Genomic DNA, 71,288 nt, shown 5'->3' with positions numbered 1-71,288 from the left:
AAAAGGCGACTTCCCCCTGCAAGCATCACAAACGCCCACAATCCTTCCATGCCACTTTGCCCTCGTAAAATCCTTCTTACATGCAAAAAGAGTGCACGCCTTATCCAACATATCTTACGTCCAAGTTCCCTAGCCTGCCATCACAAATATACGTACATATAGTATACAAGTATTCCTGTACCACAATATGTGCACAAAAACATTTAAAAAACTTTGAAAACAGAATTACACTGACTGGCTAGTGAAAAGGCTTCAAGCAGCTGCCTAAAAGACCTGTTGGCATAAAAGTATATATTCTTCCACTTCTTGCCTGCAAATGTTGGCAAACCGAAAATTGCATCATTTGCAAAAATAAAAAAATTCCTTCAGTAGCACCTTAAAGACCAACTAAGTATTTATTTTGGTATGAGCTTTCGTGTGCATGTACACTTCATCAGATACACTGAAACAGAGATCACCAGACCCTTATGTATATTCAGAGGGTGGGGGTGATGGGAATGGGTGATGGGCTGATAGGAGTGGTAAACCTGTAGATGACTGTTAACAACTGTTAATGACTGCAATTGGTATTGGGGGGGGAGCAAGGGCTGAGGTGCTAAGGAAAGCTTGATCATGTATAATGAGATAAGAATCCTATGTCTCTGTTCATTCCAGGTGGCTCCATGGTTTTAAGCTTGCTAATGAGTTGCAATTCAGCAACTTGCTCTTTCCAGTTTGTTTCTGAAATTTTTCTGTAATAAAACAGCTGCTTTGAGATCTTGTATAGAATGTCCTGGGAGATTGAAGTGTTCTCCTACTGGTTAGCTAGTACCAAAATAAAAACTTAGTTGTCTTTAAGGTGCTACTGAAGGAATTTTTTTATCATCATTTGCAGTTCACCTTCCTCAATACAGTACACTCCCCTGAGCAGCTGAGTTTCTAGCTAGGGAGGGGGAGGGACAAGGATAGTGCTGTGGCACCACTGGTTTGTATGTCAGCTCCTTTGCCCCCTAGATTTCAATATGGCTCAGTAATTTCTGTGGAATATGGAAGGGAAGCTGTCAGGACATCAAATAACAGATCTGGGCTTTTAACAGCCCCATATTATATATTATGATTTTATTTATTGCCTTTCTATCCCACCTTTCCTAGGCAAAGTATCATATTTCAGCCTGATGCCCTGAATTTACACAAGAGGGGGGGACCTTATTTCAATAAATGCTGAAGTATGTGAACCATGAAATAAAATCTGAATTTCTCTATAAAGGCTAGTGAAACATATATTAGCTACCAGGTTTATGTTATTTAAAAGGTTACTTTACACATCTCTTTTTGCACTCTGGAAACATGACCATATATTTTACACTTGCAGGTTGCTTCAACTATTAAAAATGCATGCACTATTGTTTTTTCACGCTTGCTTTTTAGAAGGGCAAAGTAGCAAACAAAACACATGTTGAAAAATAAGGAGGAAACAAGTTGCATTCGCCCCAGTTCTATAAGGGTGAAACCACCTCAGCTTCCTCAGCAGCAATTTCAGCGTGGGGCCGGGGCCAACATAGCTCATTCCTCCCTACACGCGCCAGCAGTGGAGGGACTTAGGAGCGGTGGTTTCACTTGTGATATACCACCAGGTGAAGGTGCCATCGTGCTCTGGCCCTCAAACAAGTACTGGGTGATGTATTTGATGCATCACCCAGACCTAATTTCATTATAAGAATGTCATAGCTGTGTCAGTCTTGCATATAACTTACAAAATTTGCCTTGTCTTCCAATTCTAAGCTTACAATAAAATCCACTGCTGGTAACTTCCTTATTGAACATCATGAGAGGTGGGGGGGAATCTAAACATTTCTAAAATCTAGTACCTGTAAGCATATTCAAATGGAGAATCTATCACTGCAAAACGATGCATGCAACCATTTTTCCTGCTGCTAACCCTTGCTACAAACAGTGGTTTGGCACCACAGTGAGTTCTGAAATATAAAAAGGGTGCATGTCCTGATCATATCTTTTATGGTTAGGAGAGGAGGTGAACTGTATTAATCTACGGCACAAAACTGCTCTAAATCACTTCTGGGTTGTCTCACTAAAGGGAAGTAATGCAAATAGCCTAGAAAAATGCCACATATTGGTAAATGCATAGACAAAGACTCAGTGGGTCTTACCTTTGTTTATTTGTATCTGCAGAAGTCTCCAAGTCACTTTGAGCAATTTATTCAATTGCTTACTGTTTAACTTACAGCCATTGTGAAGGGGGAGCTTACAACCATCGTGGAGGGTCTCTATCACAAACTTTCTAATCATATCTAGCCAATGAGAATCCATTTGCAGTGTTGAAGCACTCGCCAATGAGACCATGATTTCACATAAGGTTAAATTCAACATGAGATGATCAATGTTTGACGATGCCATACAATACTTGTTGCTAAATGAAAGACAGAGAAGTGTTTATGAAAACTGGCACAAAGCATTATTCAATAGTGAAAAATTCTACTGGGGCCCATAACTCTATAGATATTTCAAATAAGAAGGCATATACTCCAAAGCGTTGTTTCAACAGTTTCCACTGCAACAGTGGAAGAGTAAGCTTCTGAATTTCTGCGGGTGGTAATGCCAAAAAGCAGGAGGAAACCTTGCAAACCCAAGGTTCACTGGGGACTATTCCTGGAAAACTGTAATTTAGCACGTATTTGAACAACTGCCAGTATAAGAGACAAGTGCTGGTTGCATAAATTGCTTTCATCCACATAGGACAAGCACAAATTACTACAGAGTACACAGGTATTTCTCTCCAGTGAGTTGGAATATGCTGTTCCATACATCAAAACACATCAAAAAAACACAACTCAATCAGATTTATTGTCTGAAAATATGCTCTTATGAACAAAACTGCATTTTGTATTACTTATAAAGGAATTACAGTTACTCTGAGTTAACAAAAAAAAATTCCTTAGTGAGGATTACTGGGGGGAGAAAAATGCCTGTTGACCAACGAACTGCTGAGCTCTCTCCACTGCTACTCCAGGATTTTTTCTATGGTTGTGGAAATTTAAGAACTCTGTTCACAACGTACTGATTATCTGAAAAAGGAACCACTCAACTCTGACTCTCCTGGTCTTATAAGCAATACCTTTTCAAGGGCTCTTTCTTTCGGTGCTTGCTTGCTTCTTGGAAAGAGTAAGGAAAGCGAGACATGAAATGGTGCTTGAAATCATTCAGGTAATTTGCTCGAACCCACGCTTCCTGTAAGAAAGACACCACACATTAATAATTTTCTCCAAGTGCTAAGAGTTTTAAGGAAAAGTATACAAATAGAAAGATCATAAGGGTCTAATTTATGGGTTCTTTCCAGAGTTGATTAGTTAAGAGGACAAGGATGCAAATAATTTCCTGTAACTTCCATTTCTTACCATCTCATCCAGATCTTCATTTTGCTTTACAAGCTTCCACAACAGGTATACGATACCAAGTACTTGCTCCATTAACTGCTGAGATCCAGGTTCCAGAAGATTTCCAAGAATGGGAGTCGCAAATTGTGCAGGCGATGCTTCAATCCAACAATTAAGCAGCAATGGAATTATAATTTGAATAAATCGTTTTAGATTCTCAGGAGATGACAGGCCATTTTCAACACTGCCTGTCATACTTACCAAAGACCTAGAACAAAGGCCAAAACATTCTTTACAAAACTACTGCACAGAAAGCAATGTATTTACACCTATAATTCTATGCACACAGACCCAGAATAAGCCCTGTTTGACACAGGAAGACTTATTTTGAAGTAGTATACATCCAGCTGTATGAGCATGTATGAAAGCTGGTCAGGTTAACAGCCTTACTCATTTATACAAAACGATGTCAATTTGGAGGAGACCACATACAGGTTATTTACAGTTATAATTGTGCTTTTATTCTTACATTGCTCCATGAAAGTGAGTGATTCATGAGAAACACGAATAGGCAGTAGCTAATGAAAACCCAGCCTCAATTACACTCATTTGGATGCAGAAAGGTGGGAGCCACAACCCTTGATGCACAAGCGTAACTTGTGGGGCACCCATATGAATGGCAGCCCAAGTCTGCAGTCTTCTCAAAAGAGAAACATGTTGTAAGCACACTATTTCTTACCTTAGCCTGAAGGATGAATGAATTCTGAGCTGTGGGCCACCATTTTCATACAACTGGATGTGCTGCTGGCCACTGGCATATTCCTGCCATTTAACATGCAATGAGTTTCTTGGTACTTGTGGGCTGTCATTAGGCTCTTGTAGCCCTTCACTGTCGGTTTCTAATTCACTGGATCCTTCCACCAGCACCTGAAGGAACTTTCGGAGCCTGACCAATACATTAAGCCTCCATTGCTGGGAAGTGACCCTACGATTAGGATTAACAGACAGCATCCAGCACATTTTCTCTTTGTTTTTCAGTTGTTTTGACAGTTGTTGATGAGAAATAAGTTCCACAAAGTTATTCAGCAACACACTACTGCGATCCATCAGGAGAGTAGGGTATTCCTCCAACAGAATGTCCAATACCTTCAAAGAATCCTCCTGAATTCCTTCACTGATATGAGTCATGGCACTGGAAAGATGTGCACTAAGTAATGGGAAAAATGGAGAGATGTGTTCAGCTCGTATTTTTGGAGCCAAGAACTTAAGGAGGCAGATTGCTGCTGCTCGTACAGCAGAATCTTTGTCTGTAAACACAGCTGCCAGCTCACTTAGTATATTTGAAAGGTGTGCATCAATGATGAATGGATACTGCGACAGCAGATCTTTGAGTCCAAAAAGGGCACTTTGTTTAACTCCTGCACTATAGTGGTTCATTTGTGAAAGCAGATCCTAGAAGAAATACAGAGTTGGTAATTGCTTGAAAAACTATTTACATCACAAACTTACAACTATTACACTTGTCTTTGAAAGGTTTTATACACTTCCAAAGCAAGAAATAAAAGCAACCTTCACACTAGCACAGCAAAAACAAAGCAATACAATGTTAAGAAACCATTGCACAACTGGGGGAAATAAGCTCACATATTTCAGTTAAGTGTACCTATTTCTGCACAGACTTAGGGTGCATACATCAAAACCAACATTTCTCAAAGGCGGAGCTAGATGTCACCTTTGCTGTTTAATCGATGTTTAGAAATTACTGCTGATTATCAACAATGGTCGCAAGGGTCATTCAAATAACCAGGAGTCTTGACAGACTAGACCTGGAAGATGGGCGTAATACAAACTACAGTGGTACCTCCGTTTACAAACAGCCCCATTTACGAACGCCTCCGTTTACGAACGCCGCGGACCCGGAAGTGTTTTCATCTGGGTTCCGCGGCGTCAGATGTGCAGATGCGATCTGCGCAGCGCGTGCGTGTGCAGAAGCGCTCTATTGGCACTTTGCGCACGCGCATAAGCGTGCCTTCGGGGAGCGAATGCCTCCGTTTACGAACGCCTCCGTGGAACAGATCGCGTTAGTAAACCGAGGTTCCACTGTACCTGAGAATCTCAATGCATTTCAAGAGGGAGCATACTCATGGTGCAACCTTGGGCAAATCAACTCTTATAGAACTCTCCTCTTCTAAAGGCACTGATGGCTTCACCACTGTTGGAATTTCGCCACATGGTGAAGACACTTTATGACAGAAAGCAGTATTTAAAAGCATCTAACAATACAACTCATGAGATGGAGATGTTGAACACCCCTGATATAGCTTTGGGTTAAGGAAGCTCACCTCATGATAACAAAGACACAGTAAGAGACTATTAGCTGAGGTTGTAATGTAAGGTATTCAGCAAGGATCCTTGTAACTCTGATTTCAGCTTAACAATAATGCTAAAATTAAAAAGATCAGGTATTTTGATATTTATTGTCTTCTCCAACTTATCTATGTAGCTTTCCAGATTCCTAGATATGTTTTGGCATCTCCAGTAGTATGATAACCCTTGACAAAAAGCTCACACTATTTCAAAATTAGTCTCACAGATGCTAATGAACTCAAAAGTGCAACAATAATTGCTGGCATATAAATTTGCATTTCACTGTACCTTTATGTTAAGCTTTCTATTATTTGTTGGAAGCACTCCATCCTCTCTAAGCTGCTCAGATAGATGTATGGCTCTTGTTTTGAAGTTTGTATCTGTTGCATTTTCTAGTCTAGGCTTCTTTTTTCCAACTTTTAGCTTCACCTTATGAAAATCTTCTTGATGTTTCCTTTTCTTTGTCATTTTGAAGCCACTGTAGAAAAATATAGATAGTTGAACAAGTATGTTTAAGGGGGGAAAGTTCCTGCAACTAAACTGAGCAAACAATTACTCAGACTCAATTTTTGAAAACAAAGTCAATTTCTGGTTTTCTTCAGAGTCCGCAACATTATCTAAAAAGAAATTGCAAAATTTACACCCTTATGCTAGCCACCTGGAAATCTAGAAAAGGCTGCCTTCTTCATGGCATTGCAGCTTACCTGATGAAGTTTCTCTTGGGTTCAAGATGAAGTTACAATAGATCCAACTCCGAAAATTCAGAGTGTAAGGTACTGCGATGGATGGCAAGAGAAATTCTGTGCATCTGCACATGCAAAGGGTTCACAACAGAGAACACTTATCAATACCAACATAGCCTAGCACCTTCACATTTTTAAAAAGAGGTATTACTTTCCCAAATATGAACACTTAAACCTTACAATAAACCAAGTTATAATGCGAAATGGAAAGGCATATTCCCTTTGTCAACAATAAAATCTAATGTAGGAGTTCCTGTATATGATGAGTGTGTGTCCATGAGCATGCAAGATAAAAAAAAACCTTGAATATTTTTTTTGAAATTATGGTCTGATATGCTGTGTGGTGAAGGTGGGTTGCTACCATGGCACCTACATTTTCATTTATTTTTAGTGAGAGAGCATGCATAGAAAAATATATTCAGTGAAAAATCAAATTATTCCAGCTTTTAGTAAAAAGCAGATTAACAGTTGAAGGCTTTTACATGCATCCCCCCACTGAAGCGAGGGTTATGTTCAAGGCCCCTGTGCGCATATCTGAAATTGCATAAAGTGGGGAGCACCCTTTAATGCTCTCTTTCTCTGCCACTCTCTCTGCAATCCATACCAAAAATACTGTATTCAAAAAAAATCCACAACTAGAATTGAAGCTCTGGGGCCATCAGGAGGCTGGAGGACACGCAGGAAAGTGACGGCTGCTACTACTGCGCTACCCTGCACATCAGCTGTCAAGGCGGGGAGGCTGAGCAGCCTAAATAAAGTCCCATTGCAACTCTGGTCTCTTCGGGGCTTTCTCTGCCCTTACTGACACCCTCTTTGGGCTCTGGGGAAGGTCTCCCTGCTTTCCAGCTCTCTCCTGCCATTTCTGGGTTTAAACTAAATTATTTTATTATTTCCCAACGACTGCCCATTAGTGAGGCGATGCCTGTACCGGTATTAGTGAACAGCATTGAATGCAAACTGGGAAATTTTTGGTTCAAAAGTCACTCCCTCTAAGAGTTAAGCTGCAAATCTGTACAGTATTTAGACTGCTTGCTTCAGACCACAGGAGGAAGATCACATAACCAAAAACTCAACCAGATAAAAACAGAATTTATCAGCAATCAGGAAGTTAAGGTGCCTGGAAGAAGGGTTTTAGACTAACCTTCAACCTGACACACCAGTTTTCCATGTAAAGGAAACCTTTTTGGATAACTAGAGTGCATGGCTTTTTCAAAGATAAAATAGGGAAGCATATTCTAGCCCAGGCTTCCTCAAACTAAGGCCCAGGGGCCAGATGCGGCCCGTGAGGCTCTTTTATGCGGCCCCCGGCAACCCCCACTCTTAACGTCGTGGCGCGGCTGCCCACTTCCGGGTTGCCGGAGCGTCGGAAATAGCTTGTGTGCATGCATTATTTCCGACACACTTCTGGGCTGGAGGAGGCCCACACGCATGCGCACAAGCTATTTCCGGTGTTTCGTCGACCCGGAAGTGTGCCAGAAATCGCACGTGTATGGGCGCATGCTCCCGCAGCGCGATCGGCGCTGGCAGCACCAGCCCTCGGCGACGTAAGTTTGGGGACCCCTGTTCTAGCCCCCAACTATCAGCCATATTTCTTAGAGCCATTGGGAGGTTACACCCCTGCATAACAACCAATGAAGCAACTGCTGCAGGAAGCTTGCCTTCCCACCTCCCTTCCAGAACACTGGGCCCCAATGGCTGGTTGGCCGGGAAAGCAGAAGGGGAACGCCACACATTGCCATTGGCCCAGAGGAACAAGGGCGGGTGGGCCAAAAGCATCACTTCTGTGCATGCAAAAACCACCAGCAAGGAAAGACCTGCCTGGCAGGAACTGTCACATAAAGGCTTATTTAGAACTCATCACTTTGTTCTGGACATTGCAAAAACTGCTTTTTACCGTTTTTGTCCTCACTTCCGTGTGTGTGTGTGTGTGTGTGTGAAGCTTGCAAGCCTGAGGACAGGGCCTGTCCCTTATTAAGGGAGGTGAATAAATCAGATAAAGGTACAAGAGATGATTTGAAACCAGGGAGGGGGGTGGAGAGAAGTCCAGGGGTTGGGAACCTCTTAAAATATATTGTTTTGTATTTTGGAATAAATGCAGTATGTAAACAAAAACACTCTCTCTCTCTCTCTATATATATATATATAGTTACAGGTAGGTAGCCATGTTGGTCTGACGTAGTCAAAACAAATTAAAAAATTAAAAAAATCCTTCCAGTAGCACCTTAAGAGACCAAAAAAGTTTGTCATTGGTATGAGCTTTCGTGTGCAAGTATCTGAAGAAGTGTGCATGCACATGAAACTCATACCAATGACAAACTTTGTTGGTCTCTAAGGTGCTACTGGAAGGAATATTTTATTGTGTGTGTGTGTGTGTGTGTGTGTATATATATATATCATATATATCATATATGATTTATATATATATATATATATATATATATATATATATATATATATATATATATATATATATATATAAAATTTGTGTGTGCGATGCCCTGATGCCCTCACGTCTCAGGGCTCTCCCCTAAGCATGATTATCATCAGGGTAATTATTATTATTACTACTACTATTTCCATACCGTCCTTCCGTCTGAGGGTCACAGGACACAGATTTACAATATAAAAACACAAAAGTATAGTATCAAACAAACAAAATACACCCCCCTCCGCGCGCCGGTTTAAAAGGCGAAGAGCCACAGCCCAGCGGGCGGGCAGCGTCCCAGGTAGGGCTGGAGAAGGAACTCCCGCCTATGACCCGGAGAGCCGCCGCCGCTGCCAGCCAGTGCAGACAGTACTGAGCCGGAGGGAACCATTGTCCCGACGCGGCATGAGGCGGACTCCTCGCGTCCCTAGCGGGCCTCCCGCTACCAAGCGAGAAGCAGCAGCAGCAGCGCGGTGGGGGGAGGGGAGGGGCTGTCACGGACCGGAGTGACCAACGGAAAAGAAAGAACAGGGGGCGGCGCCTCCCGGTTGCTACGGAGGCGCCGGCGCAGTGAAAGAAAAAAAGCCCGCTTCTCCGCCCGCCCCAGTTACCAACCTCCTGCACGCGCGGCGGGCACCAAAGGAAACGCGCTCGGGGAGTCCTTCCGGGTCACAAGGTTTCCAGAAGCCGCCCGCCCGCCCAATCAGCAGGGCGGCTGAGGGGAACACGTGATCCCACCTGTTGCGAACTCCACCGGGAACCCTCCTCCAGAGAGGGAGAGGGAGGGCTGACTGGAGAGAGCGCGTGAGGGGAAGGGAGGCATCGCGCCTGGCGCCGCCTTCAGGAGCGGAGGTGGAACAGCAGACTGACAGGGACTCGAGGCATCTTGCAGATAAAAATGAGAGCAGCTAAAAGCAAATACATATACCTGCACTGTACATACCGGTATGTATTTTAAGAAAAAATAAAACATAGATAGAATTAAAACATTATGCACACACACAGAGTATCATTAAAACCAGGGGTCAGCAAGGTTTATCTTGCCTGGGCCGGATCGGTCCTGCGGAGATCCCTCTGTGGGCTGGATTGCGCACGCACGTGAGCACACACGCACATGAGCGCACATGCACAGACACAATTTCTGGCGCCACGGAAGTGAGTCCCTGTGCCACGCTGTAATGGTTTAGCAAGAGCGGGCAACAACCTCCGCAGGCTGCTTCTGGCCCATGGGCTTTAGGTTGCCTACCCTCGATTAAAACCACACAATTGCAATGAAACAACATCACCCCAGCCCTTTCCTTAAAAGCAGCCAGTTCCCCAAAGTCTGTTGGAACAAGAGAGGCTTCGGCTGCTGGCGGAAGGACAAGGAGGCAGCCAGCTTAGCTTCTCCAGGGAGTTTCGAAGTTGTCTGGAAGCAGCCACGAAAATGGCCCTTTCCCACAACCACACCAAGGGTGCCTGTGAGGGTGGAGGGATGGAGAAGAGGGCCTCCGCCAATATCTCTGTACCCGGGTAGGTAGGTATGAGGGAATAGCTTGGACCTAAATCCGTTTACTCTTAATCTGTGCTGTGGGAATTTATGTAAAGGGGGGGTTGCCCCTCCAGCAGATATCATACACACACACACTGACTACCAAAATCAACACAATCACTTCAGCAAATGTCCCCGCAAAACACTTCATCACAGTTTTTCCTCTATTCAAAGGGCTTCTGCTGCACATTACCAAAATGTAACAATTCACTAATAAATGTACAGTATCTACGTACTGGCTCACTGGGAAAACTTTAGAAAGTCATATAAAATCGCTCCAGTATGGATTTGCACCATTCCAACTTTGTCCTGTTCAGGAAAGGAATGGCTTACGAAGGGGGGAGTCTGGGATGTGGGCAGCCATAATCCCTGAAACCTGGGATCAGGTACACAGCAGCCTCTTGCAAGAGGTAACCACTGGCATCCTGGCAAACGTTGTCAGACAGGCAGTCATCCCATGGACAATGGCAAACCTGAAGAAGTGTGCATGCACACGAAAGCTCATACCAAAATAAAAACTTAGTTGGTCTTTAAGGTGCTACTGAAGGATTTTTTTTATTTTGCTTCAACTCAGACCAACACGGCTACCTACCCGCATCCAGGAGTGGATTAGGTTCTTTGTCAGGACAAAGAGGTGTGATTAACTTGGCTTGGGAAACCAGGGACTTGTAAATATTTCTTTTGTCTTGCTTGATGGGTGTGAGGTGGAGGTCAAGGGAAGGATGGGGACAAACCTGCCGCTCAGGTTTCTGTCACCAGACTCTCTCAATTAGTGATGTATGCATTATGTAATTTTAGGGGTGTTGTGGGTATCTTTGTAAAACTGATAAAAGTGGGAGCCATCCTTTGTTCTGGGCTACTTCCTGCTTCTCCCATGTGTTGGGTGGAAGCCCTGTTGCAACAGTTGTTTGAATAAAGACCAGGCCTACTGGCTGCTGTTTTGCTCTATTCATGGCTGGTGTCTTTGGTAATCCAAGTGAGCCCAAGGGTTTTCCTATAACAGCTGCAATTGTATGCACATTTACACATCAGCTGTGTTGTCTGATGACATTTAGACTTGGTGGGGCTGCCATTTATAACCTTGTTTCCCTTTCAAAATGGGGCTTGTGCAGCACTTATTTAAGAACACGTGCCGCAACACATATGCAGAATGCCATAATTGGCTCCTCATAAACAAAAATTAAGACTGAACAGCTTCCATATTAAGGGGGTCGAAGTTCCAAAAGCAGAATTTCCTAAAAGGTGTGAACTTGAACACTTGGTACAAGAGAGTATGGTGTATTGCTCTTGCAGAAAAATTGGTGCACACATTAAGAGACGAGAAACAAAGGAGAAAGACACCCTTGGTGGAGTTTTATTTTGTTCGCAAATACACAGGAAAACCAAAGTCCAGCTCCAAGGGTTTATACGAACTTGTGGATCACATAATAAAAACCTGTTTTACAAATTTATACTCTTATAAGTTGTGGTCATTGCATGGAAATATACGTTTTCATAATGGACATTTGGCGGTCTCTGGGGAAAACTGTTGGATTTATTGGGTATGGGTTACTTTTGTTTCAAAAATATATGCAGTTATTTCGAAAATAATAAAAATAGTATTATTTTCCCACATAGACTATGTGGTCTATACAGATCTCAGGCAGCCTTTCAGCTTAACATGGAACTGAGTGGCTGGATTGCCATCATAACCACAGAAGGAAACTGCACAGCCGGGGCGAAGACCCCTAAAGACAGATGGCTGGGTTTTCCTGGCTATAGGAATATTTTTGGATTGACATTGGCTTTGTGGTGAAGAGAGTCAGAGAACGGAAGATTGACCGAAATGTCTTCAGCAGCCTCAATAAGGTTCAAATTTGATTTGATTCATTATATATCTATTAAATTATATAAATATAATTATATGATGCAAAGTGGCTTACAAACAATAAATAACACAATAGAACATCACAAATACAACATAAATCATATAGAATGAGTAACACATAAAATATAAGATGTAAATATATAAAATAATAATCTGCTTAACATTTCACTTGGTAGGCTATTAATCGGACTAAGTCCAACTGAACTCTGTGGGTATGCTTCCGCACAGGTATTGTCAGGAGTATGGGCAGGAGTCAGGCTCTGGGGCCTGTAGTGCTTTGCAGGACTGGGGCCTGCCTCAGCTTGTGCTGGAGAGGCAAGGAGTGGCCACTCAGGTGAGGCCATTTGATACCTCACTGCACCTGGTGGCAGGACCTGGGTGGGATAAAAGCTCAGCATTTCCCTTCAGCTCTTTGCCACAGCAACGCTACCCCTGCCTGGTTGCCTCTGGCCTCTCGCTCCTTGGACCCTTGCCTTGCCGACGCCTTGATCCTCGATCCTTGGACCTTTGCCTTGCTGACACCTTGCTCCTTGACTCCCAGACCTTCGCCTCTGCCTTGTTCCTTGACCCTGTGACTGCCTGCTACTGGACCCTCAGCCCTGCACCTGTTCCCGCTTCTACACCTCCATCTTGCCTCTGGTCCTGATGTCCCCAGCCAGGGCTTCAACCGCCCGCCGACCGGACCATGACAGGTATGCATAGGAAAATGCTGTTAATGTTCTTTTCATTTTGCTGCTGAGTTGCTGTGTGCTGTGCTGACTGAGCATAGGATATTTAATTGAGCTCATGTCATGAAAAAGGAGGCTTAACAAAAGAACTCACATGATTGAAAGGTAAATCATAAAATATAAAATATGACAAAGAGGAAACAAAAAACATTCTTGCACATCCGAATGCCTCAACTTACGAAGGTTTCGACTTATGAAGTCTGCAAACCCAGAAGTCTTTTTGCCGCGCACATGTTCTGCGCCTATGCAGAAGCAGCGCACGCAGTCTGCACATGCGCAGAAGCGCAAAATCGCGCTTCACGCATGCGCAAAATGGACGCTTCAACAACCGAAGGTTTCAACTTACAAAGAGCGCCACTGAAAGGATCGCCTTCGTAAGTCGAGGTACCACTGTATTGTTGTTGTTGTTATTATTGCCACTATAACTAATAGGAGCGTCTCCACTTCCATCGTTCTGCCCGGACACTGAGGTCCAGTGCCGAGGGCCATCTGGCGGTTCCCTCATTGCGAGAAGCCAAGTTACAGGGAACCAGGCAGAGGGCCTTCTCAGTAGTGGCACCCGCCCTGTGGAATGCCCTCCCAGCAGATGTCAGAGAAAAACAGCTACCAGATTTTTAGACGATATCTGAAGGCATCCCTGTTTAGGGAGGCTTTTAATGTTTAATAGATTATTGTATTTTCTTTTGGAAGCCGCCCAGAGTGGCATTATTTATTATTATTATTAGCCACATTTTTGTACATCTTTATACGGAAGACAGACGAGCCACCGCTGTCCCCGACCCGCCTCGCCTCCTTTAAGCTACTCAGAGGCCGCCGCTGCCCACCTTCCTCTTGGGCTGTCGGCACGCAAGTGACAGTGCGCACGCGCAGTGCGCGCCCCACCCACTTTTCCCGGCCGGAGCCGCGGCGGCGCTGTCGGGTCGGAAAACCCGGCCTGGATTCCCAGAGAGAAGAGGGAGCGGCGCCATTAGGTCACTCTGCTATGAGTCTTGCAAAAAGAAGAAAGCCTTCTGTCTTAAGTACAGCAGGGCGGGGAGAGAAAGCAACGCTTGTTGTCAGTTTTCGCATGCATGCATGCATGCATGCATAACACGCATGCATACATTTCTTCTCGCCTTTGCTTCGTGTCCCAAGCGCGAAATTATGGGATTGCAACGTTTCCACCCCGGGCGCTCGCTTCGCTTGGTGCCCGGCGCTTTGAGACCCGCGTCGGAACTTGGGAAGAGCAGGAGGGAGTGGTTTAGTGGTCGGGAAAGAAGGGGAGGAAGGTGGAAGCGAAACGGATCCCGCCCTCTCTAGACCCAGCCGCGGAGAGGGAGAGAGGAGGGGTGGGAAGGAGAGAGAGAGAGTGCGATTGGCAATTAATGGTGGGGCTTTTGTTAAGAGCAGGGGCTGTTGCGCTGCCCTTGTGAGGCCGATCCCGTATCTGTCCACACGTTACGGGGATTATCTCTTTCCCTTCCCGCGCCGCCGCCGCCGCCGCCGGAGCAACGACAAACGGCAACATGACCGCTGCTGGTTATTGTCTGAACCGCCGCTTGCGTGCCTGCATTTGCAAACCTGCAGCCGCCGATGCGCATTCAGTGGGTGGCGGGGCGTCCTTTGTCAGCCTGGGATCTGTGCTTTCCTGTTATCTAAAATAGAGAGAAAAACCCGGCAGCATCCAGGAAAAAGCAAGAAGGGGAAGCCTGAGGAGGCCTTGGTCCACCACCAAAGCCTGGTAATTGTGTGTGTGTGCGCGTGAGTTTAAAATGCATATATAAAATGGTGTTTATTTCTAAATGCTACCCCGTCTCTGTAACCGTGTTGCCCCAGAAAAGCAGCCAGGATCCTGCGTTCCCAGATGCGTAACAGGTTGAGGAAATTTGCATTTGGCTGCCGAGGGGAAAGGCTCGCTGGGCCACAGATGGTCGTTTTGTTTCCCCACCCGGTCCTTGTGGCGCAACGTCGTCGTGTGTAACTTGTGCAGCCCTGCCTGCGTCTACTCAGGAGTAAGTTTGCTCTCGCCAAGTGTGTGCAGGATTGCAGTCTGGGGGCGAAACCCCCGGGTCATGGGTAAACGTGGATATAGCATTGCGCTTTTTAAGGATGTTTGATATAAGAAGTTGGGCTGGATTGGGCATTCTGACATCTAATATTGGTAGCAGCATTTGTAAATATTTAGAATTAAGATTGAGAATTAATATTGCAGTCCACTGTGGCTGTTTCAGTTGCTTCCCTGCGTAAAATCCTGATGGATTGCCAAAGGAGTGTTTATGGGATATACATCTCGCCGCTGCCAGCTTTCTGCCATTTCAAATGAAGTGATCTCAAAAACACCAAGGCAGACCCTCTGGAGCCTGGCTAACCCTCAAGTGCGGGGAAGATCATGAGGGACCTGTAGCGCTGCAGATATTGCTGGACTACAGTTCCCACAATCCCTTGCCATTGATCTTACTGGCAGAAGCTGATGGGAGCTGGAGTTCACCAACACCTGGAGGACCATAGGTTTTCCCATCTCTTTACATCTCAGGGTTGTTGTGGAAGAAAAGCTTGCAGTTATCGCTCGATAAATTCTGTGGCCTTCCATGGCGTTTTCAAGATGTCATTTATACGTTTACATTCCTATGTTTACCTCCAGACTTTCTTCTGTCACAGAACCCAAAGCAGTGTTTGCGTTGTTCCTATCCAGGCACTGACCAGACCCATGCCTGCTTAGCATCAGTAAGGCTGATCTACACATGTTTACTCTGAGGTAACATATATGGAAGTAAACATGCATGCAGATCAACCTATAAACTGAAATGTATTGTGAATTATCCTTATTAATGCAGGGAATTGCTTCTTTTGCTGAATCTGCACATGGGAAAAGCATAATGCAATTTAGGATGATTCCCCACCCCCACCCCTTTCATGTTTTTGGTGATTGTGTTGACTGACTGACTGATGATAGTGTAATATTCTAACATTATTTTTTGTGATGAAAAGGAACATTGTCTGAGCAGAATGTTATTTGCTGTGAAATCAATCACGCTTGCAAAAGTAAGCTGTCTATTGTTTTTTTATAGATTATTTTGGCACCCTGGAGAATCAAAAGAAAATGCAAAACAGCGAAGTGATAAAACCTGCCAAATACTTCTCTGAAGTGGAGAAGAGTGTGTTGCTTGCATTAGTTGAGAAATACAAATATGTACTTGAGTGTAAAAAAAGTGATGCAAGGACTATTGCACTGAAACAACGGACCTGGCAGGCACTTGCTCATGAATACAATTCTCAACCAAGTGTATCACTACGAGATTTCAAGCAGCTGAAAAAATGCTGGGAGAACATCAAAGCACGGACAAAGAAAATAATGGCACATGAAAGGCGAGACAAGGTAAAAAGGAGCATTAGTCCACTTCTAAGTAATCACATTCTAGGAAAAGAGAAGATTGCCAGCATGGTACCCGAGCAGGTGTACTTTTTACAGAGTCCACCAGAAGAAGATTCTGAATATCAGCCAGAAGCCTCCAGCCAAGGTACAGTTGTTTTCTAGTGATCTACAGTAAACTATTTTTGTAGCTTAGCATTCCAAAAGTAGATAGAAAATGTGTGGTTTGTTCATCTGGTGATACCTCTTGTGGTGCTATTACTTTTCCAGTATAAGTAAATGAACACAGTCTATATTGATTTAACTGGTGAGTCATGACACTTGATGGGATCATGGCCTGTCCCTCAGGTGTGTAATAGCTGCACCATTTTTCTCCTAAAGGGATCTTTAAGTGGAGAAAGGTGAATGATAGGGGGGGAATAAGAGAATGAGACATCAATCTTTTTTTATAAAAAAAACACCTATAACTTACCATTTGACCCCATGCCTGGTATACATGTAAATTTGTTTCTAATTATTTGGGATGATTTGTTTTAATAAGTTCACTTTATCATGATTTTATATTTTAGCCATTTTGAGAGGTTTGACTATAAATTCAGATTAACATTCATAAATATGTGCACATGTGAGTTTATACGTGAGCCTCAGGTTGCAATTAGGTTGGGTGTGAGAACATTGAAGACCACTGCATTTTGTTCCAGTACAGCCATGAAAACCATACCTACCATTCAAACTGTTTATATCTTAACTCCTCAAAAACATGCTTGTATCCATTTGTGGGAGGCCCACAGGTTAGAGCAGGAGAGAATGACCCTTTGTGGTCGACAACCACATTTCCTCAGAGGAACGTGGTCAGAAGCCACAAACCAGTGGCAGGACAACAGAACTACAATTTATATCCTCCTGCTAAAAGGACTCTTTTCAACTCAAGGATTTATTTCAAGAAGCTATAATCCACAGCTGGGCAACCTGTGGCTCTTCACCTCCTTTTGTGCAACCTTCAGGGACGTAGGAACAGATTGGAACAGCACAGGTAGGGTTTTTTTTTTGAAAAAAGGAAGATGACAGCATTGGCCAGAGCACATATCGGGTGAACTCCAAGAGGCTGCTCAGAGCATTCCTCCCTATTTCCTCAAGCCCCCCGCTCTGAACTTTGGAGCAAAGGATAATCTTGTGCTTTGAGGTGCTTGAGGGCCTTCAAAGGGCATATGGCCCAGACAGCCTCCCGTCCTCTGAGGAAAGTGGAAGATCATATCAAACCTCCTGTGTCTTGGAGGTATTCTGCAAAGTTCAACATGGTGTCAGTCATCCTAACTGTTAGGGTTGCCAGACGCAATAGAGGACAGGACTTCTGTGCCTTTAATTGCCCTGCTCTCTTTTGAGTCTGGAAACCTTAAAGAGAAACCAGCAGACCCTTTGTTTAATTTCCAAGCAAAGGGTCTGCTGGTTTCTCTTTAAGGTTTCCAGACTCAAAAGAGAGCAGGGCAATTAAAGGCACAGAAGTCCTGTCCTCTATTGAGTCTGGCAACCCTACTAACTGTCAGAGTTAACTCTCAGAGAAAAGCCTTGGCGGTGGAGGCAAAAAGTATAGCTTTAAAGGGAGCTGAATTTCCTTTTCCTCATCTTTTTCTCTGGCCAAACAGGTTTTACCCATACCTGTGCAACAGAGAGGAAGTGAGGGATGCCTACACACCCAGGGCAGCAGTTCCTCTTTCAGATTGCCTTCAACTCTGAAAGCCCTATCCTCTTCCACCCTATAATGGTAGTGCTTGTAGCTTCATGCTGTCACAATGTCTAGTGTCCTGAATCTGCTTCAGGGAAAGATGACGCAAGCTTGGTTGTGCGCTAATTTACTGTCGTTTTTAAAATCACATTGATACGCCATCTTTCCTCCAAGGCTATCAAGATGGTGCCCATGGGGTTATCCTAGCTTATCCTCACTGCAACAGATCTATAAAGTGGTTAGGCTGTAGACAGCGGCCACCCAGTCATTGATAGCTGAGTCAATTTGGGCTTCTAGTTTTCCAGTGTATGTTCTAGTTTTCCAGTGTATGTTTTAACACACCAAACTGGCTCTTGGTTGAAAAAAAATTGAAAATTATTATAATGGTCATATTTTTTTATTTTATTTCCCCAGAACCTTTCACCGTTATAAACAGAGAACTGTGCGATGAAGACAAAGATCTTGTACATTTCCAGGTATGCGAGGGAACCTCACAGTCGGAGCCTTCCTGTTCAACAGTCAGAATAACAGGCAGTAAAAATTTCAGGAGTAAAGCTGCCCAGGAAAGTGACCTGAAGAAGATGCACGAGGAGGAGCACCATCAGCAAATGTCTATCTTGCAGCTGCAACTGATCCAGATGAACGAGGTGCATGTGGCAAAGATTCAGCAGATCGAGCGGGAGTGTGAGTTGGCAGAAGAGGAGCACAGAATCAAGATGGAGGTGCTCAACAAAAAAAAAATGTACTGGGAGCGGAAACTCCAGACTGTTACAAAAGAATGGCCCGTCTCATCTTTCAACAGACCATTCCCTAATTCGCCCTAGAGAAGGCAGCAGCCAGCCATAAAATGGACTGGTGTCACTCACTGGCTTATTAGAAGAGAATGAGGAGGGGGGTTCAGTTATGCTAGTTTTGTATTTTTAGTTTGAGAGAATGCCTTCCCAACTGGGCAGTGAACAAACATTAAGGAAGAGCTAAGAAAAAATGTGGTATCTAGGGCTGTTGTTTTTTAAGCCCAATAACTCAATTATTATTATTTTTGGGAGCATCCCCTTATACACACAGGAAGTCAGTAGGCCTATTCTGTGGTGCACACTTTGTGTCTAGAAAGTTCTTAACAGCAGATACGTAGCTGGGCATTTTAATATTTCATTTCAAGTCTCAAATTTAAATTTGTTTCCAAGAAGCCAGAAGTCTGACTTATCCTCCATAATTGTTTGTTGAGGTGGGGGGCTACTAGCAGATGCGCAGTAACTCAGCTGCATCACTGAGCCAGAGGACATAATATGTTTTCCGTTTATTAGTAGAATGTGGGAAAAGGGCAGCATCATAGCAGCAACTCCTTCAGAGGAGGGCATGGAAAGCTTTCAAACAATTGATTGGCTCTCTGGCCACAAGGGAAGTTCACCGCCACCACATTTCTCTCCTGCCCCTAACCATTAATGACACTGCACTCAGTTTGCACTGTAGGGCATGGCTCACCTGCCAGCTGTATAATTTAGGGCAAAATTTCAACTGCCTGGCCACTTTTCTGCAGTTGAAGAAGGCTTCAAGAAAATTACCATTGTGTGTAATTTGCAGCTTGATCCTGTGCACGTGGTACTCCAGAGTAAGTGTACACAGGACTGCAGCATCACTGATACTTGGCACGGGTTCAATTCTGCTTGCTTGGCTTCTCGTCATGTCAGTAAGGAGCCACCAGTCCAGTTTGTTTGCGTGACTGGGTCACCCTCTCTGTACTGCACGTATCTCTTGGTCCCAGTCCCTATGAGCCAGGGATCTGAAGTGAGCACCAACCAAATGGAAGGAGGTTAAAAGTGCAGATTTGCTGTGTAACTCGGGGCTATTTAAACACATTGCATTTTTACATGCAAGTCCCTGTAAAAATGTAATGAGAGCACATGGCAAATGCAGACAAATCTGCCACAACACAGGGAGTGGCTGTGGCTCCTTGAATGGGTAACTGGCAAACACATTGAGCACCACACATTGTGTGACTGAGCTCTGGAAGAGTTTTCATCTTTGATGGGAGGAAAGGGAAAGAGAACCCACCACCCTCTAAGTGACAAAGGAGAAGCAGGCGTGTTTGTTTTAATGAAGCAGCAACCATGAATTTCCACAATTTCATATGTGGATTTGACAGTTATAATAAGTGCAAATGGTGATATTGGCTTCTTTTTTTCCTTCTCAAAATGGGGCACCCTTGCTGTGTTCATTGGATTCAGGTGGTTTTCCAGTGCTGCTGCTAAGACAGAGACCTGGAGCTACTTAAGAGTTCTGTCAAATCTGTTGCAAAACTAGCATGAGTGGATTAGAGCTGCCTCTCTTTTATATTTACAGTAGCAGAGGGTTACCAATAAAGTAGGGGGAGGCATAGTCAATTTCTCAGGCAGGTATAAGGAACATTTGGGCCCCCAGACATTGCAGCTACAACTTGCATCATCCCTAGTCATTGGCCGTGCTTGCTAGGCCTGATGGGAGTTGTAGTTCAGCAGCAACTGGAGGACCAAAGGTTCCCACACTAAGGGTACAAGCTTGTTGCTTAATGTTGATGAAGCACCATACGTTTGTCAGGGCTTTCAGAACGCCCATCTTGGTATGTCAAGGAAAAGGGTAAGACTTTTTCCTCTTTACATGCACAATGCACAGAATTACCGTAGCCATAAAGGCTTCCTCTGTTTCCTGTTGATAGGGTGGTGTGCTGAAATACCAACTTGGGGAATGAGATGGAGGTGCAGATCATTTACATGCTGACATGAAATCCTTGCTCTACCTCACACCTCTCAAATAGTATCTATCTCAAAGAAATTGAGTCGCTTCAGGTCTTTTCTGGTGCGTTCCATTGACTATAAGACCGGATACAAATATGTTCGTTCTGGAAAAACAAAATTTGTGTATTTTGGTAATGTATCTTTTAGTGCAACTTATTATTGAGGAGCTCTGTTCAAATTTGTTAATTGTTCAACAGATCTTATTAAACATCTTATAAAGTGCACACTGGTTCAGAGTTAGCAGATTCCCAGGTAAACAAGAAACCACCAGAAGTAAGGGGAAAGGGAATGGGAAGATAACTGGAAAGAGGGCTGTGCTTATATTGATATTTTTGTGATTCTTAAATGAGTTTGACCACCTCACGAGAAGAGAAGAATCCTTGGAAAAGACCCTGATGTTGGGAAAGATTGAGGGCACTAGGAGAAGGGGACGACAGAGGATGAGATGGTTGGACAGTGTTCTCGAAGCTACGAACATGAGTTTGACCAAACTGCGGGAGGCAGTGCAAGACAGGAGTGCCTGGCGTGCTCTGGTCCATGGGGTCACGAAGAGTCGGACACGACTAAACGACTAAACAAAAATGAGTTTATAACTTAGTATTTAAAATAATTTTCCAAAGGGAAAAGAAATTATGTTAGTTAATGCATGTGTAGGGCTTAAATACTGAATTCAAACAATTGCAAAAATAAGTGCAGATTCCAGCATAATCCAATAGAAAATGAGGGAGCAGTTGCAGCCCCAAGCCTCAGGAAATCACAAGCCCTTTTTTAAGTATTCTGAGGGGAAGTGTTAGGCTACTTCTCATTTGCCTACTCATTTTAGTGTCTTTGATACATATTAGGGTTGTTTGGTCCAAATTTGAATGGGGCTCCTGCTCCTGTGTGCAACTGGGAATTTCAGAAGGTGCATGTGCTCTCACCTCTGCATGACAAGTTGCCCTTGCCAAAATTATCAGAAACTACTACCTGTAGTTGTTGGGACGCAGGTGGCGCTGTGGGTTAAACCACTGAGCCTAGGGCTTGCTGATCAGAAGGTCGGCGGTTCGAATCCCTGTGACAGGGTGAGCTCCCGTTGCTCGGTCCCAGCTCCTGCCAACCTAGCAGTTCGAAAGCACGTCAAAGTACAAGTAGATAAATAGGGACCGCTACAGTGGGAAGGTAAATTGCATTTCCGTGTGTTGCTCTGGTTTGCCAGAAGTGGCTTTGTCATGCTGGCCACATGACCTGGAAGCTATACGCCGGCTCTCTTGGCCAATAACGCGAGATGAGCACCGCAACCGCAGAGTCGGTCACGACTGGACCTAATGGTCAGGGGTCCCTTTACCTTTACCTTACTACCTGGACATCTATATAGCTGAGGTAGAGCAGCTTGGTTCTCATTTACAACGAGACATTAGGTTATGCTTAGCACCCAGATAACATTCTCCATCCTCCATTCTTAAAACAAGCTTGTGTGGCAGGCAGTTTAATTCTAACATGAAGCAGTGCAGAGACCATAAAACTCAGCAGTGAATTTAGCTGCCAGAAGTAAAGAAAAACTAGTATGTGTTCATATATTTTATTACAGAAAATAGTAGTTTAGGTTTAGTCCCTGCCCAGCTCCCCATTCTACTTTGATATTTCCCTTTTCAATAAGCCTCAGTTTCTCAGCAGTTTTATTCAATTGCCACTCCTGTGTCTATTTTTTGGTGGAGAGGGACACAAGTTGCACTCCAATTTTGGTGCCAGTTTTGAGATATTTCCATTTCTTTCACATTCTAAATTCTGAACTTTTAAAATACTACTTTATCATTTCTTTTTCATTCCTCTTCTGTCTTCTGTTCATTGTTACCATGTTAAAGAGATTTATATTGGACACTCACTACCATGAATTTTCCCCTCCCCCATCATTTATATTCTTATTATTTAGATAATATATAGAACTTAACATTTCATCCTGTTTGCTTTTGTCTATAAATAAGAGTAGGTTCCTGGTATATTGGATATAGAACTGTATGAATTCCTCAGCACGTTCAAATTCTGCAAGAACAAAATCTAGATACTGTGAGATGTATGAATTATGCCTTGTACTTCTTTAGTGTGTACAATTCATTTTGTTTTGGCTGTAATCTGGGGTAGAAGGAATGCGCTACAGCAAAGCACAAATGTTCTGCCACCTGATTCCTGGTGCTTCCTATTAAATTGCCCCCGACTTCAGAAATTTCACCATGCATTCTTAACACACACTAAAGTTATATTTTTTTGTGTGATAAGGGCTAGGACCCCTTTTTAAAGGCATGCTGAGAATTCTTGAACTCTGTGTTCAATACAAAATTTTGCTACTTTTCTGCACATGTGCTGAGCTGCAAATAGAAACAGCCCTAATTAATTGATCTGCTATGAACAGCGTCTTTGCTATTGTCTAAAATACTAGTTCATCTACAACAGGCTTCCTCAGCCTCGGCCCTCCAGATGTTTTGAGACTACAATGCCCATCATCCCTGACCACTGGTCCTGCTAGCTAGGGATCATAGGAGTTGTAGGCCAAAAACATCTGGAGGGCCAAGGAAGCCTGATCTAAAAGTTAATGGACCAGTTTCTGCTCAACAAATCAGAATCTCCTCTTCTCATTGCCTAGTTTCAATATTCCCTTTATGAGATGTTGCTATCAGTTTTAGGGTACATATTCTTGCCGGTAAGAAAATGACTTTTGTTTTTTGATATTTTTTCATGTGGGGTTCAGCTTCTATTCCATTTTAATGTTTGATTATTGTGAAACAGCTTCCTATATGATGGTCCATAATCTGTTTTTTTGTTTAATAGGACTGTTTTAATTGGATTGTATTTTTTAAAATCTTCGTATTTGTTTCTTTAAATACAGTATACAGAATTGAGAAATGTTGAGGGACAACTATATATGAATGAGATGGTGAAGGGTGGGGGAAATAACCAAAGCCTCGTCAATATTCAGACAAGTGTTCTGAAAATAAACATTAGAGACCTGAACAATACGGTGAAGAGAAATAGAAATGTTTACAAGTAGCATTCTCAGGGGTGCCCATGCGTCACCCACAGACCAGTATGCCCACCAGTACCTCCTGCAGAACCCGTTAAAGGTCCTCATAAAATATCCCTTAAAAACCCACAAGCAACCCACAAGTCTCATCTACCATGCCTGGACCTAATAAAGTAAGGCCAAGAATCGGAGAGCTGCTGAATCACCCCTAAGGGATTGGGCAAGCCTTCTAGGGTTTTTTCCTTTAAAGTTCCAGGGCCCTGTGCTCAAACCACAAGCTGCTTCTGAAATTCCCCTCTGTTTTAAAAGTAGTTTGCCATGAGATGCAAAAAAAGGCCTGTTCAATAAACACAAGACAAAATCCCTCTGATGGTGCAATGCTGTGTGTCCCTTCATTTGAGATTTAGTTCTTAGTATCAAGACTACGATTTGAGCAGGCATGCAGGAGCAATGGGACTGTTCTGAGCAGATGTATAGGATTGCATCATAAGGAGCTCAGGCCTGGGTAATATCGGGCTGTACCATACATATATTTAATCAGCCAACTTTAAATACTGTATATGGAAGAGCTTGCAGTTTTTAATTCTGAGCTATGATAAATCTGATGGAGGAACAAATTTAAGAGTTGGTCCGTTCTGTGATTTGGTGGAAACATTTAAATATCCTAACAAAATTACAGTTAGATCATTGTTAAATGTGCATTCTTGTGAACTTCTCTGCGCGTCGAATTTTAATTTATTTAGCCATTCGGAATCACAACTCGTAACTTTTTGCTTTAAGTCCATGTATGTTTCAGGCTTCTTAACATCATGGCAGCTTTCAGCTAAGGAAGGTCTCTGCAACTCGTGACCCACCAGGCTGAATGCAGCAATTAGCCAGAGGCTGGGACTTGCCATGTGCTTCAGAGGCCCCCATTTCTGTGGTTCTATGTAAGCAGCAAAAACAGGAGGCTTATTAGTGAGCTGTGTTTTGTTTGATGGGAGACAGGTTTATTTAGGCCTGCTGGAATGCTTATATACCATTTTCATGACTGATCCTTAATATTTGGCACTTGTCAATTTTTCAAATAGCTATTTGTTGAGTATTGCTCCTCCCACCCCAACGTCCTGCTTGCCTGTGTGAGTTTCTGTAATGTGCTGTGTTGGAGCAATGTGCCCTAGTTATACAGGACATGCCTGCTTTAAATATATACGGTAATGGTAATGCCAGACAAAACCTCTAAGCATTGGCTATAAATGACAGGCTCTACCACCCACCCCATCTCTTAATTATGGGTGGGCCAAGTATTTGCCGACCCAGGGATGGATTGTCAGGGTCAATAATGAGGGCAATTTGGCATATGAGTCTAAAGAGATCGGGGAGCAGAAATAACAGTTTGTGGGTAAGGAGGGTGGAATTCTGCATTTTAAGAACAGGGTGGTAGAAAGGGTGTACGGAAGAGCGTCTAAGTGGTAAATTCTTTTCCAGGGTTGGTGCCGAGTCTACCATGTTTTCATACTCGTCTGCAAACCCCACGGGATGAATGCAGAGAGCATGCTAGGCCCAGGGAGTCTGTTCACAGAAGAACTATCAGGGAAGGGTCCTAAAGTTTACTACCTGAGTAGTTCTCAACATTGTTTGATCTAGTTGGCTCACACTTGCACCTTTTCTCAAGTAGCAATGCCAACATGTGGAATCCCCACTTGCCAAGATTTTTTTTCCGGGGGGGGGGGGCTTATGGATGCCCTTTCTTGTGCCCAAGAAAATGAAGCCTAAGTGTAGAAACAGAATATGTTCTCATTAAAAAGGTGCTATCGCCATAAACTGTCGGCGTCCTCGGTGATTAAATCCATCACATCATTTCCAGAACTCCATTAACGCCACGCCTGTACCCTAAGCAAGGTGAAATATGCGAGGGGAACTTTTTTTCTGGTGCTCCAGGCCCGTTGGATTCTGTGCACTTTCACTGTTGTGTCCTTTCGCAGCCCAGATTAGTTTATACAGCTTTATCATCACCACCACCAATGCCTGGGACCTACTTTTTATTGGTTTGTACTACTTCAGTGTGTTTCTGGAAGCAATTCTGCAAATCTAAGGTACGTATTGAAAATATGTAAAAGGAAATGACAACTGGGAGTGCTGTGGCATCTATTAGATGTGATCTGCAAACTAAATAAGTAAATTGGTGCTTCTTAGTACTTTAAAATCTACTGTATCATTCTGTCTAAAAGTAAAGCAAGTTACTTCTAGTGCAGGGCATCCACAGATAAGCAGGCAGAATTTATTTTTAAGTAGGTGGGGAAAGGGAAGGTTGAGGCTTATGGTACTCTAATGCTGCTGTAGAACCCTTGTAAGGGTCCTTAAAGGCTTACAACATTCCAGGCTGCAGGTAGGGGAGAGAGTCGCAGCATTTTGTTGCCCCAGTTTTTACTTTTATACACACTCCCGTGTACTCTTCGTGGTAACAATTGGTGCTCATATTCTGAAATGCAGCCTGCAGCTGTGAGACATATAGTTCAGGGTATTGTTGCTGATATCAGGTGGAATACTCCTAAATAAAACTGCTTTAAAGTTGGCTGTATAATTAGTTTTTAAAGTATATAGAATATTGTTGGCTCCTATACTCGAAAGAGTTCTGTTGTGCAGGTTTTTTTTTCCACAAACAACCAAGCTTTAGTTCTTTCCTGGCCATTGTAAAATATGTGTTTAGAACTCTGCTTCTCAAGCGGTGAGTCGAGTCCTTAAGCAGGTGCAGGGTTGTTGTTTTCTAGCTGAGATGCAGTTTGACCCAGCAAGACCGACACAGTGATTAGCTGCATGAGCTGAGCTCCTTTCCCCCTCTGCCCATGTAAACCTCTGGCCAGGCTGATACAAATGAGAATTTTGCCATACATTTGTACCTGAAGTGTAGTAAAACTAACACTGGGTAGATTGATACAGGGGACCAAATAGTTTGGGTTTGGATTTGGATTTGATATCCCGCTTTATCACTACCCTAAGGAGTCTCAAAGCGGCTAACATTCTCCTTTCCCTTCCTCTCCCACAACAAACACTCTGTGAGGTGAGTGGGGTTGAGAGACTTGAAAGAAGTGTGACTAGCCCAAGGTCACCCAGCAGCTGCATGTGGAGGAGTGGGGAAGCAAACCCGGTTCCCCAGATTGCGAGTCTACCACTACACCACACTGGCTTGTGTAGTGTTGGCCACTTTGTCGTGTGTTGGCCCACTATCTAGGCAAATGGAACAATCCCCTCCTCTGCTTACTGCGTGTTCCTTCTTGGAGAGATAAAGCATACTTTGGGAACAAGTGGCCCTTCTTAACTTGACCTTCCTATTTCAGACTTGGGGACCAAAGTTAACCCTGCCAGTCCTGCCCTCTTTCTCCATTTTCATCTGACTTGGATAGGATCATCTGTTCTGCAGATTCACATAGTCCTTCTGGGGATCAGCCACTTCAGTGGGGAGCTTACTACTTCAAAGTCTCCCCCACACATCTCTATGTGCAGAAATCTATGAGCTCTTCTAATTCAGTACCAAAGCCGTTTCTGCTTCTAGCAGATTAATTTAATGAACTGCATTGTGGGAAATACTGAAAACTGCCCCCACCTCCAAATAATGGATTTTTGCTCCATTTGGTTTACAGAACTGTGACCTTGTACTTCATATAGATGTATTTAAGGAATTAGGAGATCTTTATTATATAACTTAGTTTCATGATGGAATTTTTTGGTGCAGGATCTGTTTAATAATATTTATTTTCATCAAGAAAGAATTCATAATAAGATGACTACTAGGTGTACATTTTAGTGCCTTGTTTATTGTATAATGTGTAATCAAAATGAAGGATTTCTGATAAAAATGTATTGCTAGTAGGAAAAATTGTATATGCACATAATTGGTTCCAATAAATCATGAGTTGTTAATAAATCTTGAAAGTTTCCTCACTGAAAAATCCTATTGTGTTGTGGTCTTTTTTATTTTATCCTAAGTACCAATCCATAAAGTATACTGTGCAGCATTAAAAGCAGTACAAGGTAGCAATCTTATGAAGGGGATGGCACCAGTAAAATTCAAAATTAAAACAACAGAAAGCACCGTACATTGAGTCGGATTGGTATTGTTTACAATGTCTGGCAATAACTCTCCAGGGTTTCAGACAGGACTCCTTTCCAGGTGTACATTTTGACCCAGGGTGGGAGCTCAGTGGCTCTCCAGATGTCCCAGGACTGTAAATCCCATCCTTGACATTGGCCCTGCTGGCTCAGGATGATAGAAATTGGAGTCCCAACAACATCTGGGGCCCCACTCCCGCTCTAGGTGCTAAGGATTGCATTTGCAACCTTCTGAAGGCAAACCATCGACTGTACCCCTGAGCTACAGCCTTGGTTTTAGACATTGGCTTTCTTCTTTTTCCTCTGGGTTGCTGACCTGGGCCCAGCTAGCATATTTCAAGTGTTGTGCATGGACTTGTCTGTTTTCCTCCTTGCCCTATGCGTGACTCCCATCCCTGCCATAATCTGACCCGACTTTATTTTTGAAGATGACTCTTATCTTTCCCTTTCAATTTGCTATGTCTATGGGTTCATAATTCCAGCTTTCACCCTTGTCTTTATCTGATTCATCTCTCACACCCAGTTCCAAGCCACAACCTATCCCTGGGGTAATGGCACATACACCCACATAATTTATGACTAAAAAGTTACATAACTAGAGGCATACGTTTTTCTAGAGGCTCTTCTTTTCTTAAAGTATTCTGATTTCTAGAAATGAGTTCAAAAGAATACAATTGATAGCTCTTAATTTGTTTTAAACTACCACTCTTGAAGGGACGCGGGTGGCGCTGTGGTCTAAACCACTGAGCCTAGGGCTTGCTGATCGGAAGGTTGGGAGGTTCGATTCCCCGCGACATGCCGAGCTCCCGTTGCTCGGTCCCAGCTCCTGCCCACCTAGCAGTTCAAAAGCACGCCAAAGTGCAAGTAGATAAATAGGTACCACTCCAGTGGGAAGGTAAACAGCGTTTCCATGCGCTGCTCTGGTTTGCCAGAAGCGGCTTTGTCATGCTGGCCACATGACCCAGAAGCTGTCTGCAGACAAATGCTGGCTCCCTCGGCCAGTAAAGCAAGATGAGCGCCGCAACCCCAGAGTCATCACAACAACCTAACGGTCAGGGGTCCCTTTACCTTTACCACTCTTCATTGCCTATAAATCTCCATTGGGAACATGCTGTTTTAGCGGTGAAAACAAAACTCAACCTTACCGGTCAGGGCCGGCTCTACATAGACCCCCGGTGGCGCAGTGCACCACGGCGGGGGGCTGGTAAGCTGGGCGCCGGCCTGGGAAACCAATTGCGCCCTGCGAGGGCGGGGCAGGCGGCGGAGCGATCTCCGCCCCTCAGCACCAGGGCGCGTGATCTGCTCAAGACGGCCCTGTTACCGGTGTGGCAAAAGAATGCATATGTAAAGGAGCAGACACAAGTTCCTGAAAGCAGATTAATAGAATTCAATATGGCAAAAACAAAATTGAATTCCTCATTGATCGATGTTGTCACGGTCATGCGGAGACTGTTGGACAAATGACTGACAGAATTAAAGGATGAGATGTGTATTAGAAGAGCTTAGATCAGAGATCATCAGACTAAACGCACAGGACCTGTGGAAAAAATATATGGACCCTCTTCTGCTGGAACAAGAGAAGGTAAAGGCAAAAGGGACAGCTGTGGATGGTGAGTTGGCGTGGACATCCTTACAAAAAGGATGCTGCTGTGATGCTGGAAGAAATGAATGGATTTATGATCAGACATAAATCCAGGGGCAACTGGAGATGGCAGAGATGGAATTGAGAGACAAGGGGTTTCATGCATAGGTTGAAGAGAACATACAAGAAGGTTTTGAAGCAGAAGTCGGATGGCCATCTGTCATGGATTATTTAGTTTGAGATTCCAGCATATTCTGGGGCTGGACTTGGTGACCCTTGAGGTCCCTTCCAACTTCTATGATTCTATGCTGAGCAACTCTTCTTGCAACTGATCTCAACATGGCTCCCTGACCGAGGTTTCAGTTTCCCCCAGAGCTTGCTTCCCTCAGCATGTGCAAACTCATGGTGGGCCACTTCATTTCCTGCTGTCACTTAAGGTTTCTCACCTTTTGCTTTACTCAGGACAGCCCAACTGACCTCTCCAGGTGCCCCTGCCATCCGGAAGAAGGCGAGTGGAAAGAGGACTTTATCAGACTTGTTTAGCTCTCTTTGATGGAGCTCTCTTGGAACAGGGAAGTTCACTGATGAGCACTGCAACTGTTAATCAACTTTGCCCCAAGTTACTACCTTTCATTCTTTAACTGAATGGTGTGCCCCCTCCATGAGAGGTCCAGAAGATGGCAAGGTGAGAACAGGGCCTTTTTTGCAGTGGCTCCCTAGGGAGGCCTGCCCTCATATTTCTTTTGGGGTCTGACAAAAACTCCTCTGTAACCAGGTATTTGTGCTTTAACTATCTGTGACCTTTTAGAAGTGGGTAGGATGTTGTTAATTATTTCCACCTGCTTTGTTTTTAATGTACTGTATCTATATGGGGGAGTTGGACAGTTGTAAATGACTTTGGGTTGCCTTACAATCTGCCAAAGCCACAGTCATAACTAGGTTGTGGGACATTGAGCCACAAGAACTTATAGCGGCAGCAGGCAAAACATGTTCCCCCTTCTTACCACCTCCCGTGGGCTCATGAAACAAAACCTAATTATCTCGACTTTCTACTGAACCCTCAAGAAAGAAGGGCATTTTCATTGGCCAGGTTCAACGCAAACCCATCGAACCTCCTGTGGGGAAGGTTCTCGGGCAGGGCGAAGGGTGAGAGGATCTGTCCGTGTCATGACCCTCAGGTGGAAAGCCTTCTACATATGGTTCTTCATTGTAAACTTTACAACGACCTTCGTCAACAATTCCTGGACCGGCTCTGCATCCCCAGAAGGAGACCAGAGCGGGAAATCTTACAATTCCTATTGTTGGGGAAGGACCAGGTGCTCACCAAGACGGTGGCTCATTATCTTCATTTGCTATTTTCTCGTCGGTATATTCTGCAGTCGTCTGAATTATTAGAAGCCCCAATGTCGTGAAAGCGGATAGCGGAATACTCCCTTCTCTCTCTTAACACAGCGTTTGCCACAGTGATAGTTTTAATCTGTTATTATTTTGTCTGCGTGTTTGTTTGATGCCAATAAAGGTTTTACTTACTTACTTACTATATGGGGGAGTTGGACAGTTGTAAATGACTTTGGGTTGCCTTGGGCAAGATAAAATAATGGTTGTTGTTGGTATCCATCTGTCTACAGAGACAATGGAGTGCACCTTTGGTGGTGAAGTCAAACCGCAGGAGAATCATAGCACCAGCTGTGGCTGCAGAAACCAGTAACCTGCAACTGCTACTTCCTGCATTGTTTTTGCTGCCTTAGCAGCACTGAAGCGACTTCCTTGGGACACAAGTCTGGGCAGTGTGTATGGAGGTCATGAGCTGCCCCAGACTTTGGCACCAGCTTGGCTGCAGGAGTTGTCAGAAGGAGGTACAGTGGAACCTCAGTTTATGAACACCTCGGTTTACGAATTTTCGGTTTACGAACGCCGCAGACCCATCCGGAACGGATTAATCCACTTTCCATTACTTTCAATGGGAAAGTTCGCTTCAGTTTATGAATGCTTCAGTTTATGAACAGACTTCCGGAACCAATTGTGTTCATAAACCGAGGTACCACTGTATACAAGGCGCTGTCCAACTTAATTTAATGAATAATAATGTTATAGTGATAGAGTATTTTGAATGAATAAAATCGATTCCAAAATAAGTGCCTGCATGATTACAGTCCTTTCCAGGGGTCCCCAAACTAAGGCCCGGCGGCCGGATGCGGCCCAATCGCCTTCTAAATCTGGCCCATGGACGGTCCGGGAATCAGCATGTTTTTACATGAGTAGAATGTGTTCTTTTATAATGCATCTCTGGGTTATTTGTGGGGCCTGCCTGGTGTTTTTACATGAGTGGAATGTCTCCTTTTATTTAAAATGCATCTCTGAGTTATTTGTGGGGCATAGGAATTCGTTCATATATTTTTTTTCAAAATATAGTCCGGCCCCCCACAAGATCTGGGGGACAGTGGACCGGCCCCCTGCTGAAAAAGATTGCTGGTCCTTTCCATGGCTGTGTGTATGGCGGAATAAAGAGTGGCCGTTGCTCACGGTGGGGTGGCGGCGCAGGGCGGGCAGTTTCGCTTGCAGGCAGAAAGGTCCCCGCTTCATCTCCAGGAAAAGGGCTCGGGAATGTTCCCCGCTGCCGGCGGTCAGAGGAGCGGAGGAGACCAAGCTCTCCATCGGGATGTGCTGCTGCTGCCCTGGCGGGTCTTGCTCTCGCCGCCTCCTGGCCGGGCCGGCCCGATCCCAAGCCAAACGGACCAGTCCCGTGGCCGAGCCCTGCCTGGGTCGGCGGCTCTGCGCGCGCCTCGCGCTTCCCAGCGCCTCGGGCGGCGGAGTCCGGCTCTTGCGCGCCCTCCGATGCCGCCTGCGCGTCGCAGCAGCGGGAGGGACAACATCGCGTGCGAAGCAGCCGCGCTGATCGCAGGGAGAGGCTCCGCTTGCCCTCCCGCTCCTGCACGCCGCCGGCCCCGCCAGGCGCTACAGCAGCAGGGGAAGCGGCGGCGGCTGCGAAAGCTCCGGCTCCAGCCTCGGCTTCCCAGTCCCGCGGAGGAGCGCGCGGAGGGGAGACGGGCATCGCCAGGGCTGCCAAGTGCGGTGAGTCTCGAAGGAGCTTGAAGAAGGGCTCGGGATTCCCAGAGGGGACGAGGAATCCCCTGCGGAATATTCCCAAGGGTGCAAGAGGCCAGGCGGGGGAGGGGGGCGCGCACCGCGCTCAAGGGGGAACATGTGCGCGCGCGTCTCCCTTCCCTTCAGTTGTTGGCACTGCAACAGCTTTGCTAACCCGGAGCGGTTTGTTGTTGTTTTTTGAAGCCTACTTTCTTGGGCAGGTGTCTCTGGACGATAGAAAGCAAACGCAGGCTTCTGCAGCTCAGCAAGCAGGAGTGGGCTCAGTGGACGCTTTGCCCTCCACCCATTGCTGTTTGTCGAGAAGAGCTCCTGTGTCCCTGTTGCTGAATGGACAACTTTTCCCAAGAGTTACTTATGCGCACTTATTAGTTATTACCTGGGAGCAAGTTCCTCCGATCTTAGTAGGACCGATGAACTTTTAGTAGGGTTGAGTGGCGGGTGCAGCAATGCTGCTGCAGTGATGGCAAACGGGTAGAAGTGGCGGAGGACTCCTTTCTGCGCAGTTCCTGCGAGGTGCAGGATCCTCCCTGGGTCTCTCGTATCTGGCAACCCGATCTGCTACTGTACTAGCAGGATTTGAGTTGCAGTAGAGTTCACCCTTCAAAAAACCTTTGCCTCCCCCAACAAACTAAAAATATTTGTTAACTGGAATTTCAGATGATAAAATAGGACTTGTTTCCCAGTCCGTCTTATTTTAAATCGGCTTGTTTCTGGGTAAACATGGATAGTGCTGGAAGAGCTAGACACAGTTGTAATATTTGTTTCAAAACATATTTATATTGGTAAAGTTTATACTTATTTGGAACCTGCTTTTAATGCTAGTTTGGGAACATGAAGCATGTAACTGACACACCTGAGCTTCGGAACAAGGCTTCTAAACTGCAAAACACCACTCGTTTTAGAAATCAATAGTTAGCAGCTATGATTCTTTGCTTATGTGTCACATTGCCTTTTTGAATGTTTCTTTTACTCTCCTCCTTGTGTGCTCTCTCTTTCGCTCTAGTCTAGTGAGTATGTGAAAACCCTTACAGATTCTTTTTCGGGCCATGGCCCAAAAAGATTGAGAGAAGAGAAAATGTCTTTATAGGATGCTCCCTGCTATTTGCACAACTTTATTAAAAAATATATATATATGGTGCAACAGCCTGAGTAGGTGACTTTCAAGAGGGGGGGGGGTGTAAGCTAGTAAAAGTTTGTTAGTGCAAATAAAGAGTGTTGCATTCTGATTCTAAGTTGTTCCTTCCGCTTCAAAATGAGACGAAACTATTTATATGGAACTCAGGATGCTAGCCAGGTAAATGTTCTCCATATTTACTCAGAAGTAAATCCCACAGTATCTGAGCCAGGGGCGAAACCACCCGGGTCACAGACCCAGTTTGGCACACACACCCCCTGCACATTTGTGCACACACACGCACAGACTGGGAGCCTCAATGGCATCCCTCTGGAAGCTTCATCCAGTGCAAAAAGCCTGGCTACACCCCCACCCCCCACCCTGCACTGTCATAGCTATGGCTCTGCCTGAGCACAAAGTTGCAGTTATATTTACCTAATCCAGTTAAGTTTTGCTGTTTGTTTGTTTGTTTACACCAGGGGTCAGCAAACTTTTTCAGCAGGGGGCCGGTCCACTGTCCCTCAGACCTTGTGGGGGGCCAGACTATATTTTGAAAAAAAATTATGAACAAATTCCTATGCCCCACAAATAACCCAGAGATGCATTTTAAATAAAAGCACACATTCTACTCATTTTAAATAAAAGCACACATTCTACTCATGGAAAAACATGCTGATTCCTGGACCGTCTGGAATCAGATTGAGAATCGGATTGAGAAGGATTGAGAATCAGATTGAGAATCGGATTGAGAAGGCGATTGGGCCGGATCCAGCCCCTGGGCCTTAGTTTGCCTACCCATGGTTTACACTGTGCCCATCCAGTGCCAGCTCTTGGCCAATAGAGGCATTGCTGGTCTCCTCCGACCCTTGTTCCCGTGTACCCCACCCCACCCCACCCGGTTCCTGATGTAGACCCCCTTCTTTCCTGGTGGGGAAGGAGGCATTTGGTGGTTTGCCTCAGGTACCAAAATGGGTTGGTCCTGGTTTTCAAAGCATGAAACGCCCAAAATTAGGCTGATCCTGGTTATCAAAGCATGAAACGCCCATAGTGGATATAGGCAATTCTCCCATGGAGGCATCAGGATCCGTCAGTGGCAGCTCGGAATCTAGAGTACCCCAGATTGCGTCCCTTTGGGGTGGGGGTTTACCCACTCCAGAACAGTCTACCTACTTCCTGGACCCAGGGCTACAGCCCACGAATGCTCTCCATCCTACGAGAATTTAGCCTTCATTTAGAACCACACATAGGAATTCCTCAAGTTTGCTGACTTCCGTGGGTCTGGAACAGATTCCTTAAATACTTTATTAATAAATTAATTTTAAACAATTTTAGTTATAATTCTATATGAGTGCTTTTATTAGCAGACAGAATTAAATTAAGACCTTCTTTGGAGGTCTTTAAGCAGAGGCTTGACAGTCATATGTCAAGAATGCTTTGATGGTGTTTCCTGCTTGGCAGGGGGTTGGACTGGATGGCCCTTGTGGTCTCTTCCAACTCTAGGATTCTATGAAATCCAAGTACACTTAACTGTCAGTCAGGCTCTTAGACAATTGACGGACCTTTTAAACTGTTAGCTAAGTGAACTCATATACTTCAATGAGCTAATTTTAAGCTAACTTGGAAGCTGTGTAAGATTTCTCTTGAGTAAATAGTGTAAGCCTTTTGAAAATTGCCTAAAACATTTTTCTTCTAATGAGATGGACACAACTAAGTATGCAGCAGTGCCTTTCAACACTCACCCTACAGAAAATTCCAATTGAAATATGATTAAAATGAAGTCACCAATTAATATTGTCAGTGAAAGTAGTCCATTATCTTTTACTGTGGTTTCCAAACTTCCAATCTTCAGGGAGTTCTAATCACATTGATTTTGTGCTGGAACCCTTCTGCTTTGTAAAAATTCTGAGGTGTGATGTAAAGAGTCACTTTTTTCTAGATGACCTTCTTATTGATCGTTCTGGTCTGTTTCTGGGGAGGTTAGACAATGGTCTCTCTACTGGGTGTTACCCTCCCCTTTCTAGTGCACTGGCCTGATGGTGTCCTTATCACAAAACCTGATCTTTGGGGGAAGTAGGTCTGTTGTTGCGCGATCAACCTTATTTGTGGATCCGAAAGTTGCCAGTATGTAATTGAATCCCACCCAAAAAGAGATGACAGTCCAGTTTGTGTGTGATGCAAAGGCAGGCCTGCTGGGTCTGCTTGAGAGTGTACCTTAGACAGAAAGCTGTCTTATAGTGGATCAGAACTTTGGTCCATCTCGCTCAGCATTGACTGGCAGTGGCTCCCCAGGGCTTCAGGCAAGAGTCACTCCCTGCCCTTCCTGGAGATGCCGGGGATCTAACCTGGGACCTTCTGCCCTCAAAGCAGATGTTCTCCCACTGAGCCAGGGCCCCTTCCCTGGAAAGAGCACCTCCCACATTCAATTGGGGCTGTGCCTTAAGAGAGGAAGTTCAGCAATGGCAGGCAAACTGTTTTCCAGACAAGTTACTGATACGGCATTTTTGCTGGGCGGAAGGCTTCTTCATTTTACTGTACAATACTTCTTACAAGTGATGTCATTGTGTAATTATGTTTATTTGGTGGCTTTCGGCACCAGGATTGCAGTTGCACAAATCTTCCAGAAAAAAGAGAGGAAATACTTGCACTTAAAAATGAGAATAGGGATTAATTTCTGAGTTACATTTTTGTGCACGCTGTTCCATACTTATATGTATTTGTGAGTGCATTTTTATCCCAATTGCCACACCTGCTTTCTAGCATGTTTCTGGACAGAAAACAAACATACACTCAAAAATAAAATACTGTATTGGGATGGCTGCTCAAAATGTCAAAATACAGAATATGTTGGTCTTTGTACGTAGGTATAGAGGTCAGCTGGCTTACAAAAATATAACGTGGACACTAGGCTTAAGTTTTGTGCTTGAAGGAGTGTGCACGATATTAAAAATGTTAAAATACAAAAACAATATAATTTTTAATTGTAATGCCATCTCATTCCTCCCCACCCAACACTTCTTGATGGTGTGGCATAGTTAGGTTTTTTTCCACGACCATTATGCTTAAAGAGTCTTTCACATTTCCTGAATCTGTAATTTCAGTGGTAAAAGCTACAGTTGGTCAGAATTTAATGTCACTGGGCTGTGAACTGGTGATGACTGACCAAGAATGAGATCTTGGGGCCGTAGTGGATAGCTTGATGACCATAGTGACCCAGTGTGCAGCTGCTGAAATACTACATGGCAATTCAAGTCTTGTCATCGTCAAGGATGACAAATTAGGGTAATTTGCCCTGGGAAATTTTCAGTTTGCATCAGAAAATAATTTTCTGGTGCCTTGGACAGTGATCTAATTTAGCATGTTTATTTTACTTGTTTTTAGCCAACAAAGCTAAACACTTCAAAACTTGCTTAATACTTATTCGTGATTGACATCCGTTCATCATTCCTAATGAAATGAACAGTTTTCTATGGAAAAATGAAGCACTGGAAAATTTCCCACATGGCCGGAACCTATTTTCTCACACTAAATTTATTGACTGTTAAGATCTTCCTCCAAAGTACTGCCTCAATTTCCCCACCCTCAGCTGTCCCCCTGGGTAGCCTCATCTGGTATTGAACCTGGATTATTTTTGGTGTAAACTTTTCTTATTTCACCCAAGCCACCTGAAACAGGAGTTTCCTTACAAGATTAAGAACCTTGATTATATTAGATTTCGAGATCCTGTGAGATCCAAGAGGCTGATCAGTTAAGAAATTTGCCCTCCAACTCATGGAGGGCTGGGGGGGGGGGGAATGTCAAAGAAGATGATGGGCTGGAGTGAGAATCTTCCTTCAAAGGATTTTCACTGCATATAAAAACAGGATTCCTAAATAGGGCTTGTATCTCTATATGCTCCTATTTCTTGCTTTTATTTGATTTAGAATGCTTTTAGTGTTGCTTTTTTAAAAAAAACAGTAGGCACCCCCACTCCTTGGAACAGCTTCCTTTTTATAGTTTCCAGAGTTTCTGACTTGCGTCCAAAGAAGCATACACTGGATTTCATCCTTGTCCTGCAATGCTACCCATAATTATCAGGAAATGATTCCCACTGAATTCAGCAGGGCTTGTTTCCGATTATATGTTAAAAGAATGTGAAGTGGGGGTGCCTAACATCAAGCCGCATGCGACTCTTAATCTCAGGGTTGTGGGTTCGAGCCCCATGTTGGGCAAAAGAGTCCAGCATTGCAGTGGGTTGGACTAGATGACCCTTGTGCTCCCTTCCAACTCCACAATTCTGTGATTGGTACTTCCCAGACAGAATAACAGAAGCTAGGGATGAAGAAAGTGTGATATATATGATGATAACTTAGAAAACCGAAGTGGTAAAAGGAGGAAGTTGTGTTTGGCAGAACAATAGAATGTATATAGTAACAGTAATAGAAATGTAATGGATGAATTGTTTTATTGATGATCTTTTTTGTTTTCTTTTCTGTATATTGCAATTTTGTGTCTGAGAAAACAATAAAAAATTATCTTTTTAAAAAAAGAATAACAGAAGCTGAAGGTCAAGTGTTGAACAGACATTTTAGGAGTTTGATTTGGCATAAAGAAATAAATTGGGAAGACATAATGGACCATCACTCCACACAGCATTGGAAGTCTGATATAAATTAAAAAATAAGTTAAGCCCAGGATTGACCTCAACTTGCTATATCCATCCCATGCTTTCAGTCTCTGTAATTTCCACCAGGATTTTACATACCCAGTCTCAAAAAATAACTGGCGCTGATTTAATATCTTTCGATGTTCTGGATTTAGTGGAATAAATCCTATTTCCACTGGTATCAGCACAGAAGTCCTTAATTACAATGGTCAGGGAGCAACAAACAAACCCAACAGCATCCCCTCACAGCTTTGCTGTTGCCGAACCCAGGGGCGGAGGAAGGGGGGCGGTGGGGGGGATCTACCTGGGTGTCTTCGCTGAAGGGGGTGACATTTGGTGTGCCACCCGCCACTCCCGAGGCTACCCCGAGTCGTCGGGGGAAGATGCGCCGCTTTGCCAGCGGCATTCATAGAATCATAGAAACATAGAGTTGGAAGAGACCACAAGGGCCATCCAGTCCAACCCCCTGCCAAGCAGGAAACACCATCAAAGCATTCTTGACATATGCCTGTCAAGCCTCTGCTTAAAGACCTCCAAAGAAGGAGACTCCACCACACTCCTTGGTAGCAAATTCCACTGCCGAACAGCTCTTACTGTCAGGAAGTTCTTCCTAATGTTTAGGAAGTTTGAATCCATTGCTCCGTGTCCGCTTCTCTGGAGCAGCAGAAAACAACCTTTCTCCCTCCTCCACATGACATCCTTTTATATATTTGAACATGGCTATCATATCACCCCTTAACCTTCTCTTCTCCAGGCTAAACATACCCAGCTCCCTAAGCCGTTCCTCATAAGGCATCGTTTCCAGGCCTTTGATCATTTGGGTTGCCCTTCCCTTCCCCCTTTGTTTTGACAGCTTGGGAGGCTTGGGCGGGCAGGGCGCTGAATGTCCACCATCGGCGGCTCACTCTGCCCCTGTGGGTGGCTCGTTCCGCCCCTGGCTGCAGAGCGCACGTGCCACTCCGTGCACCCAAGTGGCTATCCCGCCCCTGGGAGGGCGCCCTCCGTTTCCTGCCCCCATCGGGAGCGCGCCCACCCCACGGGCATATGTTCCGCTGCTGGTCAAACCAGGAAGCCCCTGAAGCAACACCCGTCCAGTGGGGCTGGACCTCAGTGGCTCTGAAGTCCCAGTCTCAGAACAAGGAGAGCTTCTTCCACATTCTGTCTTACCTTGGAGGCAGTGGAAGATGGTTGTAAATCCATGGGAGGTGATGTTGTTGATGTTTTTTATTGAATCTATGTGTTGTTTATTGAATTAATATTTATTGAGTTAATTAATGTTTAATAAATTATTGTATTTTAATACTTCTGTTGGAAGCCGCCCAGAGTGGCTGGGGAAACCAAGCCAGATGGGCGGGGTATAAATAATAAATATTATTATTATTATATTATATTATTATACTGCCCTATACCCAGGGGTCTCAGGGCAGTTCACAGAATAAATTCAAGATATAAAACCACAATATACCTAATAAAAATGAAAACAACAACCCAATAGCACCCCAAAAAAACAAAAACACACGTTTTAAAATGTGATTGACCCAATCTGACCCAATTTTCCTCCCAACAGTTTCCTGCTCTCTGGGTATCTCCCTTTTTAAAACCATTTTTAACTTACCAAATGTATGGTCTCTTTCTATGCTAGGAGAAGAGAGGAACTTTGGAAATAAAGCATGGAAATATAGGCTGTTAGACACTTAATAGCATTTTCTCAGATTTTGGATGATACTGAGAGCAAAACTTTATGCTTTATTTTTTTAAAAAAACCATTCTATACAGGATAAATATTTGATATGAATGTTATGTACGGTATTAAATTAGGAAACCGGCTAACACCAGTTAGCAACTTAATTAGCAATTTGCTTCTTTATAACTGCATATCTTAGGAAGAGCGTTGATTTAACTGAATGTAAAAGGATATGTTTTCATCTTCCATCCTAGGACAATGATTCCACCAGGAGAATGCCTGTATGCTGGGAGGAAAAGGCGTAAACCCATCCAGAAACAGTTAAGTATTTATCCCATCTAGTCTATTTATTCTATATTGTTTTCACAATAAGCCTTTGGCATAAGACTTACCTTTATTTATTTTATTTAACCCATTTATATTGCTCCCTTACTCCAACAAGCTCATGATGCCAAGCAGCTCTCTTTCTTCCCTGCTGTCTCTCATAAGAACCCGGCGAGTTCTATCCAGAAACAATGAAGGGCCCAAATATTTGGACATATTCGTGGCCTAAATATGTTCCTCTTCCATAAAATCATAGAATTGTAGAAAGTTGGGTCCACAAGGATCATCTAGTCCAGGGGTAGGAAACCTAAGGCCTGGGGGCCAGAACCGGCCCAATCGTCTTCTAAATCTGTCCCGCGGGTGGTCTAGGAATCAGCGTGTTTTTCCATGAGAAGAATGAAATATAGCCATAGCCAAATTTGCCCCCTATAACATTTTAGGGCAAATAGTTATTCCAAAACTTCATTTTAGCTGCAGCAAAAGAAGAGGTATTTGCACCTACTGTACTTAGTTCTTATCTGACAGTTTTAGCTGGGTTGACCAGTCCTGATCTCTAGTTTAATAGAGGAGGCCATCATTTTCTTCTGTTTCGGTATTACTGTTTCAGATACTGGCAACTGTCATTGTCGGTGAGCTTAAGACGATGGGTTTTTTATAGCACATTTTCTCCACGAACAGGAGGCCCGCGCATGGGAATGGGAAGTCTAATCCTTCAAAGAGACACAGAGATCGCTTGAACGCTGAGTTAGATCACCTGGCCAGTCTCCTGCCTTTCCCACCGGACATAATAGCTAAACTGGACAAACTCTCCGTCTTGCGTCTCAGCGTCAGTTACCTTCGAGTCAAAAGCTTCTTTCAAGGTAAGGCTTCAAGTTGTCATAATATTTTCTTGGTGTCTGAGGGAATATCGCACAAGTTCTCAGAGACCATGTCTACCCAGACCTCTACCAGGAAGAGTGGAGCTGCTCCCTGATGCTAGTGATGTGTGCTTGTTTACGTATTTGGAGCATTTGCTGTGACACCCCCAGAAATGGGATGCCCAGGCCTTACATGCTTTGCCTACCCTTCGCTCAGCCGGATGTTGGCTGCCTTGCCCTCTGACCTGTCCATCACCCTACCAGCTATCCTGGGCCGTAGCTTCCAGTGTCATGGAGGAATTATTTGCATAGAGTGTGTTTAATACCACTAGTTACAGGTAGGTAGCCGTGTTGGTCTGCCGTAGTCAAAACCATAGCTGCCAAGTACCCCGTTTCCCCCGCGAAACCCCTGTGTTTTCATACCGTTTCCCAGCGGTCCCCCGTATCACTTCGTCTCCCGTTATTCTCCCTTATATTCTCCTGCCAGTGGCCATTTCCCCCCCTGCTTTGCCCATCTATGGGCACCAAAACTGGCCGGCGCCGAAAGTCACGTCTACGCATGTCCGGAAGTGCGTAGACGCGATTTTTCTTAGACCACAAACTTGACATGAGTCAGCAGTGTGATGCAGCAGCTAAAAAAGCCAATGCAATTCTGGGCTGCATCAATAGGAGTATAGCATCTAGATCAAGGGAAGTAATAGTACCACTGTATTCTGCTCTGGTCAGACCTCACCTGGAAAACTGTGTCCAGTTCTGGGCACCACAGTTCAAGAAGGATACTGATAAGCTGGAACGTGTCCAGAAGAGGGCAACCAAAATGGTCAAAGGCCTGGAAACGATGCCTTATGAGGAACGGCTTAGGGAGCTGGGTATGTTTAGCCTGGAGAAGAGAAGGTTAAGGGGTGATATGATAACCATGTTCAAATATATAAAAGGATGTCATATAGAGGAGGGAGAAAGGTTGTTTTCTGCTGCTCCAGAGAAGCGGACACGGAGCAACAGATTCAAACTACAAGAAAGAAAATTCCACCTAAACATTAGGAAGAACTTCCTGACAGTAAGAGCTGTTCGGCAGTGGAATTTGCTGCCAAGGAGTGTGGTGGAGTCTCCTTCTTTGGGGGTCTTTAAGCAGAGGCTTGACAGCCATCTGTCAGGAATGCTTTGATGGTGTTTCCTGCTTGGCAGGGGGCTGGACTGGATGACCCTTGTGGTCTCTTCCAACTCTATGATTCTATGATTTCCGGTGTCGGGCGGCGACCATTTTTTATGCCCATAGATGGGCAAAGCGACACCGGAAGTTGCGTCTATGCAACTTCCAGTGTCATGTGGCTGCCGGTCCCGGATTCTGCAGTCCAGGACTTGGCAGGTACGGTCAAAACAAAATAAAAAAAATCCTTCCAGTAGCACCTTAGAGACCAACTAAGTTTGTCATTGGTATGAGCTTTCATGTGCATGTATCTGAAGAATTGCGCATGCACACGAAAGCTCATACCAATGACAAACTTAGTTGGTCTCTAAGCTGCTACTGGGAGGAATTTTTTTAATTTTAATGCGACTGAATTCATACTTCTTATTAGATGTGCATACCATTGCATTGTGCAAGGCTAGCTGCATCTGAACAATTAAATCTTGGTTAAATAAGTAGGTAATAAGCCATGATATGCGTGACTACAGGCTCTCGCGTGCTGCAAACAAGGCTGCAGTTAACTTCCTGCCGCATCGGAATTGGGGAACAATGATGAATAGCTTTCAAACAAGCCCAAAGTATGAAACCATGGTTTAAAGTTTGCCTCTCAATCTTCGCTTGTTTAGAAGACATTAACCACAGTTTCTGGTTCAGACATAACAGGAAGTTATGGTTACTGAGGTTTCCTGGCTTGCTTTGCCACTTGCACGAAAGGAAGAGCAAAGGGACTGCAGGCCGCTCATGTATACGGTATTTCATATTATTATGGTGAGATTTGATAATCTGTGGCTGCTGAAGAACAACGTGCACAACTACAACTGGGCAGCGTGGACAGAGGGATTGTCATGCCCTGTACTAAAAGGTTCCTGTAAAGATCGCACTGCTTTGACATGAATGTGAAGTGCTTTGAACACTGGGAAGTGCTATATATGTTTGTGTCCTCTTATTAAAATTTATAAGTGAGAGAGCTTGATAATGTGAGCCACAACCTGCGGTATGGACAGTGTGTGTGTGTGTGTGTGTGTGTGTGTGTGTTTGAAGAAGCACAGTACACACACAGGTTTGCTTGGTTTTTATATTCATATTCACATTTCTTTTCTTTTTTTCATATTCACATTTCTCAGTTGCTTTTTGAGAACTTTCAGACAAAAGTGCCTTGCAATCTGTTGCAAAATTATATCGGAAAATAAGATAACCGGAATTAAAATTAAAAAAACCTCACAATTAACTAATACAGCTGCTTAAAAACCAAATTTAAAAATCGCATTGCAAACAAAACAAGCAGTGGCATGTACACATGCACACATCCTAGGAGTAGGCCAATTAGGACAGCTGTCCTCAGGGCCGGCCCACCCATGAGGAAAGGGGAGGCAACTTCCTCAGGCATCAGGAGCCACAATGGCTGCAGCGTGCTCCTCAGAGGTTGGAACTGCCGCCTCCTCAGCCTCTCCCATCCAGTGCCACCACTTGGCAAATAGGAGCCACTACTGGTCTCCTCCCACCCTTGTTCCCCATGTAGAGCTTTATTCCTCCTTTGTTTCTGATGCAGATGTTCACTCACACCTTCTTCCCTGGCAGGAGGGCACCATTTTGAGGTTCGCCTCAGGTGCCAAATTGTCTTGGGCTGGCCCTGGGTATCCTACCTAGACCAAAGGCTTTGTAGAGTTACACAGTTCTTGTCAGATAGTGATGAATCAACAGCCATGGAGCTAGGTCAGCCTTTCTTAAACCTGGGTCCCCAGATGTTGTTAGACTACAACCCCTATAATCTCTGACCACTGGTCCTGGTAGCTAGGGATGATGGGAGTTGTAGTCCAACCTAGTTAACATGACCAGAGTAAGGAAAAATGGCAGGGGATGGGATAGTTGGGGGAGAAGCATTAGGTGAAATTAATTGGGAAGGTCCTGGACAATTATGTGATTGATGGTAATCAGACTAAACGTCTGATTATCAAAGCACTCTGAGATAAAAACCTCAAATGCTCTGATCAAAGCCGTTTTCTGCTGTCTGCGCCTGGGGGCTTAGTCAGGGGCTAAAACAAGGTGGTGAGTTGAGAAACCAACATCTCACCCAAACACTATGTAAGAACCCTTTGTGAGTATAAGGTCTGCACCCTCTCTTTCTTAAACATTTTTGGGAGAATAAAAAATATAGCTTAGACATATTTCTTTGTCTGCATCCAATGTGGCAAATGTACCTTTGAATCTTCCAGTGACTGTTGGTATTGTTCAATAGTTGATGGCTGAACAACTAAAAATGATTGGATTAATGTTTGATGAAAGGGGGAAAGAAAATGAATCAGAGAGAGATGAAATGGAATATGGAACTGGAGATTACTTAGAGGCTTCAGACAAAATTGATGGAAACCTGGCAGGACTGGATGATGAAACAGCAAAATTGGAGAAAGCAGATGGTGAAATGGAAATGCCTTTCATACAAAGGCTTGGAGGAAAAGGGGAAGATAAAACCATAAATGGTCATCTGGATCTGGCCTTAATCGTATTGATGACGTTGAGAGAGAAAAAATCTTTGGAAAAACTTCCTTCCAGAGAGAAAGTATTCTGTATATGATTTGGAGCAAATTCGTAGAATGATACTACTAATATGTATGGAAAAAGAATGGAAGAAACGTAAATGGATAGTCCTAGAGGAGGAGATCCAAATACTATGTTAAACAGTACAGGGAATGGAAGCACAAAAGGAAACGGAATTTGAATATATGGAACTGGGAATAAACTAAAGGATATATAACAAGAAAAGACCGGCTGGAATAGAACCAAAGATGTCGATTGTGCTGACTTTATTTCAAAATTTGATGTAATCCTTATACAGGAAACTTGGGCTACAGATGATGTTCAATTAAAAGGGTTTATATCCCACGGATTGAAGGCCCAAACAGGGTACAGTCAAGGCAGACCGAAAGGAGGACTGTTGATCCTGGCCTCTACCAACCTCGATGCAAATTTTACCCCTGTACCAGCGTGCCAACCAATAGCAACAGCTGTTCTGTTACAACAACAATCTGTTTCCTTGATAATCATTAATGCATCAAACTGCGGGAGGCAGTGCAAGACAGGAGTGCCTGGCGTGCTATGGTCCATGGGGTCACGAAGAGTCGGACACGACTAAACGACTAAACAACAACACCTACCTATTTATATCCAGATAGCACTTGCTACTCAGAAGTATCATCCAGAGATTTTCAATTCAATAAAGGCTCTTCCACAAATGAAAATCAACTGCAGGAAAAGATGGACTACCAAATTAGATCTCCAGCTGAAGCAAGTCCTAGCAAATAAAATCTTTACTAGAATGAGACAGCAAATGATATCAACAGACCAGGGTCAAAACCCAGTAAGGACCTATGAAAATTTGACCTGAGAACTGCAATCCTATTTGAGTCACGACCCACAATCTACAGTAAGAACAGCTGCTCCAGCATCCCAACCATGGTTTGATAAAGATTGTATTAAGGCCAAAGAAGCTTTCATGTCAGCGTATTCAAATTTCAAAAACAACGGACAGGTATCATCACACACAAATTTAATCCAAGTAGCTGAATCCAAACTTCGTTATAAAAAATATTTTGAAACAAAAAAGAAGGAAGCAACTGTAGATTTATGGCGGCGCCTTATTAAAGTGGCTAAGCTCAAAAATCAGACACTATTTTGGCAAGTTATATTTAATAGCGAGAGTAGACGTCCTAATGCAGAAATATATATATTTCCCCTGAGAGATGGGAGTTGTACTTCCGGTACATGTATGAGGACTCAGATTCCGATGAGACCCAAGATATGTCAGCTTTGAAAAATTTACCAGAATGGAATCCTGTGACCACAAGTGAGATCAATTCTCTAATATCAAGATCTCGAGTAGGGAAAGCGCCGGGGGAGGATTTAATTCCCTTAGAGTTGTTGAAGGGGAACAAAGTATGGTGTTGCCCGGTATTAGCAGCTCTATTTACTTATATTGACAGCACATGTCATTTACCAATAATAGCAGCAGCAACAACAATTTGGGAATCCCTCTTGGACTTGATTGGGAATGAATTTGAGATACATTTACGTAAAATAAATATTGTTTAACAGAAAGTGGAGAAGATGGATATTACCATGGACTGAACGTTAGTAATACCCCCCCCTTTTTTATGTAACTAGCAGATGGAAAATCAGAGGTCCTTTTATATTTCTTTATTGATTCTTTTTATTATTTTCTCTCTCTCTCTCTCTTCGTATTCCTGCTTCTCTTTCTCCTTCTTTTCTCTTTTTCTTTTTTGTTGTCGTCTCTCGTCTTTGTTTTCTCCTCTTCTTTTTTCCTTGGCGTCCTCTGCTTGGGCCTTTATTAAGGTCCAGAGATTGTATACTCATGGAGGTAGTAGGCGGTTGATGTCCTCAACATTTGACAAGCATAGGCAAGGGTGCCAACAGGCTTTTCTAAATCCAATAAACTGTACAACTCCCCATTCCACCTGCAATCTATTAGCAAGAGCTGATGATGGCACATGCAGAGACAGACAGACCCTAGTTCTCCATAAGCAATGATCTTGCAATTAAAAAAATAAGCCAATGATTTTGTTTCAGAACAAACAGAACTTTATTGTCTTGAATGCTGGAATGAGCTACATTTGATTTTTGGCCATTTTGGCACCCTGTATAATCTAAATCAAATGTTCATTGATGTGCATGGTGAGGCATCTTGCAGATTTAGAAACAATTTAGAATATTTTGTTAACTAAGTGTCTGGTGTTTCACCATCTGAAAATATTTCCAATAGAAGTTGAAGTATGCCAGTGTTGACTTATGTGTAGAAACATTACACGTCTGCCTTATGTAATCACAACAATATGTGTGATGTTGCCATGCACAAAATTATCTCCTGCTGCCTACAAAATAGTATCAGTTATGCAGAACTGGAGTAAACAATTAGTGGGTGCTCCATTGAATCATTACAAACTGCATCCAAGATCATTATTCCTTAACCATCCAAGATCATTAACCTTTCCAGCCAATAGTACTGGTTATCTCCTCCTTAATCCTTAATCCAACTGTATGAGCATCGATCAAATTATCTAGCTAATTATTTAAAAACGTTAGAAAATCCGAGATATCGGTGGGCCTTCACTAGGGCTCGTTTCAGTGCTCTACCCTCGGCGTTGTTAACTCGTAGATATCTCCAGATTCCGGTAGAACAGAGACTATGTCCTTGTGATAACAAGGAGATTGAATCTATAAGTCATGTCCTCCATTGCACATTGTATCGAGACATGAGGAAGGAGTTAATCGATCCCTTGTTAAAAAACTTACCAGGCCGCTCAACAGAAACGCTTACTAGATACCTACTAGCAGATTTTAATCCAGAGTGCACTAAGAATGTAGCTAAATTCTGTTACTACGCGTCAAGACTAAGACACGCCGTGACATCAATCAGTAACAATGATAAAGCCGCCTATTAATTCTCAGCGGATAATAGTTAAAGGGAACTATCCCTCATTAAATTTTAACCCAATTTTAATTTAAAATAGGATTATGAAACAGTATTGTTCAAGATGATATTCAAGAACTATCTATTGTATGTATTATAGGTTTTCTTTTTCTTTTTTGCTGGTCTATGACCATAATAAAGATATTATTATTATTATTATTATTATTATTATTATTATTATTATTATTATCCTAAATCCTTTTCCAGTGCAATTTCATTTTTAAAGGTTCATGTCCTAGCAGGTGTATTTCCAGAATTCTTTTAAAGGTGCATGTATATATCTATTAATTAAAATCAGGACTGATCTGAGACAGCAACTGTTTCAGGATAAACAGATAATAATGTACATAAGTGGGGATGAACAGCAGTGCCTCTCTGTTACCTTTTTCTCTACCCAGCTGCCAATTCATCTCTTTATGTCTATATTGTTATATGGGCTTTTCACCGAAAGTCTTCAAAATTAACATGCATATAAAATGATAAATCAAAACTTGGCAGGAAAAACCAAAACCACAGAAGTGAAGCAGCAAACCTGAATATTTTTTTTAAAAAACCTCCTCCAAACAAAACCATTTTCGCTGAACTTCAGAATGTCTGTAAAATGAGGTCTGAAGGGTGTCCTGGGGGGTGAGGATTGCAATTCCTAGGTGTCACTATCGAGAAAACCCTGTCGCACCACCTGAACCTCTTTGCAGCTTCTGAACATTGCACAGAACTTCCACTGCTGATCTCAACAGGTGAGCAGATTCATGTGGAAGAAGGTGTTCCTCAAATACCTTGGTCCCAAACTGTATAGATGTGCGCTTGCCCAATGGCAGACTCCTCTCACTGTTGCTTGGGATTGAAGTCTTAGCTAGTCCTAGTCTTTTCCTCTGAGGAGTGCCTCCTCATGAAGAGAAAGGATTGGTTGCAGAATGGAAGGGAGGGAGGGTTTTCGGTTAAAGTTTTCTCTTTTCATACATGGTAGAATCTATCTAGAGTCCCATGGACTGCAAGAAGATCAAACCTATCCATTCTGAAGGAAATCAGCCCTGAGTGCTCACTGGAAGGACAGATCCTGAAGCTGAGGCTCCAATACTTTGGCCACCTCATGAGAAGAGAAGACTCCCTGGAAAAGACCCTGATGTTGGGAAAGATGGAGGGAACAAGGAGAAGGGGACGACAGAGGACGAGATGGTTGGACAGTGTTCTCGGAGCTACGAACATGAGTTTGACCAAACTGCAAGAGGCCATGGGGTCCATGGGGTCAGGAAGAGTCAGACACGACTAAACAACAACAACAGAATCTATTACTAGATACTAAGGTTTAAAACATTAGATGGTTGATTAATCAACTAATAATTCACCTGATTAAGTTAGTGGGGCCAAGTTAAAGGTTTGTGATAATTTTTTAAACACTTTTTGCTTTTTGTGTGTTTGGTAAATTCCATGGAAATGTCAAGCTACAGACACAATTTTCATTTTCATATACAGTAAGCCTGCAATTCATGCACATTTAACTTGTGTGCATTTAGCTTTACACATGGGGCAAAAAATTAAAATAATCGAAAGGGGGTGGAGATGGTGGGGGGGTTCCAGGAAAAATAATTTTGGCTTTAAGCGTGACTCCTGGAATGTAACCCCCATGTGCGTTGCAGGTCTACTATATACTTAAGGTGTTCTATCTCATTTTAAAGATAGTTTTTTCAGAGTTTCATGATCTGGCAACAGGTTTTCAGAATGGCAATTTCACATGAGCAAAACATAAAGCATGCCCTGCATGTTGCCTCAGAATTTCTTTAATCTTTTTGGTAAAGCAAAATAAAAAAATTCCTTCAGTAGCACCTTAAAGACCAACTAAGTTTTTATTTTTGTATGAGCTTTCGTGTGCATGCACACTTCTTCAAATACCTTTTGGTAAAGTTCAGTTGAAGACCTCTTCAAGAAAATGAGGGAATAGACTAATGCAGTGTTTCCCAACCTTGTGCCTCCAGCTGTTTTCGGACTACAATTCCCATCATTCCTGACCACTGGTCTTGCTAGCTATGGATGATGGGAACTGTAGCCTCAAAACATCTGGAGGCACAAGGTTGGGAAACACTGGACTAATGAACCCTTACTGTACTGTATTGATAGTTTTGCTTTCTTGTTTGGTGAACTGAGAAGAAATGTTACGTTAGGGACAAAATCAGGACAATGAAACTTAAGCTGGTTGAATGTGGTATTAGCTGCAAAAACATAACTTCCTCCCTTCAACAAATGAAAAGAAAAAACAATATGCTTTAACTTTATTCTCTTCTTTGAGGTTCTTAGCATTAAGTACTGTATGCATGTTAAGATATTAACTGAAGTGTATTATACATGCCACATTTGATGGGGGGGGCACCATACACAGCATAAATGTATTGTCATATTTTCATCTCTGAGAATTTAATAATGATTAAGAAAGCAATCTGATGCACAAGAAAAGAAATGCAAAACAAGCCAGTGTAAATTAAGCTGGAGTAAAGTTACACTGGATCTAAACTCCGTTTGAGGTGCCACAGAGCACTATTTTATCTCCAGAGCTATTTAATATCTGCAGGTGAAACTCGGAAAGTTAGAATAGCGTTGAAAAGTGCATTTATTTCAGTAATGCAACTTAAAAGGTGAAACCAATATATGAGATAGATTCATGACATGCAAAGCAAGGTATGTCAAGCCCAGGCGTCGACAACGTTTTCTGCCCGTGGGCCGGAGGATTCCCATGGACTATCATCCGTGGGCCGGACATGGGCCGCACAGGCGCAGAAGTGATTTCCGGTGCCGCGCTGCCCATGTCCCAAACACCGGAAATGGCTTCTGTGCATGTCCGCGGCTGCGCAGAAGCGATTTCCGGTGCTGGCTGCCCATTTCCAAAATGTCCGCAGCGCCAGAAATCGCTTCTGCGGCTGCATATTTCTTGCAGTCCGCTTAGACGTTTTACTACAGTCAAACAGTGTATGTATGTATGTATGTATGTATGTATGTATGTATGTATGTATAATAGAATAGAATAAATATAATAAAAACCATTCCTCCTTTAATCTTAAAACCACGCCTCCTTTAATCTTAAAATTCCCACCATTGTGGAAGTCTGTTTGAGAGGAAGAAATTGTAATTCCACTGAGGATGGGTCAACGTCCTCCATCATCTTGGAGGGCAGCTGGCTAGCTTAAGTGGCCCAGGGGGGACAGCGGGGGCTCCTCTCCTCATGCAGCTGTCCCACTTTGCCTAATGAGGGCTGGCAATATTTTGGGGTTCAAAGACTGCATTCATTGTGCGGGAAGAGTGGTTGGGGGACACATACCGGTGTCAGAGAGCAGCCCCCTTCATCCATCCATCCATCCATCCATCCATCATATTTTTATTCTCTTTCTCTCTCCCCATATCCCATCTCTCCTTGTTAATCTATCATCCATTCATTCTCTTCCATTTATTTATTTTTGGCTTGGGGGCCACATATAGCCCCCAGGACACAGTTTGCCTACCAGTGACGTAAGGCAGTTTTCAACCTTTTTGTGTCCATTGCTTCCTTGACCAACTGCATTTGTCTGCGGCACCCATGTGGGGCTCCGGAGCCCAGTTATGTCACCCCTTGCTTGTAGAGTGGGCAGCCCCTCACCCTTTTTGGAAGACCCTCCCTTGTGGAGTTTTCCCTCACTCTCCTTGAGAGTCCTTCGGGCAGCCACTGCTGCTGTCTCTGGTCTCTGAGCTGCCCTCCACTTGCCCCAAAAGAGGTGCCTCGCACTGCCCCACAGGGGCCTGGGACTTGTCTGTCCATTCCCAACAGCAAAGGCTGGCTGGGCTTCCTCACCCATTTGTTTGCTTGCTTAGTCTGAGGTCACCTCAGCTCCTCGTAACCAGCACCCCCTGACCAGCCCCAGAGGCACCATTCACCTGGGGAACTTGTAGCCAGGGCTGCTGCAACAAACAGATGTGCAAGCCTTTGGGAAGCAGAGACACGAGAGGGCATCAGAGGAGGGAGGGAAGGAAGGAGGAACGGAGGCCAATGTTGCCTGCAGTACCCCTGACCACCATTCAAGGCACGCCAGGGTACCACGGCACCCTGGTTGAAAACCACTCACCTAAGGAATATTTGCTCCATGTGAATAGTAAGAAAGTTACTACTTCTTTGAAGAAGTGGATCCTGAAGCGCTCTAAGATGTACAGGTGAAACTCAGAAAAATTAGAATATCGTCGAAAAGTGCATTTATTTCAGTAATGCAACTTAAAAGGTGAAACCAGTATATGAGATAGATGCATGACATGCAAAGCAAGATATGTCAAGCCTTTCTTTGTTGTAATTGTAATTATTTGTCGTTAGGCAGGTCAATTATAAATGGAATGTAATTAATGAAATGTAATAGCGATGTTTATTTTTGTATTATTGTAATTATTTGTTTTATTACTGTGGAATTTCCAAAATAAAAGCATTTGTAAAAATAAAAATAAAAAATAATAAGTTGCATTACTGAAATAAATGCACTTTTCGACAATATTCTAATTTTCCGAGTTTCACCTGTAAATAGTGTGGATGAAAAGTTTCATAAAACTAATTTTTGAAGTATTTGTATTTTTATGCTGGTGTATTTTTGGAAAGCACTTTCTTGGTAGTGAGATTCTAGCACTCTGAATACTGCCCAATGACGTACTGCTAATGAGTTTTTTATGCAGAGCTGTATAATCACCACTAGATGTCCTCCCTGTAGTTGCTCCTAATATCAAAACAAGGTCATTAAATGCAAATACTTCAGGCTAATTTCTAAAAAGAAAATAGTTCCGTTCATTAGAAATAAGAATTCTTTAAAAGCCTCGTGTGTTTAAAATCACCTTCCGGAAGCAAAGGAAATCTTTCTGGCATTTTCAAGAAAAGTGAACGACTTCTGTCTATCTTTTTATTTCAATAATTACTATCCCTTTGAAGTGGTGTGCGAAAGAGTTTAGTGCAGGAATCTGACTCGAGTGGGTAGACATGATATGAGCAATACGTTACACTGCAAATAATGTGCACCAATAAAAAGGTCTGAAAGACAAGCATGTGGACGGTCGTTACTCAAGAGTAGTCGCAACAAACCCTGACACCATGGCTCCTGGTGGATGCGGGCCCTGTGTCTGAACCATGGAAGCTGGTGAACAGTGACTTTCCCAAAGGCCTCAGGGATCGGGCAGGCATATAAGGAAGAAAGCCGTCCGTAAGGCGTGCTGCTAGACCCAATTGCTAAGGACCTTTTAAAGTAACGCAAGAACCTTGAGCTTGGCACAGTAGCATATGGGCAGCCATTGCAGTTCTGTTCTGGCAGGAGTCACCCTGACCCCACCAACCACTAACCTCAGGAATATTTGCTCTGTGTGAATAGTAAGAAAGTTAGTACTTCTCTCTGCTTGGCCCACCCACGCTCAATAACAGAACAGTCGTGTAACTAAAAACAGTGTCTTCTTGTAGGCACTGTTGCTGTTGTCCCATCCTCTTAACCAGGGGTCAGCAAACTTTTTCAGCAGGGGGCCGGTCCACTGTCCCTCAGGCCTTGTGGGGGGCCGGACTATATTTTGAAAAATATATATGAATGAATTCCTATGCCCCACAAATAACCCAGAGATGCATTTTAAATAAAAAACACACATTCTACTCATGAAAAACATGTTGATTCCCGGACCGTCCAAGGGCCGGATTTAGAAGTTGATTGGGCCGCACCTGGCCCCCGGGACTTAGTTTGGGGAGCCCTGCTCTTAACCATGCCCATTTAACAATACCCCGCCTCCCATGACCCTTATTCAAGCTCTGCTGAGTGATTTTATTGTACCAAACTTTTCAGAATTTTGTTTATATGCCAATAAAGGTTTTGAGATTGATAATGCAGCAGTTGTTTCTTTCTTGGCAACATTCTGAGAATACAGCCCAAACTTCTTTTTAATTTTTTTAAGTGATAGCTTACACTTGGTGGTTGTGTGTACCACCACAAAACCTGGTGCTGGTACTTTGAACCTGCCCACATTGCACTCATTTTCATTGCTGTGACTAGAGCGGCTCCATACTTCATGTGGCAGGCATGTTTGATGCATGTGCACCATTGTTTTTGGCAGCACATAGAGTGTAGACAAACTGCACATCTGGAGGCCCCAGTGAGATGTTTGTGTGCTGCGTATACACCCAGATGGTTAATGGCATGTGTAAATATATTTATATTGTCCATATGTTCAGGGTTTGCAAACCTGTATATCAGCAGCAACAAGAGAGGTAGGCAAACACAGGAAAGCACTGTTCACTCCTTCTCACTCCTTGAATGCTTCTCCAATTGCTACAAACGGTCTACCACTAAAGAGTTCTCCATAGCATAGGGAAAACCCCACTTTGTAAGCTGAGAAGCAAAAGCAAAAGAGAAGGAGTTGCGGTGAGAGACATGAGTTCTGATTTGAGTTTTCACTTGCCTGTTGTGTGCTTGATGTGACTAGGCCACGGGTGTCAAACACAAGGCCCGGGGGCCAAATCCGGCCCGCCAGACCTCGTCATGTGGCCCGCCGAGCGCCCCAGCCAGCGGGACCCAGCAGCGGGACCTTGCTGCTTAAGCGCCGCGCCGACAAAGCGCCGACAAACAGCTGGGGCCGGGGGGGGGTAGAAAGGCGGCCAGAGCAGCGCTGCGTGGAGCGCCCCGAGCCACAGCAGGAGAAGGAGGAGGCAGCTTGCCGGGTCAGCGCCCGGCAGCGCCGCACGGAGAGTCCCGAGCCTCTGGGACGCAGCAGTGCTCTGTAGCACTTTGAATCCTCCTCCTCCTGCCACGGTTCGGCGCCTGGAAACGGCTGCTGCTGCTGCTGCTGCTGCAGCACAGACAAAGCACCCAGCAGCGCCGCGTGGAGGAGGAGGAGGAGGATTCAAAGTGCTACAGAGCACTGCTGCATCCCAGAGGCTCGGCACTCTCCGCATGGCGCTGCCGGGCACCGACCCGGCAAGCCTCCTTCTCCTCCTGCCTCACCTCCTCCTCCTCCTGCCGCAGCTCAGCCTCATGAACGTGAGCTCAGCAGCGGCTCAGCCTCACGAACGTACAACTCTGAGGCTTTTCGCACTTCTCCTAAAACGGACACCCGCTGCCTCACACTGCACGGGAAATGTTTTTTGCCCCTGGGTCCCTTCGCACTCTTTTCTGGCGCTGAATCAAGGCGGCGACCCCCCCTTCCCTTTCTTTCTTCCTCTCTCTCATTCTTATTCTTTCTTTCCCTCTCCTTCCTTCCTTCTTTATCTCTGTCTTCTCTCCCTCTTTCTTTTTCTTTCCTTCTTTATTCCTTCTTTCCTACTCTTCTTTCTCTCACCTCTTTCCTTCCTCTCTCTCTCTTGCTCCTTCTTCCTTCCTTCCTTCCTTCCTTCCTTCCATCCATCCTTCCCATCTTTCTTCCTCTCCCTCATTCTTATTCTTTCTTTCCCTCTACTTCCTTCCTTCTTTCTCCCTTTCCGTCTTCTCTCCCTTTCTTTTTCTTTTCTTCTTTATTCCCTTCCTTATTTCCTACTCTTCTTTCTCTCCCCTCTTTCCTTCCTTCCTCTCTCCCTCCCACTGCCTCTTTTCTTCCTTCCTCCCTCCCCTCCCTCTCCCTCTCCTCAGAAACATAGGATGGTGCTTTATACTTCTGGCCCTTAAACCCTGGGACCAGGAGAACAGCTCCAGTGAGTCAACCTCAGCCAGTCCCTTTGGTGAAGGGTGGTGGCTCACTGGCAGAACATCTGTCCTGCATGCAGAAGGACCCCAGCATCTCCAGGTACTAGTAGCTCTGCAAAGGTCCTGCATGAAACCCTAGCGAGCCTCCACCACCCAGTGCAGTTACCAAAAATCATTTTTCAATAAATTGTACAATAATTGTACATTTGAATATCTACTTGCCATTATTCTGACTATGTTTCTGCTTTCAGAGCTAGTTATTACTTACATTATTACAAAAAACAGTAATAATTGAATGCAGTGACAATAATTTATGATAATAAAGAGTGGACACATAGTCCTACAGATACAACCGGCCCTTTGAGGGTGACCAAACTGCTGATGCGGCCCCCGATGAATTTGAGTTTGACACCCCTGGACTAGGCTTTAAATATGCAGTTGTGTGGAAATTCTTAGCCATATCCTTCAGGACTCTTTCTGAGCAGACCCTGTAAACTTCTCTGGGAATTACTTTTGCTTGAAAAGTGGCACACACATTTATTAAATAATAAAGCTGAAAGCGTCATAGGCACTTGCAGCCAGGTGATGCCCACCCAGTGCTTGATCCAGTCGTTGCCTTCTTAAAAGGCTACATTCTTTGAAAGCTGACGTGAAAATCCCAAAAGACATCTCTTCCTCATAGACATAGACTGAGGTCTACTGTTGGTGAAACCCTGGGTTGAGTCTACAGAGATATACCTAACCTGCTGAGGACATCAAGAGATGCAGCCTCAGAGCTGGGAGTGTCTGCAAGAGTTGACACCAAGGAAAGGTGGACATGACAAGATAGGTAGGTAGGTTGTTGTTGTTTAGTCGTTTAGTCGTGTCCGACTCTTCGTGACCCCATGGACCAGAGCACGCCAGGCACTCCTGTCCTCCACTGCCGCCTGCAGTTTGGTCAAAGTCATGTTCGTAGCTTCGAGAACACTGTTCATCTGAATCCTTTTCCAAGGATTCTTCTCTTCTCATGAGGTGGCCAAAGTATTGGAGCCTCAGCTTCACGACCTGTCCTGATAGGTAGGTAGGTAGGTAGGTAGGTAGGTAGGTCACAGCAACAAATGTGCTTCATTTAACTGTTTTTTCTGTTCAGTTTACAAAGAAATGTGATTGTGCAAGCATCACATGCGCTATGCTTGCAAGGTCTTGGTAATTTACAACTCATTATTGTTGTTCTGCTATAATTATAATACATGATATGTTGATATTAAACATGATATTTCTCATATTTAAAAACATTCCATTTTTAATTTACATGGTTTTGTTGATACTGGTAACATGTGCAGCTATGTTGTTTTACTAGAGAAGGAAAGGTCTGAACGAAGGCATTATTACTATTATTATTAACTAGCAAATAGTGTAATACTTCCACCAGGTATTTTATTTGTATGGCTTCTTGAGGTATATATGATTCCTGCTATCAGGTTGATACAAGTTTTTTTTCCCTATAGATGAAGGGTTAAAATAATTTGGAGCCAGGGATTGCGTGACTGTGGCAGACTCAGTTGCAACCTCAAAACAAGTGGTTATGAAACTGATCTTTTGATCTGAGCAATAGAGGTCTCATGCATGGTAGACTTGCAGTGTGTAAATGAGCTTCTGCCTCTGACTTCTGCCCGGCTAAGACAAAATGTTTTTGGCTATAAACCTGACCTTCCGCTTTGGGTCAGTCACGAATGGAAAATTTTTGAGGGAAAGATTCATAATCTAGTTTGAAAAATTCCTATTATTTGTGTGGCTATATGCCCTCCTTCCCCAGAATAAAGACTCATGACACCGGGTTTAAGATTTAATTAATTGGGTGGTTAAGGCCACAACTTTATTAAATATGCATGTAGAGCGGAATTGGCTTAGGCGTTGGAACCTAACAGACTATATCCGACTCCAACCCGTGTGTTGAAGTCTGTGAGAAAGGAGCCCCGCGACGTAGATCTACTAGAGCTCCTCCTGTGGCCACCGATGGGGCGTGCCTTACGGCCCAGGCAACTCCAGGCTCAGGACCAAGCCTCGCCCCCGGAATCCTTTAACGGAATTACTTCTCCAAAATAGGGCAGCTGATGACGTACTTGCCCCTCCTCCAACTGATTGTTATGCAAATTTCCAACGTGGTCGGGGTGTGACGCAGGCGGGAACGCACCATCGCGCAGGGGCTGAACTCTCAGCCCCTACGCGATGGTACAGTCGGGCAGCCCACAACCCCACCTCCGACGCAAGCGCGGAAGTGGCTTTCCCCACAGCTCCTGAGTATTTTATATAAATCTCCTCCTGTTTATTATATCATTCTGGCTACCATTTTTAGACATTCAGTGATAAACATATGTATAGACAGTGGGGTTCAATTGAAATTAAAAATCTGTGTTTGGAAAATTTGGAGCATTATACTATAAACAAAGCCACAGACTCAAACATCTTCCACACTTCCTGTTTGCTTGTGAATGCACATCTGCTCACCAGATGATTGACAGACTTTATAGTGTTTTATAGTGTTGATTACCTGCTCGGAGGAATGAAGGTTTGCCTTGATTGAGTTTTCCCAAGTGTAACTTTGTTAACAGTATCTCCCCCTGGGAGATTGAGCAGCCCTTGGCTAGATGGACCAACAGATAAGGTAGCATCATACATCATGTAAGACAGGTCAATATTGTTGTTGTTGTTTAGTCATTTAGTCGTGTCCGACTCTTCGTGACCCCATGGACCAGAGCACGCCAGGCACTCCTGTCTTCCACTGCCTCCCGTAGTTTGGTCAAACTCATGTTCGTAGCTTTGAGAACACTGTCCGACCATCTTGTCCTCTGTCGTCCCCTTCTCCTTGTGCCCTCAATCTTTCCCAGCATCAGGGTCTTTTCCAATGATTCTTCTCTTCTCATGAGGTAGCCAAAGTATTGGAGCCTCAGCTTCAGGATCTGTCATTTCAGTGACCACTCAGGGCTGATTTCCTTCAGAATGGATAAGTTTGATCTTCTTGCAGTCCATGGGACTCTCAAGCATCTCCTCCAGCACCATAATTCAAAAGCATCAATTCTTCGGCGATCAGCCTTCTTTATGGTCCAGCTCTCACTTCCATACATCACTACTGGGAAAACCATAGCTTTAACTATACGGACCTTTGTCGGCAAGGTGATGTCTCTGCTTTTTAAGATGGTGTCTAGGTTTGTCATTGCTTTTCTCCCAAGAAGCAGGCGGCTTTTAATTTCGTGACTGCTGTCACCATCTGCAGTGATCAAGGAACCCAAGAAAGTAAAATCTCTCACTGCCTCCATTTCTTCCCCTTCTATTTGCCAGGAGGTGATGGGACCAGTGGCCATGATCTTGGCTTTTTTGATGTTGAGCTTCAGACCATATTTTGTGCTCTCCTCTTTCACCCTCATTAAAAGGTTCTTTAATTCCTCTTCACTTTCAATATTATTTTTCCCATATTGCAAATGGAGTATTGCAACAGAATGGCTTCCCTAAGCCTCAGGGCAAAGGTTAAATATAAAATGGGACTATCCGGATTCATGGTTCAGTTTCCAAACTGCAATACTATAACAGAGTCAGCAATGTTGTATATCTAGAATTTATAATCAGCAGGTATAGGACCAGTCTTCAGAAATGACATTAGCATGCAAAATGTAACTCTGTTGAGTCCTGGGAGAAGAAGTATCTAGATGGGTGCAAAATAGAATAGCAGGTGTGTTGCTTTTGTTTTCCCCCCATTAATGTTATGTTTAATGTTATGTTAATGTATTACATGTGTCCCCCTTCCCCCCCTTCCCTTATGGTACTTGTGTGTTTGAGTGATTGTGTATGTATTGCTGTAAGTTGCTTGGAGACCTTCAGGTGATACGGTAAATGTACAGTAAGTTTTAACAAAAAAGAATTAAAATAGATAAACACTATCCATCTATAGAATTAAAACTATCTATCTATAGAATTAACACTATCTATAGAATTAAAATTATCTATAGAATTAAAATTATCTATTAGAATTAAAATAGATAAACAGGTGGCGCTGTGGTTAAACCATGGAGCGTAGGGCTTGCTGATCAGAAGGTTGGCGGTTCGAATCTCTGCGACGGGATGAGCTCCCGTTGCTCGGTCCCAGCTCCTGCCCACCTAGCAGTTCGAAAGCACATCAAAGTGCAAGTAGATAAATAGGGACCGCTCCGGTGGGAAGGTAAACGGCGTTTCCGTGTGTTGCTCTGGTTCGCCAGAAGTGGCTTTGTCATGTTGGCCACATGACCTGGAAGCTGTACGCCGGCTCCCTCGGCCAATAATGCGAGATGAGCGCCGCAACCCCAGAGTCAGTCACAACTGGACCTAATGGTCAGGAGTCCCTTTACCTTTAAACACTGAAAAGGCTGAGTTGAATTGAGAATGAGTAGGCTCTTGTTTACTGTTAGCATTATTGGTGTCATTATTGTTGTAGTTGTGCAATATATTGGATATTGCAATAGGTTATGCTTAATTAATTTGCTGAATTAATTATATATTGAGCAGTCTACTAGCTTTAATTGTTCTTTTGTATGATTTGGAGTTGGCCCCTGGCTAAGCAGTGAAGTTTTTATTATGTACCTCTCTGGTTTTTTATCTTGTATTTTTATGTTGTAAACCTCGCTGAGGTCTATGGAGGAAAGAGGGCATACAAATTTAATAAATCGCAATGAATAATGATAACTATTTTGACATCCAATAATACAACTTGTAATCCTCCTGCACTTAAACTATGTGGCCAGACCTTTACCTGGATTGAATAGCTAAAGACAGGCATCACCTGGTCAGTTCACATGATGGCTAAATACATTGTTCTAATGTATTTTTAGTGATAAAGGCCTAATTGAATATTTCAGCACTGATAAAACCATTTGGGTCCCAGATCTACTATCCTGGATCAAGCGCTCGCTGGATAAATGCTTCTCATTGCAGGCTTAATACTTAAGACTTGAAACATCTTTATTTCCTGCACATTTAAGTGACCTTCTTGCCTTATTACTGTCTTAGAAATGTTTCTAAGCCAATGTGGGTTACACTGTCATTTAAGTGTTCATCTATGCAAGTTGTCTGTTCCCATGAGAGTTAATGAAAAACTACCCTGCGTGGAGCTGTAATTTGCAAGCGAGGAGTAGCAATGCATTCAGTATACATCAAACTATTTTGACATGTTACAGCGATGTGCAAATCTCCTTTCAGCATACTGAGCTTCACACAAAATTTCCTTTTAGGCAGAAAAGGCTATTTTTTGTTCAATCTGTTTGCATATTTATTAACCTGCTGGTCCCTTTGAAAGTGAAGCTAGGGGCAGCACAGCGGAATATGATTTTTCATATTTTTTATTGTGTTGCAGGCATATACCCATTCTTACTATTCCTCGGGCTATAGAGCTTTACATAATTCTGCTTACAGAAAATCCCGACAAACACAACTACTGGACTAGCTTCGGTTTTCTTCCATTCTGCAATGAAAAACTCTACTTGAAAGAGAGATTTTTTTTTAATTTGCCGATTTCCTCTCTTCCTCTAATGCATTATTATCTTGTTTTTAAAAGTCCATTACTTGGGTTTTATTATTAGCAGACAAAGATACAGAATTAGGTTCCATTACATGAAGGCTTAACCTTCAGGAAGAGCATTCGGAGCGAGCCAGGCGTCATCAATATTTAACAGCTGTTGTTATGAAGCATTTCGTAGGGGAATGTGGGCTCTCTGCTCGCACGCAAGGGCTTAAACAAGAGCCAGGCCACTGTCAGTTGCATGGAAAGATTGACAGTCTGTTCTCATAGCGTGACAGCAAAGCCTTGGTTACTCAGCGCAATTCTTTTATACCAAAGGCATGTTTTCCCCCTGGTGTTTCTGGGGGGAAAAAACCACACAGCTCTGTTGGGGAGGAGGGGAAGGAAGCAGAGGGTGGAGTTTTCAATTGCGGAGGTGGCTGAGTGCCCAGCAGTTGCTCACATCCAGGGAAGATACGTTGGCAAGCTCTGATCACGCAACCTGCAAAAAGCTTGGAATTGCTTATTGGAAGATGGTACCTCCTGGTGGAAATATAAAGCTCAAATAGGAGAGCAATTTTGGTTTATTTTAAGGGGCAAGTATTCAAAGGAGAAGGTTGTATTTTGCTGATTTCTGTATCTTAAATGACTGGCTGTGCATCTGAAACACCAAAGAACAGAAACATTCATAGAATCATAGAATCGTAGAGTTGGAAGAGACCAGAAGGGCCATCCAGTCCAACCCCCTGCCAAGCAGGAAACACCATCAAAGCATTCTTGACATATGGCTGTCAAGCCTCTGCTTAAAGGCCTCCAAAGAAGGAGACTCCACCACACTCCTTGGTAGCAAATTCCACTGCCGAACAGCTCTTACTGTCAGGAAGTTCTTCCTAATGTTTACGTGGAATCTTCTTTCTTGTAGCTTGAATCCATTGCTCTGTGTCCGCTTCTCTGGAGCAGCAGAAAACAACCTTTCACCCTCCTCTATATGACATCCTTTCATATATTTGAACATGGCTATCATATCACCCCTTAACCTTCTCTCCTCCAGGCTAAACATACCCAGCTCCCTATTCAAAGCTCCCCATTCAAAGCTCCTCCCGGGGGGGGGGAGAGGGGGAGACAGTTACATGGGGGAGAAAAAGGCACTGTGTCACTGCTGGCGTTGTTGAACCTGACACTGTTAGACACCACGGCCCTTTATATATCACACAGTGGGTGCTGCGGGTGCAACAGCTGTCAGAAGAGCAACCAGCCACAGCCATGGGAGCTGCCACAGAGCTTAGGGTGGAGCCAAGGGAGCCACCGAGGGGAAAGACACCCTCCTCGGGAGCACCGTGAGAACTACAGTGAGGGGACCACAAGACTCGTATCCCCATCCGCCTTGTGTCACCCTACCAACACAAAGTGCAGGCTGGCTCTTTCCCCTTGTGAACCAGGTGTTTGTGGTCCTGCAGGCTATTGGGACCCAGGTGGCGCTGTGGTTAAACCACTGAGCCTAGGCCTTGCTGATCAGAAGGTCGGCGGTTCGAATCCCTGTGACGGGGTGAGCTCCCATTGCTTGGTCCCAGCTCCTGCCAACCTAGCAGTTCGAAAGCACGTCAAAGTGCAAGTAGATAAATAGGGACCGCTACAGCAGGAAGGTAAATGGCGTTTCCATGTGCTGCTCTGGTTTGCCAGAAGCAGCTTTGTCATGCTGGCCACGTGACCTGGAAGCTATACGCCGGCTCCCTCGGCCAATAATGCGAGATGAGCGCGCAACCCCGGAGTCGGTCACGACTGGACCTAATGGTCAGGGGTCCCTTTACCTTTACCTAATTTGAATTAGTTCATTACTAATTATTAGTTTTAGTAATTAGTATTAGTTATTAGATTCTTATAACAAAATTTTGGTTGCTGTTGTTGTTCTACACATTGCCACTTAAGTTGAATATGTACCAATTCATCCTTTCCAACAGCTGTTCAGGAGAAGCGCTTGAAAAAGCACGCAGGTCATGAAATAAAGGAAGTTGACATAGTCAAGGAGCCTGTCATACCAGAAGGGGGATTTTTACTGGAGGTGAGTGATAGACAGCGTTTCTTGAACTTCTGAAACATACGGTAGAGCGGCAAATAAGACTGCTAAAGCCCAACCTCTCATACACTTTTACCAACCTGATTGCCAACATTTACTTATCATAGCTATGGCCTGAAAGTTAAAAACAAATCTACCTTTTCTAAGATGCATGTAGCTTTCTGTTTGTAGTAGATTCCTACCCATCACAGGAGAACAGGTGAGTGACTGGCATGTAGGTCGTGTTGCAGTTTTTGTGGCTTTCATTCAAAAGTAAATTCACCCTGAGTGGTTGCTGTTTATTTCTGTGTCTCTCAGACAAATCTTCAGCTGGGCTGCCATCTGGTGGAGCTGACTGCCAGGGTGAATGGTCAGCATAGCTGCCAAGTCTCCCGTATTCCCCGGGAAACCCCCGTTTTTCCAGCTGTTCCCAGCTGAAAAAAAACAGATTTTTTTGTTTCCCCCCGGTTTATTCTGGTGCGGCGGCCATTTTGGAACTGGGCGGAGCATGCTCAGAAGCGACTTTTGATGCTGCTCCGCCCAGTTCCAAAATGGCTGCAGCACGGCTTCTGGCGCGGCGGCCATTTTGGAACTGGGCAGAGCAGCATCAAAAGTCGCTTCTGAGCATGCTCCGCCCAGTTCCAAAATGGCGGCAGCGCTACTGCTACTTCCGGTCCGATCCCTTATTTTTCTGGCAGGAACTTGGCAGGTATGATGGTCAGTGCACAAGTACAGGTTACTGGAAAGAGTGGTGCAAAAGAGAACTGTGCACAAGAGCCCTTAGTGAAGAAGCGTAAGCCCGAAAGGGAACAGAGCGACTCATGGCTACGTCGGCCATGGGGAGTAAAAGACTCCTCAAGGGCAAAATGAAGTACTTGCAGCTGGTCCTGGGAAGGGTCTGTGAGACCACACTTCATAAGCCTTCAGAAGAGGTGTGTGGTAGCTGCTGAAACAACATGCATATTTCAGCTCCCCTGAGTCACTTTACTTGCCATACCTGTTGACTGGCCTCTTGTACAGGGGCTCAGTCCCTTTTCTCCTCACTTTAAAATGTATCCAACACACACAGAGCTGTGTGCCCTACGTAGTACAAATGGAAGACCACTTCTCCAGCCAGTCTGCCTTTCCCATCTCCATGTTTACAAGCCCACATCCTTGTGAAAGAAATAACAGGGATGTGTGTTCTGTTTCCAAATGCTGAAAATAGCCATTTGGAAAATAGGCCCACCCTAATGGGCAGAAAAAAGGGCAATGTGCTCATAAATGAAGCTGTTCCAGATAAAGTAAAAGTTCAGGGTCTAAAAATGTAGTACCATGTTGCGTGACTTGAAAATATGTCAAAGCAAGGCATGTTTCAAGGCTTTGATAGTTTATGCTTTGGTAGCTATAGCAACTTCCTCGCTGGAGATCGCAATACAGTCCACTCTTATTTATTTCAAGTAACAATAGTAAGAGAAATAAATGTGGCTATGGAGTTCACTTAAAAAGAAAAAAAACCTTTTACTAACTGTGACCTTGAGCAAGATGTCTTTGAAGTGGTTCTTGGCAGACTTTCAGATAAATAAAGCACTGGAAGAAAACACACTCTTTATTATAAAAGCTGTTGCCAAGAGAGATTAGGGCTTCATTACAATATTTGTCTGCATTAATGTTTCTAAAACACGCTTCTTGCAAGAAAATGATAACTTTAATCTGACAAATACTTTGAACATTATACATTCCTCCTCACATTAAACTTACTGTGAACTGTGATGGACTAATTGTTAAGTAGCACTTTGTGACATGTTGAGCAAAGAAAACAGAGTACTGTACATTTTCAAGCCATGTACTTTTCTCTCTCTTTTCTTTTGGGGGGGGGGGAGAGAAAATTATTCTGTTCCTTGTGCAAAATTCTGTTCCTGTGTAAAATGTTCTAGGCATGACCCATGCCTAGAAAACATGCATCTTTTTTAAAAAAAACCATTCTATTTTATCATCAACAAATGTTTACAGTGCATATTTGTTTCAAGTGCTTATCCTAGAATAGAAATTTTGCCTGTAATTGAAGCCATATGGATATACAACATGCTGTCATTTATTCCCATAGACTAAAGAGTAGCATTGTTTATTTGTAAGTCTCCTTAGTACCATAAACATCATTTTTTTTAAGGATTCTAAAAAACATTTTAGAAGCCAGCTAGGCTGTTTTATTAACAAAACAAATATAGGATTCATAGCACATTGCTAAGAGTTTTGATAATACAGTCTTTGTTTCGCCCCTTACAAATTAGCAGCCAGATTAGGGCCAGGGTTGACTATATCAGAGTTTGACTGTATTACCTCTTATTTTTTCAGACCATTCAATGTATGGGGCAAGTTAAGGCAAGCAACGTAAGATTCTAAAAGACCAATTCCAGGGAGCTTGCATGCTGGTCCACACTTGACCAATGCCTAGAAAACATGCACCTGACTGGTTTTTCACATGCCACATTCTTTCTAGGCACAGATCCCCATTTTTATTTTTATTTTGCGCTAAATTGCAGCAAATGTTTGATAAACAGTGGGTTTTCCCAATGGGGAGAGTGGAAGTGTGGGTGAGCCCTTAGTGTTGATCTACCATTCTAGAAGGCAATCCAGAGGAACCACTGTGCATAGTATTTCCTATAAGAGGTTGCAGGAGAAAGACAGTACAAGTTAATGCAAAAGGAACAATTTTTTTGGAGGCTTAAGGCAGGGGCTTCTCTGCAGGGTAAACATTGCTGACTTAGGAAAACAAGGATCAAGAGGGAAGCAGCAGCTCAGTGCATAGCAAGAAGCTTATTGATGGCTCTGGCATCTTCTTGGCTCTTGCCATATAATATTATATGCCATTGATTAGCAAATGTCATCCAGGACCTCCAAAGCCTGATGAAATATGGAGGCACAAGCATTATCAAGATCACAAGCATTATCTGAAGGAGGCACAAGCATTATCAAGAAAAATATAAACTTCCTGGTTTTTGTGCCCTATTCCTCTCCATCCTCCTGTAATAGCCCCAACACAGGTAGTCATTCCTATGGCCAGTTTTACACTTTCCTTCCTGCAAGCATGTTTCTCAGGGTTGAACAATGTGAGGGGCTTTGTTATAATCTGAGACTTAAATAACTGTGATTTCCTCTCCTCTATCCCCAGCTATTGTATTTTTATCTTACTGTGTTGTAAATCACTCTGAAATCTGTTTTGATGAAGGATGGTATAGATTTATTTAAAGGCTTTGCTGTAGTGTATTGCATTGCAGGCACAATGAAAATCTGCCTTCATTGACACACTGAGAAAACTAAAACCTGACTTTTCATCTGCCATGTTTAATTATCTCTGCTTGAAAAACAAAATATTACATAATCAAATGATATTTTAGATAGCTGCTAATGCATTGCCCTCCCTTTAGTCCCCCTATCCAGGTTGCAATGGGGGGGCATCTTTGGCTCCCTACCCTGTTTCTACTACCAGTGCTTCAAATCAAGAGCCCGACGGTTATCCGAAATGGTTCAGCTTATCTAAGGAGCCAAAACTATTTGTTGTCTATTTTTTTGTATTGCACTTAGACATTATATCTACATTTTATTATTTGCGCAAAAATTGTGATCTGTAAAGAAAAGATTGTGCAAGGTTGCAGAACAGTACAAAATGATCTGGCTGAAATTATATTTGGATGAAGAATAATAGAATTGAAGAGTTGGAAGGGATCATCTAGTCCAGGCATCCCCAAACTGCAGCCCTCCAGATGTTTTGGCCTACAATTCCCATGATCCCTAGCTAACAGGACCAGTGGTTGGGGAAGATGGGAACTGTAGTCCAAAACATCTGGAGGGCCGAAGTTTGGGGGTGCCTGATCTAGTCCAACCCCCTGCAATGCAGGAATCTCAACTAAAGCACCATGACAGACGGCCACCCAACCTCTGCTTAGAAACCTCCAAGGATGGAGAGTCCATCACCTCCTGAGGGAGACTGTTCCACTCTCAAACAGCTCTTACTGCCAGAAAGTTCTTATTGATGTTTAGTCAGAATCTAATTTCTTGTAACTTGAAGCCATTGGTTCAGGTCCTACCATCCAGGGCAGAAGAAAACAAGCTTGCTCCATGTTCCATGTGTCAGCTCTTTGAAGATGGCTGCCATATCTCCTCTCAGTCCATATCTCCTCTTTTCCAGGCTAAACATACCCAACTCCCTCAATTGTTTCTCATGAGGCTTACTTTCCAGACCCTTGGTCACCTTGGTTCCCCTTTTCTGCACACCTCTCAGCTTTTACTTCCCTAGATTGGGACACCAGACTTCTGTTGATGTAGCCAAAATTCTTATTGAATTTTAAAGCTTTTTTTTTGCCTCTGCATTGCACTGTAGACTCATGTTAAGCTTGTGGTCTACAAAGACCCCTAGATCCTTTTCACATGTACTGCTAGTAAGCCAGGTGTTCCCCATCATATATTTGTGCATCTGGTTCTTTCTTAAGTGCAGAATCTTACATTTTGCCCTAATGAAATTCATTTCTGTGCCCAGTTCTCCAATCTGTTAATGTCATTTTGAATTCTGATTCTGTCTTCTGCGGGATTATCTCTCCCTCCCAGTTTGGTGTCACTTGAAAATTTGATGAGCATCCCCTCAGTTCCTTCATCCAAGTCATTTATAAAGATGTTGAGCAGCAATGGCATCCCACTTGTCACTTTTTCCCAGGATGATGAGGAACCAGCCCACATTTTACCACCTGCTCTGCAAGAATATCATGGGAGACTTTGTTCAGGATGTTCTTATAGTTAGTTCTAGCCTTCTTTTTCTACTATAAGGCAATGTTGTATTCCCAGCAAAGATTTCTCCCTGCCAATGACGCCCCATCTGTCCAACTAGTTTCTGGGCATCTCTCCCGTTTTTTGTTCTTTCCACTGTTGTCTTTAATCTGACTCCTGTAGTCTCTTCTCATCCATCCCATCCCATCTGCCTTTCAAATACCTTGATGCACCATCTCAGGCTTCCTTCATGTCTGGGTCTGTTCCAAGCTGTTTTCTTTCCCTTAGTACCATAAAAGCAGATCAACTCTTTTGTAGCACAGCACTTTGGTGCTTGTGGTCTTTCTTGCTTATTTCTTCTTGGAACAAGGAAGCACGACAAGTGCTTGTAAATTTTCTGGTTTAAATATATTTTTCAGCAACTGGTTGGTTTTTTTAAAATTCTCTCAGCCCAATTGCATTGCTGGCTCTTGCCTGCTTTTTTTCCTTCACATTTTTTATATTTGTGATTCATCAAAACACAAATTAGACTCAGTTTGTCCAAATACCCTTGTCTATTGAATTCTTTACCTGGGTTTAGCAACTAGTGATATTGTAAATACTATTGCTTAAACTGGGGTTCAAGGAATAGAATCACAGAACCTTCATCTTCAAAACAAGGTTGCCAAGCCCACTACCTGCTACCTGGAGCAGTCCAGGAAAACCTGGAGACTTCGTGTCAGCCCTGGAGGTCTGGCAACCTTAGCTGGTACCCAGAGGCAGAGGGGGGTCAAGTGAAGACCTAATGTCAAATGTTTTCTATTTCTCTCTCGTGGCTTGTTGTGCCGTGTGCGGAAGCTGGTGCAAGCAGAGTTTGCCTAGGTTTCACTGTTGTACCACTATTTTGTGTTCTCTCCCCTGCCCCATCTTCTTCAGCTCCACAGAGCCCACGGGAAGCCAGCCACAGAGACCTAACACCTTAATGCCCATGCTTAGGCTGGACAGTGAAAACTCTATGGCTGTTTTAAGACAAAAAAACACCCCAGCTTTTCTTTAAAATAAGATACTCAGGCAACAAGGCCAAATATTTATTTATTTATTTATATTTTTTTCTTCCTTTTTTCTTTTCTTTCTTTTTTGGCCTTTTTTAGGTCCTTTTCTTTTTGCCTGTTTTTTGTTTTTTTGTTTTATCACTTTATGTATGAATGTAATTCGACTATGATGTATTTTTAGATATGAAGTTAATGGAAAATGAATAAGAATTATTTTTTAAAAAAACAAATTTCCTGACAGGGTAGAAAGGACATTGGCATCTAGCCAAGAAACAACAATGGCCAGCCAGGCCATTCTCTCCCCTCCCCCCCCATTAGTGATCAGAGAGAGCCCATTATATTTTTGTGCAAAACACCTCTGACACCTCCTCTCAGACAGTAAAAATGTAGGAATGGAAATAAAAAACAAACAAACTGCTGCCATTTAATGGTACTACAAATCCTGCCCCCTGCTGAGTGACAGGCCAAGCTACCTGGGTTTTGTACGCTCACTTGCCCAGTTTATTCAATTGCTTTTGCAACATGTCACAAGCTCCTTTAAGGATTTACAGGTCAGGGGCTGACAAAACCAGGTGAGCAGCAATGCCAACCAACCCAGCCTACTTCAATTTTATGTGAAGACTCAACAGTATAGGAATTTGCTTGGCAGGATTTATTAGGTCCCGTGATGATTTAAGATGCACATTTGCAGCTGACAAGTTTACAAACTACAGAAGGAATACTCATCTGTTGTGAAGCCTCTGCATTTATTTCGTTTGCCAATGAATCAATGTTCTTTAGGGTCTGGCTCTGACACATCATTAGCTACACTTGTATAATTGTATTGGTATTCTGAAGTGCAACACACAAATGACCTATCGCAAGAGATACTTTCAGCAAACTTGCTTTGGCTCACTTTGCAATCATTGCAAAGCACCATTACCTAATGTATGCCGTATAGGTTCTGTGGGTAGTTCATTAGTAGCAGCATCTGTTATTTAAGGGTTTTTTTCCCCCATGCTCTGCTTTTCAGAAGATATAATTCCCAGCACATTTCTCCTAGAATTGAAAGTACAGCATGCTCTTGCAGCAGAATTCAAAGTACATGGCTTAACCACTGGAAGCAATTTTTTTACAAAGAGGGTCTAATTCTGGTTTCACGTTTGTGTGCAAGCAGCAGAAGTAATCACGTGCCATGTTCCCCCAAACAGAGAATAAGGGGTGTGCACACTTACTTAAAATAGGTAGAATGCCACATCCATGGTCAGCCAAATCACTACCAAGGCAGGACCAATCTCATCTGGATTGAGCTTCCATTCAATTAGCCACCATAATCTGGTCCATCATCACTGATGTCAGACATTGCTACCACACTTCCATATTTATTGTTCTGTATTTCTTGAAGATTGTGGTTTTTCTCAATAGTTTTAATACATATGGTTACCCCTTTTAAAAGTGGATTAATATAATTGGAAATCTCTGTGTATCTCAGACTTCCACAGGAATGTAGCGGCAGTAGCAGCCTTAAAGAATTCACCTATATTCATAGGCAAAGGAAACAAAGGACAATCAAGCTAGACCTTTTCCAAAATTAAATTGGAATTATCATAAAATCTAAGTAATTTATCCTAAAGAGTTGCCCCCCCCTCCAATCTAGAAAAAATGGATTTAAACCAAAACACTATTTCAATCTTATTGTATTAAAGACCAAGCTCAAATTGAGAGTTGGTCCCAAAACAGTAGTGTTACATCCAAATAGTTGCATAAAATAGTTGCATAAAATCATGGGCTTGTCCAAGCACAGGTTCAGCTTCTAACAAGTATGAAATATTATTTATGATCAGAGCTAAGAAGCAGAGCTCTGTCTCTCCCACAGACTCCATTAGCCTGGAGGCTGTTTTCCTGGAGGAGAGACTCATTTGCACACTTCTGTCTTTGGTGGCTTGAGAACAAAGGGCTCCCTCAAAATGGTGATTTGCAACTGAATGTCTTACTCATGTGATCTAAAGTTAAAACACCACATGAGGAAGCAGAGCAGAGATACATCTATGGTTAATTATCAACCTGGTGGCATTTAGAGAGCCCTTATTCACTTCAGTGGAATTTATCCAGTGGTCCCTTTAGTAATACACATACACACCCATTTTTCATTTCAATGTGCAATTAAACAATTATACTTCACAGTGATGTACTTAGCCCATCAACAAATGCATCACAGCCAAAAAGATTACTTTCCAAAACACAAATTATTAATAATTACAGGATAGGCAGGATGTTCATTAATAGTGTCAGTGAACCAACATGGCACTTAATGAAGCATTTATAAATAGCTTAAATTAAGGGACACCTTTATCTCTCAGGCAATCTTTTTACTCAATTCAGATTAATTTTTAATAATAATAAT

The 71,288-nt window shown here is 43.5% G+C and overlaps 3 protein-coding genes across 7 annotated transcripts in view; 2 read left to right on the top strand and 1 right to left on the bottom strand.

Moving 5' to 3' along the window:
- Positions 1–9,570, bottom strand: part of TEX10 (testis expressed 10) — a 33,034-nt gene extending 23,464 nt beyond the window's left edge. Inside the window, exons 1-7 of one of the 3 annotated variants that reach the window (XM_060282147.1) lie at positions 9,522–9,570; positions 6,443–6,546; positions 6,027–6,216; positions 4,111–4,823; positions 3,393–3,639; positions 3,113–3,225; positions 2,148–2,407 (exon numbers count right to left, since the gene is read on the bottom strand). In XM_060282147.1, coding sequence (XP_060138130.1) covers positions 2,148–2,407; positions 3,113–3,225; positions 3,393–3,639; positions 4,111–4,823; positions 6,027–6,206 — 1,513 coding nt within the window. In that variant the 5' untranslated portion in view covers positions 6,207–6,216; positions 6,443–6,546; positions 9,522–9,570. Of the gene's footprint in view, positions 1–2,147; positions 2,408–3,112; positions 3,226–3,392; positions 3,640–4,110; positions 4,824–6,026; positions 6,217–6,442; positions 8,617–9,521 lie in introns of those variants that run through there. The other 2 variants (XM_035134216.2, XM_035134214.2) reach the window with 2 other exon arrangements.
- A 4,490-nt stretch (positions 9,571–14,060) lies between these two features.
- On the top strand, positions 14,061–25,720 carry MSANTD3 (Myb/SANT DNA binding domain containing 3). 3 transcript variants are annotated; one of them, XM_060282146.1, is made up of 5 exons: positions 14,061–14,752; positions 14,848–15,023; positions 15,653–15,766; positions 16,080–16,529; positions 18,519–25,720. In XM_060282146.1, the coding sequence occupies exons 4-5, from the start codon at positions 16,112–16,114 to the stop codon at positions 18,926–18,928; spliced, it is 828 nt and encodes a 275-aa protein (XP_060138129.1). In that variant the 5' UTR covers positions 14,061–14,752; positions 14,848–15,023; positions 15,653–15,766; positions 16,080–16,111; the 3' UTR covers positions 18,929–25,720. The 3 variants fall into 3 exon arrangements, with proteins under 3 accessions (XP_060138129.1, XP_060138128.1, XP_034992509.1); XM_060282145.1 differs by lacking the exon at positions 15,653–15,766 and having other exon boundaries at positions 14,062–14,752; XM_035136618.2 differs by lacking the exons at positions 14,848–15,023; positions 15,653–15,766 and having other exon boundaries at positions 14,063–14,752.
- Positions 25,721–32,500: 6,780 nt separating this feature from the next.
- LOC132593087 (aryl hydrocarbon receptor repressor-like) lies at positions 32,501–65,056 on the top strand. Its single transcript, XM_060282061.1, has 5 exons — positions 32,501–32,613; positions 40,341–40,406; positions 41,089–41,270; positions 63,040–63,140; positions 65,051–65,056. Exons 2-5 carry the CDS (start codon positions 40,345–40,347, stop codon positions 65,054–65,056), a joined length of 351 nt encoding a protein of 116 aa, XP_060138044.1. The 5' UTR covers positions 32,501–32,613; positions 40,341–40,344.
- The last annotated feature ends 6,232 nt before the right edge of the window (positions 65,057–71,288 follow it).

This window comes from Zootoca vivipara, chromosome 13 (genome assembly GCF_963506605.1).
Source record: "Zootoca vivipara chromosome 13, rZooViv1.1, whole genome shotgun sequence".
Lineage (NCBI taxonomy): Eukaryota > Metazoa > Chordata > Lepidosauria > Squamata > Lacertidae > Zootoca > Zootoca vivipara.
The sequence above is the reverse complement of the archived record's forward strand: the minus strand, read 5'-3'. Positions and strand labels throughout refer to the sequence as shown.

Coding starts and splice junctions, on each gene's coding strand:
- LOC132593087 (XM_060282061.1), top strand. CDS start 40,345: ATGATTCCACCAGGAGAATGCCTGTATGCTGGGAGGAAAAGGCGTAAA. Junction 40,407..41,088: donor CGTAAACCCATCCAGAAACA/GTTAAGTATTTA, acceptor CTCCACGAACAG/GAGGCCCGCGCATGGGAATG. Junction 41,271..63,039: donor AGTCAAAAGCTTCTTTCAAG/GTAAGGCTTCAA, acceptor CCTTTCCAACAG/CTGTTCAGGAGAAGCGCTTG.
- MSANTD3 (XM_060282146.1), top strand. CDS start 16,112: ATGCAAAACAGCGAAGTGATAAAACCTGCCAAATACTTCTCTGAAGTG. Junction 16,530..18,518: donor GCCAGAAGCCTCCAGCCAAG/GTACAGTTGTTT, acceptor TTATTTCCCCAG/AACCTTTCACCGTTATAAAC.